Source organism: Vipera ursinii, assembly GCF_947247035.1.
Source record: "Vipera ursinii genome assembly, chromosome: 9".
In the NCBI taxonomy this organism is placed as follows: Eukaryota; Metazoa; Chordata; class Lepidosauria; order Squamata; family Viperidae; genus Vipera; species Vipera ursinii.
In genome coordinates this window covers 20,594,108-20,663,126 of record NC_139523.1, presented here as the reverse complement: position 1 = coordinate 20,663,126, position 69,019 = coordinate 20,594,108, and the positions used below count along the sequence as shown (strand labels likewise).

Genomic DNA, 69,019 nt, shown 5'->3' with positions numbered 1-69,019 from the left:
TGAACTCCTAGAATTCCCAGCCCTCGTGCATGGTCTTCAACTCCCAGCATTCTCCAGCCATGCATGTATTCAACTCCCAGAATTCCCAGCAATCACACCAGCATTCTGGGAGTTGAAGCCGGCACCTCTGAAAGTTGTTGAGCTGGAGAAACATGGATCTGTTTAGGAGTTGATAACTGCTATGATATTTCAGCTGTAAAAAGGGAATGAGGGGCTGACAGGCACTCAAAACAATCTGCAATTTAGGGCAGCCCAGTGGTGGGATTCAGCTGGTTCACGCCACTTTGGCAGAACCGGTAGCTAATTTTTTTATTGCCCAGGCCCAGAACGGACTTCCGGAAGTGGCATCCACACAGAGAACCGGTCGTTCACCTATTTGAATCTCACCACTCGTTCAGAGTTTCATAATATGGCTTCCCCGTTCCTTTCTATAGGCTGGGGACCCATAGAAGACCCTCTCGAGATCCCGGGAGGGGCTTCATCCATCATTAGTCTGCGGCTCCACATTGTCGAAACGCTCCAGCTTTTATGGCCAGGATAGTTTATGAATCTCACCGATTGCGGTCATTCTTTACAGTAGCCCCTTGACTTATGACCGTAATGGAGCCTGTCCATTAGGGTCTAAAGTTGTGATAGTCCTAAAGCAGGTTGTCATGTGACCGGTCCAATTTTGCAACCTTTATTGTAGCTTTTTGGCAAAAATCAATGTGTTCATGTGGCCGCAGGATGCTATAACCAGCTTTAAGTTATTGGCGAGCGCCCGAAATGCAGTCACCCGACTATGGGGATGTGGGGTGTGGGAAGGCAGCCATCAGAAGTTCGGAACAAGGTTGTAAGCATCCCGTGGAGGTTCATAGTAACTTCAAATGGGTTGTAAGCACTGGTTATAAGTCAAGGATTACCTATAGTTAATTTTGGCTAAGGGAAGGACACTTAGTATCTTGTGGAATTAAGGCTAAGCCTGCCTTTCACCTAATGGAATGTGGATGTCTTCCTGAGGTAGGAAACATGGAACATATCCAATCTTGGCAACTTTAAGACCTGTGGATTTCAACTCCCAGAATTCCAGGTTGCTTCTCTCCTTGATTAGTTTGCATCCGTTTGCATCTGAGTCCTTCGGGAAAGGGCAGTATATAAATCTAATAAAATCTAAAAATCTAAATCCGTTACCTCTTGTCCTGCTTTCAGGTGCTTTGGAGCATAGCTTGACTCCCTCTTCTTTGGGGCAGCCCCTCAAATACTGGAATACTGCTACGATGTCACCGGTTCGGCACCGTATAAATTGAAGGGAGAAAAAGATTAAAGCCTCTTGGGATTTTTGTTTTAAAGGATTTTGGGGTGGGGGGGAATGAGAGTATAATATTTAGAAGTCCCCTTCGACAACATTTTAAGAGCGGCTTACGGTTTTAAAATTAGAAGCTTGTTGATTGGCAGTTTTTGCTCACTGCAATCCTATTAGTCTATTTGGGTTTTAAAATGCTGCAGTTTTGCTTTGAGTTCGGATTCTCTCCCTTTTCCCTCCCCATCTTTTGGAAGGTGCAAGTGGGCCAAAAGTGTTTTTTTTTTTACAAGGAGAGACGGATGAGTGAGAGAAACAGTTGGAGATCTTCACAGATTTCATTTAGGATGAAAATGTACAAAGTGGGAAACTTCACACTGGCACATTGTTTCTGGCCAAAACACCAAAGTGGGAGTAGCAGATGTATTACATTCATGCCAAGGAGAGCTGGGTTCAAATCCTTGTGCAGCCCAACTCCTTGGCTTACGAGTGCAATTGGGGACAGAACTTTCATTGTTAAGCAAATGCCAATCACGTGACCCTTAAACACGTGCCAGTTGCCAGGCGCCCAGTGACCGTGAGGATACTCCGATGGTTGTAAGTGTGAGCATTGGTCATAAGTCAGGTTTTTTTTAATACCGCTGTAACTTGGAACACTTGCTAAATGAATGGCTGTAAGTCAAGGACTACCTGTATTTTTGTATTTTTTTTGAGCCTGGCACATCCTCTCTTAGGCTACTCGGTTTTGTTACGCTGTTGTAAAAATAAAATCCAGATCTATGCTGCTTTTCCTGGCAGCTCAGAAAAATTTGCAACTGTAAAAAAAAAAACCCCTCAGAAACCTCAATTATAGATAACATAAAAAAAGAACAATAACCTATAAAGGGATTTATGGGGCAAGAGAGAAGAGAACACTTCATAATCCCGTGTGTGATGCCCGGGGCAAAGATAGATGAACTGAAATATGATTAATCATATGATTGTGTCCCAAATGTTTTATTGCTCCTAGGCCAAAATTTAACAAGGGAAGCTTCTCCCGTTGCTCTATCTGCTAATTTTATCTGGGTTTCTTTGCCGAAGGGACCAGAATGGGGTGGAGGAGAGGGAAAAGGGATGGGGGAAAATCGAGATCCTTGGTGCTACTGCCAAGAAGGCTTTGAGGATTTAGATCTCACATGGGTTAAACTTGGAGTAGGTACTGTTGGCAGCGAAGCCACGTTGAAAAACCCAAGTGGTTTGAAGCTGGAAGCAGCCAAATGCAATTTCCTAGCTTAGCACTGCCAGCAATTAACCCGGCATAACGGAGATCAAGGCTTGGCTGGCAAGCGAAGTAGGGAAGACGTGTTCCCGGGTTCCACAGAGGGCAAGAGCCTGCAAGTTGTGGCATGCGTGTACTTGGAGTAATGGAGACGACAAGGGGTTGGCTGTTCAAAAGGACAGTTGACGGGGAGAAACCGATCTGCAGGCTGAGGCGGCGTGTTTCATGTCATCACCCAGGAACATTTAGATTTCACACGGGCCACCGTGGCTCTCCTTTGACACAGGATCAAATCTCCACCTTGACAAGTCTAAGCTTCTTAGATGAGTTGTTCCCTGCCGGCTCCTCTTCTGTTCCTGGCAGGACTTTTGACTTTGTTTCGTCAGCAGAAACGGAGACTGAAGAGAAACTCGCCTTCAGACACACGACGCTGAAATGTTCAAAGCGCTTCTCCTGTCATTTGGTCCTTGATTTGGCACGGCACGGGGGGTTACAAGTATTTGGTTTGCGATTAATTTTTAATCTTTCAAATACCTTTCTCCGAGATCGGTTGCATGACAGCTCCCATCTCCCCCCAGTCGGCGGAGGGATTGCCACTGGATGCCGAAGCAGCTCCATTGTTCTGTTCAGCCATGCCCCCCCTCACACAGGTAAGTCCTCAACTTACAACAGTTCGTTTAGTGACTGTTGGAAGTTACAACGGGCACTGAAAAAAAGTGACTCACGGCTTTTTCACACTTACGACCGATGCAGCATCCTCATGGTCATGTGAACACAATTCAGACGCTTTGGGAAACTGACTCGTATTTATGACGGTTGCAGAGTCCCGAGGTCATATGATCACCTTTTGTGACCTTCTGACAAGCAAATCAAATGCGAAGCCAGATTCCCTTCACAACGGTGTTACTAACTTAACAACTGCAGGGATTCACTGAAAGACCGTGGCCAAAAAAGTCATCAAACGGGGCAAAATTCTTTTAACAACTGCCTCGCTTAGCCGTAGCAACTTTGGGCTCTATTGCGGTCGTAACTCAAAGGGCTACCTGTGCAGAGAATCCTCGAGTTATGACTGCAGTTGGGTCTGGAATTGCCATTGCTAAGCGGTGCAGCTGGAAAGCACAACAATATCTGAATGCATTTCTTCAGGATGGCATTGTAGGCAGGCTGTTAAGTGGGAAGTGTGGAAAATCCCAGGTGAAAGAGGGTGGGGGTGCCACATGGTGGGGGAGGCCCTGGAAAACCCTGGGTGGTCCTGCGCTGGCTGTGCACAAGTCAGAGAGAGTGGGTGCTGCAGTAGGGTGCAAGCTCAGGAGGATTGGGAAATGCACACCAGCACTGGGAGACTAGTGAAAGAGGGTGCCAGGTTCATGCATGCAGGTGTGCTCTTAGAATGATGTTGAGGGGGACTTCTAAATATTCTATTCTCATTTCCCCCAAATTCTTAAAATAAAATCCCCCGAGGCTTTCATGTTTCTCTCCCTTCAATTGATATGGTGCAGAAGAGGTGACATGAAAGCAGTCTTCCAATATCTCAGGGGCTGCCCCAAATAAGAGGGAGTCAAGCTATTCTCCGAAGCGCCCGAAGGCAGGGCAAGAAGCGACGGATGGAAACTAATCAAGGAGAGAAGCAACCTGGAACTAAGGAGAAACTTCCTGACAGTTAGAACAATTAACCAGTGGAACAACCTGCCTCCAGAAGCTGTCAATGCTCCATCACTGGAGGTTTTCAAAAAGAGACTGGACAGCCACTTGCAAGGAGGCTGGGGAAAGAGAAGGGGGGTGGGTGGGATGTGCAAGTGAAGAAAGGCCTATGGAGCAGGGGAAGGGGGGGGGAGAGACTTATTTGATCTTCCCTGCCAGCTTCCCCATTGTCTTTACACGTGGGAAGTTGGCAGGGAAGGTCCCACATGACCGTGGGACGCTTCAACTGATCTGGTTGCCAAGCGCTCAAATGTTGTTTTCGTGATCACGGGACATTGCAATGAAACGGACCGGTCAGTTCATTCAGCACTCTTGTAACTTTGGACAGTTGCTGGATGAGCGGTTGTAAGTCAAGGACTGCCCCCCCCTTTAATGGGGTGTGTGGGTGTCTTTCCATAGGCTTTCTATTCCTGAGAATTTGGTAGGCAGAAATTGGAGGCATTTTCAGTGCTGACTCTTAACTGCTTCCCGCTGACTTTTATCTTCCTCTTCTGCAGAGATACTCAAATCTTGAAAGCCCTTCACCGAGGTTACGATGAACTTGAGTTTCAGTACTGCTCTGATGTTTCCTTATCATTTGGGGAGGTCACAGCTTTGGCAAGCTCCCAAAATATTTATGCAAGATTAAAAAACCAAACAAAAAACAAACAAACCACCAGGACAGAATGTGATGTCTACTCCCGAACTTGCCTAGATCTGTTTTTGAGAAACAGGTGTTGGGAACAATAGCTCCTTTATCTCCTGCTTGTAAACGTTTGGGAGAAATTGATCTGTGATCCCTGAATTATACGGATTGTGAGCAGATTCAGAAATGCATTCTTCCATATTCTTAGCCCGCCAATTTTCACAGCTAAAGAAAGCGGCGGCTTCATAGCGCGGACAAGGAATGCGTAACTTTTTTCCCCCCCGTGAATACATTTTGGACACAGCTTCAAAAAATAAGTTTCAGAAATGGCGGATGACCCAGCCGAGGTTTGAAAGCCAGGATTAGTTTTTCCATCTCTCTGTGCTGCTTGTGACATGGGAATGGGGTGTGACTTTGCTTAAAAGGTACCACACACGTAATCCGTAGGCCTAGATCAGAAGTGTCCAATCTTGGCAACTTATAAGATTTGTGGACTTCAACTCCCAGAACTCTGGGAGATGACTGGGGAATTCTGGGAATTGAAGTCCATAAGTCTTAAAGTTGCCAGGGTTGGATACCCCTGGCCTAGACCCTCCTTTAGCATGGAGTTATAGCTCTTCTGCCTGGCTGTGTTGCTCAATGGATTAAGCTGGCATTACTTAAATTCATGTGGATGAATTTCATCCTGCTGAGAATTGCCAGCTGACAAGCTCAAGGGCCTTCCTAACTATCTCGGGATTTCAACGTTCTTTGGCCTCTCAGGATAAATAAATTTTAAGAATAGCAGAAACATCACCTTCTTTGGGGGGAAAAACCTCCAAATACTATTTGGAACATATTGCCCAGCTGAGCCCCATTTTTTCCTCGATGGAAGTCTGGAGCCTACAGAAATACCGGTCGTCCTTGACTTATAATCACCATTGAGCCCCACAATTCCGTTGCTAAGTGAAACATTTGTTAAATGAATTTTCCCCCATTTTACGACTTTTCTTGCCACAGCTGTTAAGTGAAACACTGCAGTAAAGTTAGTAACCCACTGTTAAATAACTCTGGCCTCCCCCTTCACGTTGCTTGCACAAGGTCGCAAAGGATCCCAGGATACTGCAACCGTCATAAATATGAGTCGGTTGCCTAGCACCTGAACGTTGATCATGTGATCACAAGGATGCTGCAGCGCCGTTGTAACTTTGAACGGTCACGAAGTGAACTGCTGTAAGTTGGGGACTGCCTGTACAAGATGTCTCCCGCTTTCCAGCAGCTCCTATAGAATTACTGTTTTTTCCACCCTCTCCAGCAGCACGGATTCTTTTTAAGCGACAGTCTGGTGCGAACTCTGCGTAGGAATATGAGACACGGGAGATAACGCTACCCTAGCGCCAGGCGTGTGTTGGCGGATTAGATTCCACTTCTCTGCATGGGAGAAGAAACAAAATGAATCTGATTCCACTGATTAGCGGAGCTCCATGCTAGCTAGAGCCAGATGACATCATATTTATTTTGAAACCTTCCTTTTGCTGTGGAGATTCTTTTTAAAAAGGCAGCTGGAAGCCCTCGTGGCTGCCTTCCCTGAAGCTTTTCTGGGATTCCGAGAACCAAGTTAGAGAAAGCGTACAGGGCAATTTTAGGCAGCAGTTTATCTCCAATTTGTTCCCAGGAAATTGGAGATAAACCAGTGGTGGGATTCAGCCGGTTCGCATCGCTTTGGCAGAACCGGTAGCTAATTTTTTGTTGCCCAGGCCCAGAATTGACTTCCGGAAGCGGCATCCACACAGAGAACTGGTTGTTCAAACATTTGAATCCCACCACTCCTTCCTTCCTCCCCTCCCCTCCCCTCCCTTCCCTTCCCTTCCTGTGGTGGGATTCAGCCAGTTCACACCACTTTGGCAAAACCAGCAAAACCGGTAGCTAATTTTTTGTTGCCCAGGCCTAGAATGGACTTCCGGAAGTGGCATCCACACAGAGAACCGGTTGTCCCCCTATTTGAATCCCACCACTGAGATCAACGTACAACTTTCTTTAATGAAATCCGGCTGGGCCAATCACGAGGAGACTGTGAGTTCTAGTCCCTCCTTAGGCATGAAAGCCCACTGGGTGACTTTGGGGCCAGTCACACTCTCTCAGGCCAGCCCACCTCACAGGGTTGTTGTTGTTGTGGGGAAAATAGGAGGAGGATTGAGTGTGGTGTATCTCTGCTACCATGAGTACTTATAAAAGTGTTAAAGGTGGAATAAAAATCTAATAAGTAAATAAATGAATACTGAGAAAGGAGAATATTTGTAGTTCAGGGTTGAAAAGAGTGGTTCTCAGTTGTTTACTTGCAGACATTTGTAAGAAGACAACCAAACGGTCAGAGGGCGCCAAGGACTCCTCAAATAAGCAAATAATCCTATTTATTTACCAACATCATTATTACATTTTCTTAAATCTGTATGTAAAACAGCTGTTCTGGGTAGAGAAGGTTATGCCCTGGACTCTCACGCTAAAGGAAGCAAATTTAAGGCTGAGTTTCTTGATGGCAGTTCTTTGATGGGCTTGTCTTAAAAGCTTACAGAATTAAAAAATGCTACCTCATTAATTAGGGATGTCATTTTGATTAACTCAAAGGTTAATTGTTTGATGTTTTTAACTGACTAATCAGTGAAAGCTTGCCACACTAATTTCGAGATACATCCCTGAGTACAGTGGGATATTTGTACACAACGGCTTGTAGATGCAGCTTGTAGCCCCTTTCTGAGTCATTCTCAAACCCTCAGGTGTTATTACACAAACCACTACAGTGTATTTGTGAAGAGGGAGTCTAGTGGTTAAAGCACCAGGCTAGAAACTGAGACACTATGACTTCTAATCTGCCTTAGGCATGAGTGTGTGTGTGTGTGTGTGTGAAATGGCAGGATAAAAATCTGATCATCATAAAAAGCCATTATTTTTATTTCTTAGAAATCTGTTATTTAATCCAACCATAAATTATTTAATATTTATGATTTATTAATAATAGTTGAATAATGAAACCCCTGCAAGCAAATAACTGGAGCTCTGCAAACAAACCACCCCCCAAAAAACTTCACACTCTCTCTAATAAAATTAGGCTAAGTCAGGGGTAGGAAACCTCGGCTCTTTTATGACTCATGGACTTCAACTCCCAGAAATCCTAAGCCAGCTCAGGAATTCTGGGAGTTGAAGTCCATGAGTCATAAAAGAGCCGAGCTGGCCTACCCCTGGGCTAAGTGATCGTATCTGGCTGTAAAAATCTGGGAGATCCAAAGGGGGCAGCACAGAATTTTACTATAACTTGGCTCCTTTTCTGTGCCTTCCAAGGCAGGGGTCTCCAAGCTTGGCAACTTTAGGACGTTGCTAAGCTTGAAGACCCCTGCTTTAAGAAGACGCCCTTTCGAGGGCGCCCTCTGCTGGCAGCCGTCTTCTCCTCTGGCAGCGATCTCGATGTCTGAGCGCCCTCTAGCGTCCCTGACGGAAACCTCTTCCCGAGGTTTTTCCACGCTGCAGGACCGTCTCGCGAATGCAGTTGCCCGATTGCAAAGCTCAAGGGGGAACTTCTCCAAAATTGCTCCTATTTTAAGGCCTTTTTGGAAGTTTAGCAACGGAGGCTGGTAAAAATCACGCCAGCCGATGGGAAAGAAACCACGCGGCAATTTCTGTTCCAGCTGTTTGGTTTTTTTTTTTTTGTCTCTCCAGGAGTGCTAGTGCCACAATTTCAGTCTTTGAGGGGCTGCCACAAAGAAGAGGGCGTCAAACCATTCTCCAAAGCACCAGAGGGCAAGGCAAGAAATAATAGTTGGAAACTGATCAGAGAGGCAACCTGGAATTAAGGAGAAACTTCCTGACGGTGAGGACAATTAACCAGTGGAACAGCTTGCTTCAGAAATCATGGGCGCTCCATCATTGGAGGTTTTTAAGAAGAGACTAGACAGTCACTTGTCTGAAACGGGATAAGTTCTCCTGCTCGAGCATGGGGGCTGGACTAGAAGACCTCCAAGGTTCTATTCCTATCCTATTCTGTTCTATTTTCAATTCCCAGAATTTCCACTGAAAGCTGCCTAGAGATTGTGGGAGGCGAAGTCCACCAAATTGTAGGAAGCAGTATTAAAAGTGCATAGACTTTCCCAATCAGGCTTCTTGGGACTACATTTCCCAGAATCCTCAGCCAGGCCAGGTTTAGCCTGAGCAGGATCAAGACAAGTTTAGGCTGCAATCCTCAGAATCGGAATAATAACAGCAGCAGCAGCCCATCCTGGAGCGCCAGACTGGGGAAGTTTGATTCTTGATCCTGGCTTATATGTTCTGCAATGGGATGGGGAGAGAGAGAGGCAAAAAGTTAATTGGCAATCCGGCGCCTATTTCACAAAACTCAGTTGCGCTCATTTCCGAGTAAACACGCATATTTAAAACTGCATTTTATCACGACTCATTTTAATCTCTTTTCTCTTCTCTGGACAACTTCACGCACCCTTTACCCTTTCCAGGAGATTCTGGCGGGCGCATGCGCGGGAACGATTGAAACGCCACACCCACCGGAGAAGGGGAAAAAAAACCCAAAAGCAACAGAGCCGCTCGGGGACCGCTCATGCGCGGTGCGGACGGAGCGCCCGAGCCTCACAGCGCACGCGCGAGGCCCGAGGGCTGGTGGGCGGCTCCTGCCTATTCCCCCCCCCGGCAAATCTCTTTCTCTGCGCTTGCGCAGCTAGGGTCCTGTGGCCGGAGGGGACCGGGCTGCCCCTCCCCAAATCCGGAGGAACCGGTGAGTGGTAGAAGGTGCAAGGCATTATGGGAAAGGGGTAGTTTCCCTCCCCCAGCTTCTACTTTACTCTTGGCTCGCGGGCCCTTTTTTTTTTTTTTCCTCTTCTTCCCTAGCCGCGGTGCATGACGGGACCGTAGGCTCCGCCGCGGTCCGCTAGCCGCAAAGCATGATGGGAGCAGGGGGTCGGGGCCGGCTTGAGGGGGCGGCGGGCATATTATGGGATGGGATGGGGGACCCCGGGGGGGGAAAGGGGGGGCGTGCAGGGTCCCCGCCATCTCCCTCCCTCCCTCCCGTGTCCCGGTTCTGCTCCTCTTGCAGGTTGGGCCGCCGGCTTTGAGGGGTGATGTCCGAAGGAGCCAAGCCGGTGGAAGTGGGGAGCTCCGAGGACATTGGCGAGGAGGAGGAGGAGGAGGATGGGACCTCGACCGGTGAGCACAGGCCAGGCGGGGACCAGGCTTCCCCGGCCCTGCGGAGCTCGGGCTGGGGGGGGGGCTCTCGCCAGCTCCCCGAGGTCGAAAAGGGCCCCCCCACCCCCGAGACGCCCCTGGGAAAGAGCGTCAGGGGCGCCAATGGAGGGGAGGGGGCTTTCTGGGAGGCCTCCCCCCAAAATCGCGGCCGGAATCGCCCCTGCCCCCCAGGCTGGTTCTTGGGATCTTTTTTTATTATTATTATTTTAATTCCATTTATATCCCGCCCTTCTCCGAAGACTCAGGGCGGCTTACAAGCTTAGCAGTAGCCTTCATTCTATGTATATGCCTGCTTATTGGGGCTTTCACACACACCCCAAGCGGCATTATTACAAAGTCAGCTTAATTGCCCCCCACAATCTTGAATTAGTCCAGCCCGAAGGCAGCCTCTGGGAGGGACCGTTATCTTTCCCGTTAACTGCACGTGTTGCAGCGGAGCACTAGAGGGTGGCATTGGGCAAGGAGAGCTGAAAGCCAGCAGCCCTGGAGAGGCTAGCGAAGCATCCGCCGAGGCCCGTCGTCGCTGCTGAAATTACAAGCAGCCGTTTGCTGTCGGGTTGCCCCATTGTGACAGAGATGTCTCTCTCTCTCTCTCTCTCTCTCTCTCTCTGTGTGTGTGGGCATAATTTATTTTTTGTCATGTTTGTGCAGTGTATGTTAATGCTCACCTCCGAGAGCTATATGCAATGAAATCTCATTTTAATGTATGCTGATTAGTGTACATTTAAAGTGACAATACTGTTCTGTTCTATTCATTCCATTCTCCTATTCTGTTTTATTCTATTCATTCCACGCTGGCTGAGGAATTCTGGGAGTTGAAGTCCACAAGTCATAAAAGGGCCAAGTTTGAAGACCCCTGAGTGAAGCATATAAATGTTCATGATTTAAGAGTAGAGAACAGTTAATAGCAGAACTCAGAGGGTTTTAATTGTTCCAGGTATTTTGGCCATGCAGGAGGAGGAGGAATCAGAAGCAACCTCAGTATCTTCTGGTGACAGTAGTCCTGCAACCCCATCTGCCAATGGCTATCCAGGTATAATAGGCATATATAATAGGAATATCCAGGAGGTAGGAGTGTTATGTAACAAGAAACGTTGGGGCAGTAGAGCAGATGTTTGGGTTTGATGCTGGGCACAGGCTCAGCTATTAAATGTATTGTGTTTGGGGTGATAATCTGTAAAAAAAAGCAATCAAAGTATTACTTTAGGGCAGGGGTAGGCAAACCTTGGCTCTTTTATGACTTGTGGACTTCAACTCCCAGAATTCCTGAGCCACCATGGCTGGCTCAGGATTTCTGGGAGTTGAAGTCCACGAGTCATAAAAAGGGCCAAGGTTGCCTACCCCTGCTTTAGGGGATATGAAGGGTATTATTTCCAGCACCACTGAATAGCTGTAGTTCTTGCACCTTCTAAATTTAAGGTATTTTTCCTGCAAAGTTGCTTTCCTCGCATTCCTTTACGATTCCACAAGATACGTTAAAACTTGATTTTGCAAATTATCCATGAGGCTGGCCAAGGAGGAAAGTCTCAAAAGGTGCTTTTCCAAAAACAACAAAACTGAGGAAGCATTTTGGATGAGAAGCGAAAAGTTTTCAAGGTTTTTTTTTTTTTAAAAAGGAGGTCCAGCTCTCTTTTGGAAAAGCACCTTTGGGACAACTGTGTCCTGGATGACTGAGAATCTCCATAGACAAATGCTTGCCATGTTAAAGTTATAGAGTGGGGGGACAAGCCAAGGTGCTTTATACTGGCACACCTCACTGTGTTTTCTCTCTCTTTGTTTTGCTAGGTCCCCAGAGCAAAGAACCCAAAAAATCAACGGCTGGGGAACTGGTGGATGACGGTGGAGAGGGAGGGCAGGACCGCCCCAGCTCCTCCCAAGCTCCTAGCCCCGAGTGGCACGAGTGCCCTGAATGTGGGCGTGGCTTTGGCACATCTCGGGCCCTGAAGGTGCACCGTAGCTACCACGTGGGGCGCAAAAGGCCACACAGTGGTTCCTCTTCAACCAAGCCACCCCCACCTCCCCCACTGATCTTGCCGGGGAATCCTGACAGCCAGGAAGGGCGAATGGCCCTGACCTCTGGCCGGGGCAGAGCTTTTCACTACATCTGTGCTGAGTGTGGTGTGGGCTTTACCTCTCCTGCCACGCTGGAGGGCCATCGCTGTGAACACAGCTGGCGCAGAAGCCCTCCCGCCCCGCCTCGTAATAAGCTTGCTCCCTCTCCTGCTCCCAGAGAGGCTAACGGGGACCAGGACACAGATGGGGCCGATGGACCGTATCACTGCACCGAGTGCCCAGGCGAATTTGGCTTGGTGTCCGAACTTCACGAGCACTACATGCTGCATGCTCGCGGAGAGCTGTAGGTCCGTTTCTCACCCTTTCCCTCCCCCAGCTCACTTCCATTTCCCCTGTTGTGATCGGTGGCCCCTGCTAAGGGATCTGTCCTGCTAGGATGTGGAAAAGCGAAACCTCCTTTACCATTAGTTCCTTTTTAAAAAAGAAAAGGAAAAAAAAGACACATTTGCTCTCTTTCTGAAATGAATTTAGCTTTGGAACGAGGAGAGACGTGAGCTTGAGAGCAATCAACTTTTGTATCCTGCCTCCCTGGTGGTGAGTGTGATGACTTTAAAACAACAACAAAAAAAAAAAAACCCTCAACCCATTTGCAGGATGTGAGATTTTCTCTTGCCCTCTGCCCTTCAGTGATCTGGATCTGACGGTCCCTAAAATATTCTAGCCCACAAAGGAGATCCTGTTCATGAACTTTTGTTAATGGTGGCACTAGCAGAGTTGTTCTCTGTGGATGCGTTTCATTAATGGGAGCGGAATTGTCTTCTGCCAGACCCACCCCAAATGGGGAGGTGGGGGGAGAGATAGTAAGGGATGGATTGGGATCGCTTGTCCTGTGTACAAGGTGATCCTGCTTTCCCAAACGGTTCATTCTCGGGTTGGGGTCCCGCTTCCATTGTCGTCATGTTGGCATCTGGGCGGCCCATGCTGAACCGAAGCTGTATTCTGTTTGTGTGTGTGCGTGTGTGTGCGCGTGCGTGCGTGCGTTTGGCTTTTAAGAAAACAGCTCCTGGGCATGATGGCGCCTGATCCACCTAACTCATGAATTTCAACAATATCTCTTCGCAGTAGTTAGAGGAGATATGGTTTAATAAAGACAATTCTGTATGTATATGACTTTTTACTGTGCCCATCTCTGTCTGCAAATGGGAGAAACTTGAGGGGTGCTGATTTTGTGCAGTTCTTGGCCGGGATCTCTCTTAAAAGGAAGCCAGTTCTGGTTTGAAAGGCAAGGACTGTCTCTGCAAATGAAGCTGCCTGATCCTCTCTGATTTTAATGTGCACAGTCATTCTTTACAAACCCAGGATCTCTTATTATCCTCCTGAGATTTTAGGATAGCAACCACTCATTCTGCCGTCACCAAAGTAGCAGACCTTATGGTTATTTGCCAGGCATATTACAGGTAGCCCTCAACTTAACAACCCTAACCCCTCCCCCCCCAGGCCACACGATCATATTTCAGGCCCTCTGTAACTAGCCTGCATTTATGGCTGTTTGCAGAGTTCTGTGGTCACTTGACCACATTTTACAACATTTTTGCTGAAAACTGGCATTTGCCAGCCCATGGTGAACAACCAATTTACTTTCTGGCTGCAGTGGTCACTTCCAAATCATAGCAAGCTGCTTAATTAAGCGCCACAAAATAGGTGATCTAATGAGGTTGGTCACATGACCCACACGTTATAACCATACGAGCTGCAATCGTAATGGTCAGGCTCCATTACAGTCATAGGCTGAGAATTTAACTGTATAGAAATTGAGGAACAATTAAAAGAGGATACCAAGTGCGTGGTTCACACGTGGTTTGGGTTCAGCACAAATTGCGCCGCTGTAGTGGTTGTGAGGAAACTTGTCAATTCAGGGAACCCGTCAGTTCAGGGACTGAACTCAGCTACTGTCCTCATTTGCTGTTCATAGTTGAAGCTGCTTATTGAGGATCTAAAGTTACCATGAAGTAGGATTGGCACTCCGCTTTGGGCATTATTTGCTCCTGAAATTGTGTATTTGGGTGAACATGAAAAATGCAAATCATGAGTGGGCAAGAGTTTTTACGTTGTTTGCTTGGCTGATAAGATTTCTAGTACACTTCGGATGCTACCAGCCTGTGGTACAATTCTTAGGTGAGGTTTAGGAGGCGAATTAATACCTTATGCAAGTGTGCCTATAGTAGAGGGATTTTATACCCACATTATCTAATTCTTTGGTGCCATTTCACTTTCTATTTTTTAAATACTCAAAAAACACTGAAAATCTTGGGAAAATGACACGGCACAATGGTTAGAATGCAGTATTGCAGGCTAACTCTGCCCACTGCCTGGAATTTGATCCTGATGGGGCTGAAAGTTGACAGCCTTCCACCCTTCTGAGGTCAGTAAAATGAGGATCCAGATTGGTGGGGGCAATACCCCGACATTGTAAACCGCTCAGAAAGTGCTGTTAAGCGCTATGGGGGTGCTATATGAGCCTTAAGTACTATTGCTATTTTTGTCCAAATATAATGATAACTTTATTGTCACTTTGAATGTACACCAATCGGCATACATCAAAATGAAATTTCGTTGCATACAGCTCTCAAAGGGTCACCACCTCCGATATATACTCCATATATATACCAAACCCAGTCCTTAAATCTAGTTTCTGCCAAATAGATCTGTATTCGCCAAATCTCCCATAACTACATAAATACGCCTATACAGGTATGGAAGCAACTTTTTTGCCTTTTGACTCTTGGAAATTCCATTGCACTTAATGCGACATAATCCATAAGGATAAGGTTATCCAGAAGTATTACTTTAGCTGTTCCGAGAGAAAGTTCTACTGTGCCTATTAAGGCCTCCACCGTTTCAAAAAGCAACAGCCATTGTAATCCCACGCCCTGCCTGGAGGAAATTTCAGTTGAAATGCACCATAAACAAACTGCTGCAACAATTTGATGCAGTCCCAGGTTTATAAATTAACTGGACTGAATCTTTACCGCTTCCGAACTTTTTTTTTTTTTAAAAAAACACACCCTACGCGGTTCCTTCGTCATCAGATGCCGATTCTTATGGAAATAAATCTTCCTAATATGTAACAGACACAAGATGTTCCTGAAATACAAATAATTGCAAAATTACTCTTACTCTTATTTCCTGTTTGTAGCGGTACAGGAAAATGGTCTTAGCAGATGAAATGAACGGGATAGAATTCCCACGGGAGAATATCCTTTCCAGCACGTGCAATTTAAAAAGCAGGAGCATCGGTGGAAAACTGAACAGGACGCTAGAGCGGACGGCGCCTGCGCGCCTCGTTTAAAACGTGCACAATGGCTGGGAATCTCGCATGGCTACGCGCATGCGCAGACGGCACAAGCCGGCGGAACTCTCTGAAGCCCAGCTGCGTCTCACTCATACAGGTCTCGCGGTGCTTTTGCAGAACGCTTTCTGTGGTGCGCGTGCGCCATTGCTCGACCCCTCCTCCTCCTCCTCCTCCTCCTCCTCCTCCTCCTCCCTCGCGAGGCTGTCTATAATATTGCCTTGAAAAAAATTACCAGAATTTATGAGACCTGGCCCAGAGACTGAGCGCCGGAAGCTTCCGCGCTTCCCTAAATGTCTTATTGGTTTGGTGTGACAAATAATGCGCGGCAGTCCTTGGCGCACGGCGCAAGTCAGAGTAAGAATTTCGTGCAGGCGTTTGGAGCGGTTCGCCCCACGGCAAGCGGGGGCCTTTCTGGAGAAGGAAGGGCCCCTGACCGAGGCCTAAGGCGGAGCGGGGCGGTGTGGGGAGGGTAACCGAGGAGCCGGCAGGGATTTGGGGCAGGTCTCCTGGTTCGGAGGGCCGCAGCTGGAAGGGCTCCCGATGGAAGGCTCCGAGAGCCGCTGGGGCTTCAACCAGAGGCGCCTGGGAGGGGTGGGCCGCGGCAGTAGCGGCGGGCGGGCGAGCGAGGGACGGCGAGGCCAGCAGCAGCAGCAGCCCCGGCCTGGCCTCGGCGTGGGCCGGCAGAGAGGCTCGTCCGGGGCTTGAGGCCTCGATCCGGTTGCCCAGCAAGGCAGAAGGCAAGAGCCTCTTTCGAGGCGAGGCCTTTTCTTAACGGGAAGCCGAGAGGGGAGGCTGAGCTGAGGGAGAAGCCCCTCGTCCCTCTCTGGGCAGGAGCCTTCCAGGCCCTTCCGCGAAAGGTAACGCAGCCCGCCGCTTCCTCCGTCTCTTGCTTAGGCCCGCCGCTTCCTCCTCCTTTTGACAAATTGATGGTGTGTGTGTGTGTGTGTGTGTGTGTGTGTGAGAGAGAGAGAGAGAGAGAGAGAGAAACACAGCCCACCTTCTACCTTCTGGATCTCCCGCGTTGAGCTTGCTTGACTGCTTGACCCGAGAAAGGAGAAAAGGCTCTTAAAAGTTCCTCTTAAACTTGCTGTAAGAGGAAAGAGATCAAAAGGGTCTTTGGGGGGGGGGGAAGGTACGATGTGCTGGAGCTGAATTACGCAGGGGTGGTGGTGGTGGAGGAATGGGAAATGTGGATATTTGAGGCTCTAGAATTGGCACAATGTCCTGTAATTAACCTGTAAGGCAGTGGGAGATGAAGCCCAACGTGAATAGAATAATAGAATGAATAGAACAGAACAGAATAAATAGAATAGAGTGGAATAGAATAATGGAATGAATATAACAGAATATATGGAATGGAAGAATAGAATAGGAGAATGGAATGAATAGAATACAATAGAATAAATAGAATAGAAGGGACCTTGGAGGTCTTCTAGTCCAGCCCCCTTGCTCAAGCAGGAGGACCTATACCAGGGGTAGGCCACCTCGGCTCTTTTATGACTCCTGGACTTCAACTCCCAGAATTCCTGAGTCAGCATAGCTGGGATTCTGGGAGTTGAAGTCCATGAGTCATAAAAGAGCCGAGGTTGCCTACCCCTGACCTATACCATCTCAGACAGGTGAATGTCCAGTCTCCCTTTAAAAATCTCCAGTGATGGAGCGCCCACGATTTTTGTCAGGAAGTTTCTCCTCAGTTCCAGGTTGGTGTTCTCACGTGCCTTTAGAAAGTCTCCATTTGTGTGTAGATGGGTCTGGATGTTTTTTTTTTGTTTTGTTTTGCTCACTACTTGTTTTCGCTGGTTACAGGAAGCGATGGCTGAACCTTCTGCAGTTGGCAAATTGACGTTGGCTGAACCCTTTCTTAAAAAGGTGTCAAACTTTAACAGTGGTGCATCCCCATCCCAGAAGCATCTGCCAGCGTATAAACCAGGATCTCTTCGGAGAGATGAAAACATTGCAGTAATGCCAGCAGAGGACAAAGAATGCTCTAAGAACACTGGCATCTGTGAGTGTTGAGTCTGGTCCTGGATGTCAGGATTTCTAGCAAGTTATAGTTACATTAAGAGAGATGGTGTAGTCCCCAACCTTTTTCACAGCAGGGACTGGTTTCTGAAAAAGACAATTTTTCCATGGACCAGGAGTTGGGGGGAGGGAGAGAAGGAGGAGGAGAGAGAGAGAGAATGAGAGAAAGTATGAGAAAGAATGAGAGAATGAGAGAATAAGAGAGAGAATGAGAGAGAAAGAATGGAAGAGATACAATGAGAATGAAAGAGAGAAAGAATGAGAATGAGAGAGAATAAAGTGGGGAGAGAGACAGAATGAAAGAGAGAGAGGGGGGGTTAGTGTCAGGGTTACATTACAAGTGAAGCAAGTCATCGCATTCGTTTAGTGAATTACCTGGTTGTTAAGCGAATCAGGCTTTTCCCCCACTGACTTTGCTTGTTGGAAGCTAGCTGAGAAGGTCGCAAATGGCCATGATCCAAGAACGCTACCACCATTGTAAATAAATGTCAGTTGCCAAGCGCTTAAATTTTTATCATGTGACGATTACAAGTGTGAGGATGGTCCTAAGTCTTTTCTTGTAATTTTTAATGGTTGCTAAATGAATGGCTGTAAATTGAGGGCTACGTGTAGGTGATTCAGTTGTTTCTTTGCTGCGGTACTGTCATACTGTTATACCATTGCTTGTCTTAGAATCTGTAGATTAAAAGATGTACCTGAATAACTTTATACCCACTGCTGCCTCTCCTCCCTCTCCATTTCTAGATAGCTTGGGTGACAATCAGTGCTTTCACTGCCTGATTACCTTCCCTGACGAGAAATCCAAGGAACGGCATATGAAGCGAGAACATCCAGAGGACTTTGTTCAGGCCAATTTGCGGGATGCCCTGTTTGTCTGCTTCATTTGTAACAAGGCTTTCAAGAGTTCCCGGGCACTTATCTGCCATCAGCGAAGCCACGCCACGCCCTCACCCTGTGATTACAGCGACTGCTTGCACCCCGTCTTTGGCTGTCCTGACTGTGGCCGCCGTTTTGACCAGCTGGCCAGCTATAAGCATCACTGCCAAGGCCAGGCGGCGGGCCATAGCTCGCCTCATCAGTGCCCCGATTGCGGCAAGAGTTTCCGGCAGATTTCCAACCTGCGTCAACACCAGGTTTTCCACCGGCAAACCCAGGAGTTGCTACCCTCCTGGCCCTATTCCTGCATGGACTGTGGGGAGAGTTTTAGCCACGAGGCAGGCTTGCATGAGCACTATATCCGCCATGCTCGCGGGGAGCTCTAGCAGTAGCACTAACCAGTCCTTCTGCTCCCTGGGTCTGGGTGGGGAATGGAAGGCACAATGGACATTGCTGCCTGGGATGGAGAGCCATATTCCTTTTTTGGGGGGAAATGGAGGGCGACTTTAGAAAGATAACTCAGAACCTGTAAAGCCACATTTCCCTAACTTCAGCGTTTTTCAGCCTTAGCAGCTTTTAAGCTGTGTGGACTTCAGCTCTCAGAATTCCTCAGCCAGCATATAGGTCGTCCTCGACTTACACAACAGTTGGGCCCAGAATTTCTGTTGCTAAGCAAAACACTTGTTCAGGGAATTTTGCCCCAGTTTACGACCTTTCTTGCCAGAGTTGTGGAGGGAACCGCGGCAGTGGTTAAGTCAGTAGAAAGGTGGCTAATTGAATTTGGCTTCCCCATTGACTTTGTTTCTCAGAAGTTCACCAAAGGGGATCACATGACCCTGGGACATGGCAAACCATCGTAAATATGACCCAGTTGCCAAGCATCCGAATTTTGGTCATGTGACCACGGGGAGGCAGCAATGGTGGTTACGTGTGAAAAATGGTCATTTTTTCCCCCAATGCTGTTGCAACGTCAAATGATCATTAAACGAATTGTTGTAAGTTGAGGACTATCTGTAGCTGGCTGCGGAATTCTGGGAGTTGAAATCCACACACCTTAAAAGCTGCTAAAGGTGAGAAACTCTTTCCTAACCTAAGGACAGAACAGGCAACGTTCGTAGTTGGAGATACTGTCACCTAATTCTCTTGTCAAGCAACCTTCACATCTTAACTGGTATCTATACAACATTCCCTCCCGCCCCCCCTTTGCTGCTCTGAAGAGCAAAGGAGGATGATCACGCTGAAAGGCACAAGATGCCAACGCTGAACTCAACTCCTTTGAGTGCCGACTGCAAATATCGGCGCCATCATTTGATAGGGATAACTGCTTCCCAGTTGTCAGCTATTTCAGGAAGTTTATATCTAATAAACGTAGGTTACACTGAAATCATGTTACAGCCTCATCACAGGGTATATCAGTCTACTGAATTCTCGGGATCTTAACTGCCAAGTAAAACGCAGCATATTCTGCAAAGCAGAAGAAGGTTGCGTGCATAGCTTGAGTATTCCAGCAATGTAGTTGCAGGTCTTTAAAGATGCAAAATTGCTGCAGATTTCTAATTATTATTTTTTAAATGCGCACGACAGATTGAAGACCCAGGGCTTGGGAGTGAGCCTTCTGAGATAAGAGACACGTATTGTTGAGTTCTGTACACGTGAGAATATTGTTAAAAATTCATGCTGTAGAGAACCATCAGAGAAATGTGAACCAAAACGCCCCTCCAAACCCTGTACACCTTTTCAGGAAACCCATCAGCGCAAGTAACCTTGTGTTATAAAATGAAGGGACCCTGGAAATGTCACTCTCCATCCTGACAAAACTACATTTCTTGGCTACCTTTTCTGGTCATTTAAAGTGGCTTCTGTCTTGAGATAGTGGGATAGTCCTTGTGATCCTGAAAATGATCAAACCTGAAATTGTTTTTGCAATGGTGTTAGTGAATCTAGATTTTAAATGTGTGAGATTGGCTCAGAATGAAGTAAATCCAAGCACTTGTCAAGTTTGGTCCCATGCAAGACTATTTCCTCTGGCTTCCCTTTTCTGGAGACTTAAGGTGGAGAGAATTTTGAGCAAAAAGACCTTTTTAAGCTGAAGTTGCTGTGGGTCGAGGCCTTTTGCATGTAAATTTACACATTCTGCAAGTGATCCTATACATGTACTGCTGTATCTTGGGGGTGGGTTATGCTTCCTGGCACTTTATTTTTCCTTTGATATTTTATTGTATAATGAAATATAAAAGAGGGTAAGAAGAAAATAAAAGAAAAGAACAACTCCTTGTTGGCAGCCGTCTGGGAAGGTCGCAAATGGCAATCGTGTGATTTGGGGTGCTGCAATTGTCGCAAATGTGAGCTGCATGGCCAGGTCCCCAGATTGTGACCGTGTGACCTTGGGGAACTGCAATAATCTTATATGCAAGCACCGGTTGTAAGTCGCTTTTTCCAGTGCTGTCGTAACTTCAAACAGTAGCTACGTGAATGATCATAACTTGAGGACGACCTGTATTTGTACATCTTTTCTAATAGCAGTTTTGACTTCCCATCTAACTTGAGTTGCTATATTAATTTCTGCCCCAAGTACTGGATGTAGTGGTCAATTACCAAATTTTGTCATCCAAACGAGATTCTTCCCAGCACCCGGTAGTTTTGAGTGTCACAGCCACAATGCTTTTGCATCACTGAATACAATTTGCTGCAAGTACGCTGGGCAAATATTTTGTAGAAGCCAGGGGGATTTAGACTGCGCTGCCTGGCAAAACAAATCGAGATGAACAATTTAAAAAAAAAAAAACAATTAGGCAAGGCCTGACCGAGGGTGAAGATTTCAGAATTGAGTAGCATACTGTAGAAGGGACGCAGTGGCTCAGTGGGTTAGGACGCTGAGTTTGTTGATCAGAAGGTTGGCAGTTTGGCGGGTCAAATCCCGAGTGCCGCATAACAGAGTGAGCGCCTGTTACTCGTCCCAGCTTCTGCCAACCTAGCAGTTCGAAAGCACGTAAAAATGCAAGTAGAAAAATAGGGACCGCTACGGTGGGAAGGTAACAGCATTCCGTGCGCCTTTGGCGTCTAGTCATGCCGGCCACATGACCACGGAGACGTCCTCGGACAAGCGCTGGCTCTTCAGCTTTGAAACGGAGATGAGCACCGGCCCTTAGAGTTGGAAACGACTAGCACGCATGTGCGGGGGAACCTTTACTTTACTTTTAGCATACTGTAAACAAGAATGATCAAACCAAGATTGTACAGTAAATTTTAATTTGTCGTGCAGCAAATTACAAAGAGGCAGCTGTTTCAATTAACTTGTGGCATGGCTAGATGTGCAACATGTAGAGCTTTTCACTGCAGTTTTCGTTGTGCGGCAAACAGCAGACGATCCCTACCACTGACCAGTGTTTTTTTAATAACTGTAACATCACCTACTTCCAGGACAAACAAATGCAAACAATGACTTATTTCAAATCTACAAAATAGAATTGTCCTGGACAGAAAGCAGCTATCTAAGCAAGTGTACATCTGGGAAATTCCAAGAGGTTTAGGCATAGGGCGTGCTTTTCTGAACAGGCCAAGCTGTGTGAAGCCTGTCCTAAGGTGAGATATATTTCTCCCCCCCCCCCCCCGAAAAATAATAGTTTCCACTATGTAAGACCAGTACTGTAAGCCAGGAACCAGGATCCTAGCAAGTAAGCAAGCATTTGATTTCTTTGTAACAGGAGCAGCTTTGTATAAACGTGTAATCGGTATTTCTCAACCTTACCAACTTTTAAGATGTGTGGACTTTCAACTTCCAGAATTCCCCAGCCAGCCATGCTGGCTGGGGAATCCTGGGAGTTGAAGTCCACACATCTGAAAAGTTGCCAATATTGAGAGACGCTACAGTGTAAGTGTGTATCAGCATTGCAAAGGGGTTAAAGGCTTAGCGCTGGCTTTCCATTCTTTTTAAGTGTCTACAGCCAAGTCTTTTGCTCAGAAAGCCTCCATTTTTGGTTGCTGGATCCTTCCAAAAAACACTTATCATCACACACACACACACACCCCAGACACTAGACCAAGCAATCTTTGCTCTTGCCTCATCGTGTCCTTTCACAGAGATGCTCCCGTTATTTTCTTTCCCCTGCTTTGAAAGTGGGGCAAAGAGGTTGCTAGCCCTGCCTCTTCCCCCCCTTCCCCCCATCCATCTCCCCTCCCGTTATTTTCTTTCCCCTGCTTTGAAAGTGGGGCAAAGAGGTTGCTAGCCCTGCCTCTTCCCCCCCTTCCCCCCATCCATCTCCCCTCCACCTCTAGTCCTCCGAGAAGGCTGCCAACAGCAGCCTCTCCGCATCCCCGGACAGTTCCATTACAGCTTGTTGCAGCAGATTGTAAATGTTCTCCAGAGAGATTGTGTCCTCCATTTTATTTCCTCGGCCCCAGTAGGGCATGTAGCTCCAGGCCCAGCTGCTCCACGAGGGAGACTTAACTATGAGGGTGAGCACGTCGGTGGGTTGCATGGGCCAGGCAAAGCGGCTTTGGATCCCTGCCTGAAGCTGGTGGGCTGTTTTGCCAGTGCACCGGGCTGTGTTCTCGACAGATACTTCATCCAGACCAAGGTGGATGCAGAAGCTGCCGATGATGGTCAGGAGCTGCTCAACCACAGTCTCTTTGAGATTGTCCACAGAGGAGAGGCCAACTTGCAAGGTCTTCCCCCACATGTCCCTCATCAGCACTTTGCTCTTGAGCCTTACCAGCTGGGAGAAGACGGTGGGGATTGCTCTCCTCAAGGCCTTCCTCTTCAACTCAGAAGCCCGGCTCTGGAGTTCTTCCCGAAGGAGAGGCAGGTCGTAGGCTTCGGCTGTGAAGGAGGAGACCAAGAAGACGGGACAGTCAATGCCGTCGTTCTTCAGAGCTTCGACGCAGCTCTTCCGGATCTGCTCCTGAAGCGTCTCCTTCAAGTTGGGTTGGTTTCCAGCTTGGGCCTCCACGTCTACGTCTATCTTGTTCCTCACAAAGAAGGACTGTTTCCCCTCTGAAGCAATAATTTTGGCCAAGCAGCTGTGGATGTGCTTGTAACGCTCGGAGGCCACCAGCAGGAAGACGCTGTAGCGGCTGAAATCCAGGCGCTTCACGTCATCCTCCATCAATCCCACGCCTGGCAAATCCCAGAGGTACATGTTAGGGACGAACGGGAATGGGTAGACTGTGGCTCTCCGGGTGGTCTCCGCCACTCCGGTGGGGGCCGCCTCTTTCTCCTCAGAGCCTACTCTTCTTAGTGCATTGATTAGAGAGGAGTTTCCTGACCCTGTTTCTCCAATCACAGCTACATTCAGATGGATCTGAGTGGGATTGGCCAGCAAACCCTGGATCACTGTTGGGACTTCAGCCAAGGTGCTGAACTTGCAAATCTCAAGTAGCTCCTTGACCATCTTTTGACTTACTGCAGGGAAATCCTTCAAATTTCCCTCATGGTGCCTAGGAGGAACAGAAATATACTGTAAATATATACATTGTCTTCCTATAGTTGTTAGCTGCAATTAGAGATAGGATCACAGTCAGGATGCATCAAGAACCCAACACTGACTTTCTCAGAGACTACGCTGGGCATGTCCAAATAATGTCCATGCTATCGTAGCATTCTTCTCCCCTTTTGATGTTTAACTCTCATTATTCTATCTTTTTAATTTTTTAAAACCTATTTTTTAATTTTAACGTTAATTTTTATACATTTTATTGGCTATACTGTACACCACCCAGAGCCCCTCTTTGAGAGAAGAGGGGTGGTTTAGAAATATGAAATATAAATAAATATAAATAATTGAAAGATTTTGCTGGAATGTTTTAAATTGCCATGTAAAGATTTTACCTTGCTTTCGACAGTTTCAAACAGCAACAAGTTGAAGTGACAGTGGTGGTGAAAAAGAACTTTATAATCAATGCCTTCGCAGTGCCTCTTAGTCATGTGATCGCCTTTAAAAGTACCGTATGTGTTGTTCTATGCTTGTCCTGTTTCCCCCCCCCCTTGCACAGCAGGAAGATTGAAGAGAAAAGGATTATGAGAGACTAAGCAAATGGAAAATGGAGATTATGGTTGTGGCTTCCAGTCCTGAGTATGCTTGGGCTGTTGGCACCACTGCATTCCTTTAAATATGTATTTCTCACTGTATGTCTGCTTACTCTCTTGTAATCCCTAATTATCCCAGCACCAGGATGAGCATTCCAAAAGGCAAGGGACCAGGGAAAAGGAAAACAGTCACGGTCACATGATTTCCCACTTGGCAACCACTTTTAAAGAACTTTTTCTACTTTCTTTGATAATATTCTATTTTAGCATGTTTAGTTGACTTCCATATAGAAAACAACTAAGGAAAAAAGGACATTAGCTCAACAGACTAACGTAAAAGGGCAGAATGACATTGTACAGATATGCAAGAGTTGGGACACCTTTTCCAACCCTGGAAGAAAAATCAAAATGTTCTGATCTAACCTTTGACCTCTTTACCTTTTCAAGTTGAGCACTTCTCCTTCCAACGTGTCCTCAAAGCAAGCGAAATCGTATCTCTCAGTCTGCAGCCCAGACACCAGGAAAATCTTCTGGGCCTCCAAGCCATCCTTGGTCAACGTCTCAGACAACTCCTTCCGGATCCGGTTCATCTGCTCTGCAGGATTGTATCTGTATTGAAGGCGCCTTCTAGCTGTGTGGAGATCCAGGTCAATCTTGGTGCGAACCAGAAAGAAAGGTTTCTTTTGCTTGATGGCCTTAAGGACTTGAAGATGAACGTCTCTCAAGCCCGTGGTTCCTACCACCATCACGAAGCAGCGGAATCGCTGTAGGTCCCCCAGCTTCTTCAGATAGGCAGCCGGTGTCTCGTTGGCCTCAAAGCCAGGTAGATCATGCAAGATGAGGTGAGGGAAGGTGGGATGAATGTGGACCTCTGCAGAGAGTGAGGGCTGTGGGGGTTTCCGGAAGTAAGTGGCAAGGTTCGTCGCTGGGCAAGGCTTGCTCAGTAGAGCCTCAACCAGCATGCTCACCCCTGCACGGTGTTCTCCTAGGATCCCAACCTGGACCTTGAAGGAGTTCAAAAAATCCAGCAGTTCCTGGATTTGAGAGGCAGCTGCGAAGGATTTCTGGGCCAGATATTGAACCTTGCGGTTCCTCAACTCTGCTTCGTCTAAATAGGGGAAGCTGGCCATGGCTGAGCTGCAGGAATAGAAGAGAGGAAGTGAGTGTGGTCCAGGCAGGAGCCTTCTGGCGAGAACCCAGGCTGAATCTCCTTCACACAACCTGACGCAGCCATGTATTGCAGCGTCTCTCAAGTTTGTCAACTTGACGATGGGTGGACTTCAACTCCCAGAATTCCCCAGCCGGCATGGGGAATTCTGGGAGTTGAAGTCCACACATCTTCCCAACGGTCAAGGTTGGGAAACACCGTGTTATGGCATTCCACTCCAGATGGGGAATTCTGGGAGTTGAAGTCCACAAATCTTAAAAGTTGCCAAGGTTGAGACACGTTGATGTAATGAAATTCTTTCTCCGGCCTCATCTTTGCTTTCCCACTACTATACCATCGCCCTGCGCAGGACAAACATCAAGCTGCCAAGGAGAGGAAAATCCATTGCTCAACCCTTGGGATTTCTGCCTTTTCCCTTTCAGTCAAAACCTGGCAACACACTTCCATCAAAAGCCACTGGGCAATGGGTGTGTGTGTGTGTGGGGGGGGAGCAGAGGGACCCCAGTAGATGGAGTTTACAAAGTTCTTCCTTGAGAGGAGTTCAAAGGGCTCCTAGTCAGGGGTAGGCAACCTTGGCTCTTTGATGACTCGTGGACTTCAACTCCCAGAATTCCTGAGTCAGCACGGGTGTTCTCTGAGCTTGTTTTCTTGCAGACGTTTGGTTACCCCTAACTAGGTAACATACGCAGTGCTAGTCAGTAAGGACTGTTGTTTGCTGTCCGTTCTACATCCTGGTCTCTTGCCTGTCTGGGTGGGTGGGTGGGGGTGGCCTTAGGGATTCTTAGGGGTTCAAAGGCCCTCCCGCTCCAGTTGCTGCGACGCCGCTTCGTCTTTTGCCCGGCGATCCCTCCCTCCCAGGATCCAGTCCGCGATCGGGAGGAATCGAAAGCCACACCGCGTCTCGACCGCGCCTTAAGGGCCGCCGTACCTCCCGCCACCACGAGGGGGCAGCAAAGAGAGGGAAGAAGGCCTATCCCAGGGGTAGGCAAACTCGGCTCTTTTATGACTCGTGGACTTCAACTCCCAGAATTCCTGAGCCAGCATAGCTGGCTCAGGAATTCTGGGAGTTGAAGTCCACGAGTCATAAAAGAGCCGAGGTTGCCTACCCCTGGCCTATCCTTTCGCTGCCCTCCGCAGGTCGCCCGCAGTTTTGCAGCTCGCATCTGGCAGGGGGTTCCGCGGGCTTAGCCGGGCTGCCTGCCCGCTGTTATTGGGGGAGGTCCGAGATCGCGCCCTCCTGCCTTTCCAGGGGACCCCTCCCCACCTATACACACACAAACACACACACACACACACACTCACACACAGACACACACTCACACACACACACACACACACACACACACAAGCCCCACTACCCCGGATTTGCGGGAAAGCGCCGCTCACCTTTCCTGCCCAGGGGTCCGGGAGCCGCTTCGCCTCCGTCGGGGCCGGCCAAGCAGAGGCCCACGGCCAAGTCCCCGCGTGGGCAGTCGCGTCCCCCCCTCCTTCTCTGGCTCCGCGCGGGGAGCCTCCGAGGCGCTGCCTGGGACGGCCCGAGCAGCAGCAGCGATCCCGAAGCCGCTTTCGCACCCTTCTCGCCCGCCCCGGCTGCTGCTCGCACCGCGCCGCCGCAAAAGCCGCCCCTTCTGACGCGCCGCCGAGGGCGGAAGAGGAGAGGGGCGAGCCGAGGAAGGGAAGCGGCCGGAGGAGACCCCAGCCCGGGAAGCCGAGCCAGCGAGGGAGGGAGGGAGGGGGGTGGTCGCCGGACGCCTCGCTGTCCCGGGAATCCGGACGCCCGACCTGCTCTCCGTCCTTCCAGGGACGACCCGCAGGTAGGTGGGCAGGAAGGGCGGCTTTGCAACGGCCAGATGTGGAGGGCCCGGTCTTTCTCTCTCTCTCCCTCCCTCCCTCTCCTTCCCTCCCTCCCTCTCTCTCTCCCCCTTTCCCTCTCTCTCCCTCCCTCTCTCTCTCCCCCTTTCCCTCCCTCCCTCTCCCCCTTTCCCCCTTTCCCTCTCCCTCCCTCCCTCTCTTTCTCTCTCTCTCTCCCCCCTTTCCCTCCCTCCCTCTCTTTCTCTCTCTCTCCCCCTTTCCCTCCCTCCCCTCCCTCCCACTCTCCCCCTTTCCCTCCCCTCCCTCCCTCTCTTTCTCTCTCTCTATCTCCCCCTTTCCCTCTCCTCCCTCCTTCCCTCTCTTTCTCTCTCTCCCCCTTTCCCTTCCCTCCCTCCCTCCCTCCCTCTCTCCCCCTTTCCCTCCCCTCCCTCCCTCCCTCTCTCTCTCCCCCTTTCCCTCCCCTCTCCCTCTTTTTCTCTCTCCCCCCTTTCCCTCCCCTCCCTCTCCCTCTCCCTCCCTCCCTCTCTTTCTCCCTTTCCCTCTCCCTCCCTCCCTCTCTCTCTCTCTCCCCCCCTTTCCCTCCCCCTCCCTCCCTCCCTCTCTTCAACCCAGGTTGTTTGAGCCATGAGAATCCCGAATGCTCCTTTTCAGTGCTTGGGCTGCTCTCGGCAGCTCCAGAAAAATCCCCCTCCCTGCCTCTTTCTAGCATCCCCCCGGCTAGGTGGCCTCGTAGAGAACCGGGTTTCTCTGACTTGGCAACTCTGAAGGTGTTCTGGTGGACTTCAAGTCCCAGAATTCCCCGGTCAGCACGAAAGCCAGAAAATAAAAAGTCTGGCCTACCTGTTAAAACGCCAGGCTAGAAACCAGGAACCGGTGAGTTCTAGTGCTGCTGGCAGCCAGGCTACTCTGCGTTTTCCAGGCTTTCAAAATAAAACAAAACTTTGGGCCGGTCACTAGGCGACGGTGAATTCTAGTTCTACCTTAGGCATGAAAGCCGACTGGGAGGCTTCGGGTCAGTCATTCTGTCTCAGCCCAACCCACCTTGTAGAGGGATTGTTGTGGGGAAAACAGGAGGAGGAAGGAATATTAGGTATGCTTGTCACATTGATTTATTTGCAAAAAACAGTAGAAACAGGATAAAACCTTTTTTAAAAAAAATCCCTGATTTGGGTGGTTGCATCATGGCCTAATTTGAAAATGTTATGATTTATTAGTCTTGCTGAGCAATGTAAAACAGAAGAAGCTTGAATAAAGAAAAGAATAATCAGCACTTTTTCTTTTTCTTTTTTTGTAAGGGAAGTGAAAATGTACCCATCCCAATTTTTATGGGCACGCAGTGAAATTGAATAAAATTATTATTATCCTTGTTGTGCTCCAGGCCTGAGACCAATTGATTTTGATTTGGTAGTCAACATTGGTGACTGAGCGCTGCTTAAACTATGTATAGCCATGCTTAAGATTTGATTTTAGCCTAAAAATAAAATAAAAAAGTCATTTCTTCCATTCTGACCTTTTTATCTTTCCTTCTTGAAGGGTTTACAGTCTGCTCAGAAGAGAAAATAATTTCTTTGTCAACAACCGAACATGTCCTTAGAGACCTCGCCAAACTCTGCTCCGGGTTCCCCCGATTGTGGGGACGTTTCTGTCATCTTTGTGGGAAAATCTGGAGTCGGAAAATCAGCTCTTCTTAATGCCGTACGGGGGTTGACGGAAGATGATGTTGGATCGGCCCCCGTGGGGGCTCCGGTGAAATCTGAAAAGCCCATCATGTACACTGACTCAATTTACAGCAATTTACTTCTGTGGGAGCGGTCGATGGATGGCAAGGGCCACGCGGATCAATGGATGAGAGAGTCTGACTTGATTGTATTGGTGACTGAAGACGAGTTTGACGATTCTCACGCCCGCCTGGTGTTGGAGGCCCGGCAGGCAGGCAAAAAAGTGTACTTTGCCCGGTCCAAGGCTGATCTGGAACTTCACACGCTCAAGCGTTTGATGGGGCAGCGTTACAATCGGTCGGAAGTCCTCCAGACCCTCCGGGAGGCCTGTACCGAATCCCTGGGGACCCTCCCTCTGGTGGACCCCTTTGTGTACCTGATCTCTGCTTTTGAGCCTGGTGCCCTGGATTGCCCCCATCTGCGAGAAGATTTGCTGAAAGACCTGCACCTGTATGAAAGGTTGGTAGGACAGCCGGCCGACAGAAAAGTGGAATTGCTCTCGAAGGAAGGCGAACACAACGTGTCCCAGGATAATGTCTGTGGGGATTCTCGGTCATCCAGATCATAGTTGTCCCAAAGATGCTTTTTCACGAGGCAACTGGACTTTCTGGGCAACCACTTCGCAAATGCACCGCACAACATAGGAGAACAAACCCATCAGGAACAAGAGTCAGCAGTCCGTCTGCATTTGAAAGACAAAGGCCGCTCTTTCAAAGACAACAAAATCCACATTTTGGACAGAGATGACTGCTCGTTTGAAAGAGGGTTCAAAGAGGCCATCTAGGTCAAAACTGAACAGCCCTCTCTCGGCAAAGGGGGAGGGATACGACATCATCTATCTCCAGTCTACAACAGGGCTTTTCAACTTTTTCACCCATTGTACCACTTTTAGGATATGGCAACATCCGAGTACCACCAGTCGCCTAGCCAGGTGTCAAAAACCTGACAGCCCTGCAGCTTCAGCCGTCTCTCGCTCAGGCTTCTGCGGTGCTACCACCAGTTCAGCTCATTCCCCTCCCCCGCTACCACTTTTCCAGGATGGTCGCGTACCACCTGCTAGGTGCCAATGTACCACAGGTGGTACCCGTACCACTGGTTGAAAAGCCCTGGTCTACAACACAGTCCTTTCGGCAGCTCCAAGAAGGCTCCACACCCGTTTGCACTACTCAGGTGCCCCCGAGGACACAGGTAAACCTCCACGTGGCCTCAGCTGCTCTCTAAAAGGATGCAAATGACCAGCTGTCTGCAAGGAGCATAAATCCTTCCATTCTCCACCATCCAGTCAGAGCTGAAGAAGATTCTAGGATGAGAAGCGAAACGTCTTCAAAGAAAAACAAGACAGTCCAGTTGCCTCCTGGAAAAGCACCGCTGGGACATCGCAGGATAATGTTGTAGGATCCAACATCACCGGAACCAGAGGTTTTGTCTTCCAAGCTTTCAAGCACATACTGGAGCCCATCCTCGCGGAACGTCTCTCTTGCCAGAACATGTGTGTGAGAAGATTGTGAGGAAAGTTGCCCAAGGATGGGCTCCAGCACAAGTCCCAAAGCTTGGAGGACAAAACCCCTGGTCCTGGTGACTGACCCAGATTGGATCCTGGAATCGCTGCCTCTGAGTTCTAGTCAAAAGTCTCCCAATGCACTAACATCCTCCTATTTTCCATAGCTCAGGGTTAGGCAAACTTGGCTCTTTTAAGACTCGTGGACTTCAACTCCCAGAATTCCTGAGCCAGCATGGGGGAACTATGGCCCCCTCATGACTTGTGGACTTCAACTCCCAGAATTCCTGAGCCAGCATGGGGGAACTATGGCCCCCTCATGACTTGTGGACTTCAACTCCCAGAATTCCTGAGCCAGCATGGCTCAGCTTGGAAACCTCCCTTTCCCCTCAGCATGGCTGGCTCAGGAATTCTGGGAGTTGAAGTCCACGAGTCGTAAAAGAGCCAAGGTTGCCTACCCCTGCCATAGCTGATCCCCCTGGATCACTTTCCCAGGCTAAAATTTCCGAGGCTGAGAAAGGGAGGATGGAAACACCAGTGCCCACATTCAAAGAACTCCTGAGTCTGCTTTATAAATGTTGCAATCAGTTGTCATGTTGGGATAATGGTTGTTTGTTTTAGTATTAACTTCCTTGGTGCTCTGAGTTTGTTTGGAGATATTTCATCATGCAACCAGGTAACGTCAACAGCCCGAGTAAGTGTGGAGTTTGCTCCCTGTTTATGTACAGTACAGATAGTCTTTGACTTACGACTGGTCACTTCAGTGACCATTCCCAGTTACAGTGGGTTCTCCCCAATAGGCACCTTTGACCTGGTTCTGAAGTTCTGACAATGAATGTGACCGCATTTCAGCCGCCCAGCAACTGGCCTGCATTTGCCTGTGGTCACATGATTGAGATTTATATTTTTGCTGAAAATTGGCGTTTCCTTGTGGTGTTTGGCAAAAACCACCTGGTAGCAAACAATGGCTTCACTTAATGACCGCTGCAAAAAAGGTTGTAAAATCAGATAGGTCATGGAGATGTTTATGACAGTTGAAACTGACAGCTGCAATGGGCAAGGACTATTTGTAGCTTCTTCAGCCAGTGTTGGTGGGGTTTCCAGTTTTCCTCCTCTGCAGTTCCTTGATTAGGCTGTGGGTTCCTCCTTGGTTGTCTGATGTTATTTCCTGCTTATCTGGGTGTGGGTTGCTAGGGAGGATATGTTCTGGACATCTTGTTTCCTTCTTAGCCTCTTATTGTCTCTTTCCTCTGTTGTGTAAACATGGTTGATCTGCAATGTGACAATGAATAGAGTAGAGTAGAGTAGAATAGCAGAGTTGGAAGGGACCTTGGAGGTCATCTAGTCCAACCCCTTGCTCAGGCAGGAAACCCTATACCATTTCAGGCAAATGGCTGTCCAGTCTCTTCTTAAAAACCTCCAGTGTTGGAGCATTCACCGCTTCTGGAGGCAGGTTGTTCCACTGGTTAGTTGTTCTAACTGTCAGGAAATTCCTCCTTAGTTCTAGGTTGCTTCTCTCCTTGACTAGTTTCCATCCGTTGCTTCTTGGCCAGCCCTTGTGATGTTATGTTAGAATGTAATGAAACATCTGCAGGCAGACATCCAACTCTGAGAGCATTTTCAACCTTGAACTACAGGGATTCTGTTCTATTAGCTGATTGACTTATATCAGAGGTAGGCAACCTCGGCTTGTGGGGAACGTGGACTTTCCTGTTTGGGATATCATTTGGAATTAGATTTATTTCTCTTGAGTAGAGGCCGTGCTCAACTTACGACCACAATCCAGCCCCAAATGTCCATTGCTGGGCAAGACACTTGTGAAAATGAGTTTTGACCCCATTTTACGAAACTTTCTTGCCAGAGTTGTTAATCGCTGTAGTTAAGTTAGTGACACCGTTGTTAAGTGAATCTGGCTTCCCCTTTGATCTTGCTTGTCAGAAGGGGATTGCATGACCCCAGGACATTGCGACCGTCATAAATATGAATCAGTTGCCAAGTGTCTGCATTTTGATCATGTGACCATGGGGGTCCGGCAACAGTTTGAAGTGTGGAAAACGGTCATAACTTACCTTTTTCAGTGTCATCGTAACTTTGGATGGTCGCTAGACAAACTATAAGTTGAAGACTACCTGTATGTTAGAGAAGAGCAAATCATTTTGTGGGTCCTTTTGGGGGAAGCTACTTTACGCAGTGGCTCAGTGGGTTAGGACGCTGAGCTTGTCGATCTGAAGGTCGGCAGTTTGGCGGGTCGAATCCCAAGTGCCACGTAACAGAGTGAGCGCCTGTTACTCGTCCCAGCTTCTGCCAACCTAGCAGTTCGAAAGCACGTAAAAATGCAAGTAGAAAAATAGGGACCGCTACGGTGGGAAGGTAACAGCGTTCCGTGCGCCTTTGGCATCTAGTCATGCCGGCCACATGACCACGGAGACGTCCTTGGACGAGCGCTGGCTCTTCGGCTTTGAAACGGAGATGAGCACCGGCCCCTAGAGTCGGAAACGACTAGCACGCATGTGCGGGGGAACCTTCACCTTTACCTTTACTTTAGTTTCCAAAGGACTTTGCAATGCATATTTCATGTTTTGTCTGCCTCTGTTTCTCCCGCTTGGGTTTACCTTTCTGGCATTTAACCCTGACACAGGATTATAATCCAGGCTCTCCACCCAATCCTCTGACCGTCTCTTGCCTCTTTCCACAGGACGCAGAAGCCCACCCGGTTCAGCTTCGAAGAGTTCAGTGAAAAAGAGATTGCCGAGATCCAGGAAGCCTACGAACTGGGAGGCCTCTCTGAGGTGGTGACTCGAATCCAGTCCAGTTTGGAAACCATCTGGAACACCCAGCTGGATATTGCGGTCACAGGAGAATCGGGCGCTGGAAAATCCACCTTTGTTAATGTCTTGAGGGGCCTGAGCGATGAAGCGGAAGGGGCGGCCGCAACGGGAGTGACCGAGACCACAATGAAGCCCACCTCGTACGCTTATCCTGGGCACACCAATGTCATCCTGTGGGATCTGCCCGGTATAGGAACGCCCAACTTCCAGGCTGATAAGTACTTGGAAATGGTGGAGTTTCCCCGTTACGATTTCTTCATCATTCTGGCTTCCGAGCGGTTTAAAGAAAACCATGTTCGTTTGGCCCGGGCCATTGTCCAACAGGGAAAGCAGTTCTACTTCATACGCACCAAGATAGACAATGATTTGGACGCTGAGCGGAGGAAGAAGAATCCACCCACGGAAGCCGAAGTTCTGGAGGTGATCAGAAAGGACTGCCAGAGTAAGCTTTCCAAGGCTGGGCTGAGCAATGCCAAGGTGTTCCTTCTCAGCAATTTTTACCTGGAAAAATTTGACTTCCAGGCTTTTGAGGAAACGCTGGAGCAAGAATTGCCCGCCCATAAACAACAGGCTTTTCTCCTGTCTCTGCCCAACGTCTCCACGGCGATCATAGAGAAGAAGAAGAAGGTCCTTCAGCAGGAGATCTGGAAAGTGGCCTTGGTTTCCAGTTTGGTCGCTGCTGTCCCATTGCCGGGTCTGGCCTTCACCTGTGATGTTTCCATTTTGCTGAAGAAGTTGTCCAGTTACCGGCAGGACTTTGGCCTCGATGCAGCATCTTTGTCCCGACTGGCTGAACGATCTGGGAAGTCCATGGAGGTCTTGAGAAAAGAAGTACACAGCAGCCTAGGCCGTAGCATCAACAAGGACGTGGTGGTCAGTTTGCTGGGAAAGGCCACTGGAACAGGCCTGATGGTGGCCAACCTTTTCCTCCATCGCTTCCCGATTTACGGAGCAGTGGCCTCGGGGGGTATCTCCTTCCATACCACCTACTCCATGTTGAGGCAGTGCCTGGAGGAGCTTGCTACTGACTCCCAACGCGTTCTTATGAAGGCCTGTGAAAGCAGCGTCTGATGCGGCTATCTGGTCCCCTCCAACTACAGTTCCCATCATTCTCAGCTGGTCTGGTTTCTGGCTGCAGGAGAATGACTTTCCTTGTTCCCATTTCTGATCTTCCCTGGATGTCTTGTTGTGGAAGCTCCCTCGCTTAGCATCTATCACTAACAAGCTACTCAGCCAGCAATGTGGCCTGTAAAATCTTGAGGACTAGGAACCAGTGTTTGCTTTGACTGATGTTCTGGAGACCATGTTTAGATGAGCCACTTTGTCTCAGAAGGTTCCACTGGCCCTATAATTATTGATTTAAATCTATTGCCCCTCCCTCTTCTGGCATGGACATACTGAGTTTGAATGAAATTTAGGGTTTTTGTGGCAAATTACTGCCCTAGCCTTGGGATGACTAACCAGAAGTGTGGAAATTGGAGGGGAAAGAAGGGGCATAATATCAAATCATACTTTCCAGAGTTAGATTCCTGTGTAAGCCATAGAGCTGTCCAGTGGGAAAACTTAGTTGTGAGCATAAGGGCTGAATCTTAAAATTTCCCTGTTGCTTTATTTATGGAGACGCTCCCTTGGCTTGCCACTAGGGGGCAGTGCTGTGTGTTTATTGGAATAAAAAAAAGTTGGTCACATGGCTGGCTGAGGAATTCTGGGAATTGAAGTCCACACTTGAGGTTGCAAGACACTTGATTGAGATACATGTTGAATTGCAATCGATGGGTGTCTTGCAGGGGCGTGTGTGTGTGTGTGTGTGTGTGTGTGTGTATCAAATGTATATAAAATTGCATGCTGTGCAAAGGATCGAACAAGACCTTTCCCTCTCTTGTTTCCTCCCATGCTGTAGAAATGTTTCTCAAATGCCATAAATAAAAAGATGGTAGAGAAATACAATTATGTCTCAATTCTTTGAAGTGCCATGTTGACATCATTGGAGCAGTTTAGTCGTGCCTCCTAGATACGGTAAATCTGTCAGGGTGAATGCCCTCATTTTACTGCTTCCCTGTTTGGTGAGGGTTAGGAGAAGAATGAAAAATTATTCTGCTGCAGTGTGAAGGCTGGATTTTGGCAGTGCAACCTTAGGGGAATTGCTTAGGGGACACCTCCCTCCCCAAATAGGCTGTTGGTCGAAGCGCAACTGAGCAGCTGCTCTTAAATCAGATTTATGTCTGCTCCTAAGCCAAAGAAAATTTAAAATAAGATCTTTCTAAAGCAAATTCCAGTCCCAGAGGAGCAACTGCTGTCCCATTGCCGGGTCTGGCCTTCACCTGTGATCCCAGAGGAGCAACTGCCAAGAAGTGGGGCTTGCTTGATTTCAGATCATGTAGACTATGCTCCTTGGAAGCGCCCAAGCAACATTTCCTATTTGTAACTAACTGCACAGTGTTGCCAACTCACCTTAAGCCTCAGGAGAAAAGCAGATTGTGAGATTAAACTGAAACGAAAATAGAGCAAAGTGGGGGTGGCAGATGGGAGGAATACCTCATCTCTGCAAAGACATTATGTACAGGGACAGATTCTAGAGCCAAAATGGAAACCTTCCTGGGCCTTGCACAATTTGTGGGTCAAAAGACCCTGCTATTTCTTGGGCCTGGGGTATGCATCACACTAAATCGTGGCATGATAACAGGGTCCTGATTCCCTCCGGTTATGCCACCACCCATGGTTTACAGGCCACAGGAGTAGTGTTCATACAATGTTCTGCCTCAGTCTACGTGAGTCCTTGTTATGCTCACAAGGAGAAACACCTCTTCCAAGAAACAGGCAGGAACCGCAAGAAAAAACCAACCCCCTTTGATTTTCCCAGACCTGAGTCAATGTCCAAGGCAAACAAACACAGTCCACAGAAACTCAATCCTCAACATGAACGGTTTCCTTCAGCAACCAGCACCTCCCACACCTTCCCTTTTATAATTCAGCCAAGGTGTGGCTTCCTAATGCCTTCTCCTTTGCCTTTGGAGCCGCCCCGTTGCATTCCTCTGTCCTACTCGCTTCTCTTGCTGGCGCTTTCGTGCATCCTGGATTTGTCCCAACTGTTCTTCATCACTGTTCAACTCAAGATCCCAACACAGCTGTGTCTCAGCCTGAGCACAAGTAGAGGGGCCAGGCTCCTCATCCGACTGTAAGTCTTGGAGCTTCCCAGAGCCTTCCTCTGACTCTAATGTCACTTCAGGCCCCTCCTCCTCCTCCTCTGATTCCTCAGACTCAGCTGCCATTGGCTGGTGACAAATCACAACATACAACACCACCCAAACTAAACATATCACATGGTGGCTTAATGCAATAGTGCAGTGTATGCATTCAGAGGATTGCTAAGTGCCCATGGCGGTCATCTAGAGATGCCAGAATTACACCAATTTGTTCTTCGTGCAGGGAGATACGGTACTCTACGATCATAACATGACTCAAAGCAAGCAATAGTTAAGAGTTCATTGTCTAAACTTGTGGAAGTTGTTTGGACTGGAACTTGGAACTTGTTATGACAACCTAATTCATAACATTCTTTGTGGTGTTACGGACCCAAATTCTATCACTTGACATTTCGAGATGGTATTTTGACCAGCCATAAAGATATTGGACTGAGCAGCTGCTCTTAAATCAGATTTATGTCTGCTCCTAAGCCAAAGAAAATTTAAAATAAGATCTTTCTAAAGCAAATTCCAGTCCCAGAGGAGCAACTGCCAAGAAGTGGGGCTTGCTTGATTTCAGATCATGTAGACTATGCTCCTTGGAAGCGCCCAAGCAACATTTCCTATTTGTAACTGCACAGTGTTGCCAACTCACCTTAAGCCTCAGGAGAAAAGCAGATTGTGAGATTAAACTGAAACGAAAATAGAGCAAAGTGGGGGTGGCGGATGGGAGGAATACCTCATCTCTGCAAAGACATTATGTACAGGGACAGATTCTAGAGCCAAAATGGAAACCTTCCTGGGCCTCGCACAATTTGTGGGTCAAAAGACCCTGCTATTTCTTGGGCCTGGGGTATGCATCACACTAAATCGTGGCATGATAACAGGGTCCTGATTCCCTCCGGTTATGCCACCACCCATGGTTTACAGGCCACAGGAGTAGTGTTCATACAATGTTCTGCCTCAGTCTGCGTGAGTCCTTGTTATGCTCACAAGGAGAAACACCTCTTCCAAGAAACAGGCAGGAACCGCAAGAAAAAACCAACCCCTTTGATTTTCCCAGACCTGAGTCAATGTCCAAGGCAAACAAACACAGTCCACAGAAACTCAATCCTCAACATGAACGGTTTCCTTCAGCAACCAGCACCTCCCACACCTTCCCTTTTATAATTCAGCCAAGGTGTGGCTTCCTAATGCCTTCTCCTTTGCCTTTGGAGCCGCCCCGTTGCATTCCTCTGTCCTACTCGCTTCTCTTGCTGGCGCTTTCGTGCATCCTGGATTTGTCCCAACTGTTCTTCATCACTGTTCAACTCAAGATCCCAACACAGCTGTGTCTCAGCCTGAGCAGGAGTAGAGGGGCCAGGCTCCTCATCCGACTGTAAGTCTTGGAGCTTCCCAGAGCCTTCCTCTGACTCTAATGTCACTTCAGGCCCCTCCTCCTCCTCCTCTGATTCCTCAGACTCAGCTGCCGGATCCATTGGCTGGTGACAAATCACAACATACAACATCGCCCAAACTAAACATATCACATGGTGGCTTAATGCAATAGTGCAGTGTATGCATTCAGAGGATTGCTAAGTGCCCATGGCTGTCATCTAGAGATACCAGAATTACACCAATTTGTTCTTCGTGCAGGGAGATACGGTACTCTACGATCATAACATGACTCAAAGCAAGCAATAGTTAAGAGTTCATTGTCTAAACTTGTGGAAGTTGTTTGGACTGGAACTTGTAACTTGTTATGACAACCTAATTCATAACATTCTTTGTGGTGTTACGGACCCAAATTCTATCACTTGACATTTCGAGATGGTATTTTGACCAGCCATAAAGATATTGGACTCTGGTGGATTAGAGAAGACTTCTAGAGAGACATTCTGGCTGGATTCACACAACCTCTTTAACCTGACACTCTAGATAAGGAAGCGCAGTTGCATTCGCCTAACGTGATAGTCAAGCAAAACCATAGGATGGTTTAATGTAATACCTGATTTATTTATTTACAAGTGTTTGAACTGTATGTCTCTTACTCTTACTCTAGGTCATTGTGGTTCGGTAAATGACACCAAACTGATGGTTAAGGCAGCACATAACTTCTTGGGGCAAGCTGAATTACAAATGACTCAACATCAACCGTTTTTAACCCAGTTGAGTGATGTTGTCTGAACCTCAGCCTCCTTCCGTTAACATTTCAAGTAGCTAGTTAAAGTTAGGTTTCCAGAGAAGCTGCTGTCAGACTAAAATTGGCTGACTTACACCTTAAAAGCCTTCCAGGAGTTATTTTGGAGAAGACCTGAACATCAGTTGAGTGCGGTTGAAGGGGCCAACATTTACAAGATTTCTTGTTTGCTTGTTGGACAGATGGTTAAATGTGTTGCAATTTAACTGTCTGGTGTCTGAAAATACTGTGCCCTGTGGTCTAACTGAACGTAAAGGTTGACTCAGCCTTCCACCCTCCCGAGGTTGGTAAAATGAGGATCCAGACTGTCGGGGTGGGGGCTTCTTGGTGCTCTCTCAGCTTGCTTGATTTCTTGCAGACGTTTCATGACCCAAACTAGGTAACATCATCAGTGCTTAGTAAGGCGTGCAGTTTGCCGTCAGTTTATATTCTGGGGGCTTGCCCTGTCAGTGCTGGTGGGGCTGGTCTTAGAGATTCTTCAGTTGGGCTGTTCACTGTTAGCTCTGGGGCAGTTCCTTGATTGGGATATTGTTTACCTGGTGGTTGATCTGATGTTAACCTTGGGAGTTAATCTATGCTGATCTGGGTGCTGAGCGTTGGGTGGAGAGATACTAGGGTCTTTTCGTTCCTTATTGGGGCTGGGTGATTGTCTCTTTTGCATAGTCCATAGATGTTCTTAGTATCTATGTGATGGCTGAATTCTAGAAATTCCTTGGCGTTTTTGGACTTGACCTGGTTTAGCAAGGTCACATTTTCCCAACTGAACCTGTGGTGAAATCTTGTCGATGTGTTGTGAAATTGAAGAGTTTTCACCATGTCTTCTGACTGCTAGTTGGTGTTCATGGATGCGTTCTGCCAGTCTTCTGCCTGTTTGTCCTACACAGTATGTTGTGGATGAGTCCTCTTTTTTCCTTCTGGGGCTGTTGGATTTTTTGGTCCGCATAGGATGTTTTGAAGGGCTTGCGTTGGCTTGTGTGCTACTACGCTGATTGATTGTTGGGGGGGGGGCGCAATATCCTGAAATTGTAAGAGTGTTGCAAAAGGACTATGGGGTGGTGTATATATAAGTCCAAGTGCTATTGCTACTATAAAATATATACTCCTCATTTAAGGGAAGGCAGAGAATGGAAAGGACAGGGATGGACCATAAGCAGAGTTTCATCCAAATCGAGATAGCTCTTTTGTAAAAGGTATAGGAAAAGGTTCCCCCACACATGCATGCTAGTTTTTTCCAACTCTAGGGGCCGGTGCTCATCTCCGTTTCAAAGCCGAAGAGCCAACGCTTGTCCGAGGACGTCTCTGTGGTCATGTGGCCGGCATGACTACAGTAGATGCCAAAGGCGCACGGAACGCTGTTACCTTCCCACCATAAGTGGTCCCTATTTTTCTACTTACATTTTTACGTGCTTTCGAATTGCTAGGTTGGCAGAAGCTGGGACGAGGAACAGGCGCTCACTCTGTTACGCAGCACTCGGGATTCGACCCGCCAAACTGCCGACCTTCTGATCGACAAGCTCAGCGTCCTAACCCACTGAGCCACCGTGTCCCTTCAGCTCTTTTGAGAGGGTATTTAAAAAAAGGGAACAAAGTAAATGTGGTATTGAATTTGAATTCTCCAATGAACGCCGGAGAAGCAGGAAACCCCACCCTTCTGCTTACCCCTTCTGAAGGAGGGGCAATCCAACCGTCCTCTTTAGCTTGGCCATATTTCAGCAAGGATGCATTCCAGGACTTTCTTTGTCTCATCAAGTTCATCCACTGCTGGTAAGATAATACAAAGGGGTGGCTTGCCAGATCACTTCCCGTAGCTTCTTCTTTTAAGCAAGCTGAAACGCTTTGCTCAGGTTTTAAGTCTTTGAATGTCTTTTCTTAGAAGTTCTTTGGATGCACTTGAACTCACTTTGGATAAGGAATGGTGGGTAGATGGGAATGAAGGAGGCCAGGGGGTGGCCTGTCTCCAGCAGAAAAGTAATCAGGCCAGTTTTGAAAACCTCTTTCTTCTTGCTCTTCTTGCTCTCCTTGCTCTTCAGGGGTCTCCAAACTTGGCAACTTGAAGTCTTCTGGACTTCAACTCTCAGAATTTGGGATTTGAAGTCCAGAAGTATTAAAGTTTGGAGACTCTTGCTATAGATCCTGCTGTCAAGGTTCAGGGGCAGAATATGGACCCATCCGTTAGATACCGTACTTGTTTCTGAAACCAATTGTGGACAAATTCCTTGGTCTCTGAAGCACATTGTATAATTTGCTACTTTCCCCTCTTCTCTGATAGAGTTGCTGTGATGGATAAAGGGTCCATTGCAATCTTCATTTTCTGTCTTGGGATGGGTAAGTGCAAATCACCACTCTCTGTTCTTGAGTGTCTGTAAGACACACATGAAACCACCCTGCCTAAGTGTAGTTCGGTATTTGAAATAACATCAGCATATATTATTGTAAACTACAGTTGTCTGGATGATTTATAAAACCAAAGCAAAGGTGAAGTCTTCTAATTAGGCTTGTAGTCTAGTGATGTCATGATATGGAAGAGATTTTCTGGTGCCTCCTTCCATTAGGAAGGTTGCTGCAACCAAGCAGTCCTTCTTAAACTGGGTTGAGAGGGACCTTGGAGGTCTTCTAGTCCAACCCTGCAAGGTGCCCCGTATATAAAAAGCAGTGTTTTCTATATCAACCTCAACGTAAGATCACAGGAAACAAAATTCATATTAGTCAAATCAATTCTCTGCTGGTTTATGGAGTAATGTAAAATGGGCAAATCAGAAAAAAAGATTAATTCAATGGTTAAAAGCAAAGCATCAAGCAAATTGCGATGGAGTGCAGTTGAGAACAATTGAGAACAAGGGGCAAAACTAGGCGATTAACGAATTAGAATTGGAATGGTTTAAAATGAAATTTTCATTCAGAGGACAAAGCATAGAGCAGATCTAAGACATGATAAATGAATGCAATCAGCAGAAGCAGTGAAGAATATTAAAAAGGAAACAAAATCAGCCTGGGGAAAATAATTAATGGCTAGAAAATTAATTGTCTCCCAGCAATAATGATGCTTCTTGTCATTTCAATAAGCCACAAGCATAGGAGGCGTTCTTATTACTTTGTTTAACTCACTTCTCAGGGGAAGTTACGGTGTGAACCAAACCAAACCACTTTTCCCCCAAAGAATGAGAAAATGATGTCCTAAAACAGTGTTTCTCAACCTTGGCAAGTTTGTGGACTTCAACTCCCAGAATTCTCTAGCCAGCTGTGCCAATTTAAACTTGCCAAGAGTGAGAAACATTGTTCTGAAAAGCTCTGTAGTTATATGTGGATAGACCTTCTGAGAAAGCCTGCATGTCAACCTGATCATCTTATTTATTTCTATGTATTTATAAGATTTATTTGCTGCCCGTCTCTTAACCAAAGACTCTGGAGAGGCTAGATGCACAATTTAGTGATATGTCCTACAAATTTTATCATCCCCCCCTTCAGGATGGCTGTTGCAGTCTTCCAGATTGGCGTAGTCGGAAAGTATGGGGAACATTCATTCCTAAAATCCTGAGCCAGGTTTGGAAAGACAGGATTACGCAGGGCAGATAATGAAGAAGTGAGCCAGGAATTCTTGCAAGTCCAGTCCTGCCATATCTGGAGAATGTCGCTTTGGAAAGATTATGAAATTACATTGTTTGGTGGCTTGTTGATTCTTTTTCTTTCAGCCAATAGCTTGGAGTGCCATAAGTGCTTAATTAATGAAGGCAACTGCTCTAAGGCCCCAGTGGAAGTTTGTAAGCCCAACCAAGATGCCTGCTTCTCTGTGATCAGGAAGTACCATGGATGTAAGTCTTGTAATTCAAAGGGTTGTGTCTGTGTGGAGGGAACTCTGAGCCAGTTTGTGTCTCCCTTAGTAGATTTAGAATAGAATAGAATAGAATAGAATAGAATAGAATAGAGTAGAGTAGAGTAGAGTAGAATAGAATAGAATAGAATAGAATAGAATAGAATAATGGAATGGAGGAATAAAATAGAAGAATAGAATAGAATAGAATAGAATAGAATAGAATAGAATAGAATAGAATAGAATAGAATAGAATAGAATAGAATAGAATAGAATAGAATAGAATAGCCCCCTCTGCCTTGTGTCAGCCCCTCAGATACCGGAACACTGCTACGATGTCTCCCCTAGCCAAACCCAAGTCCCGCAGTCGTTCTTTGTATGTTTTTGTCTCCAGGCCTTTGATCATCTTAGTTGCGCTTCTCTGAATTTTTTTTTCCAAACTCTCAACATCTTTTTTGTGATATGGAGACCAATATTGGCTGCAGTATTCCAGATCTTCCTCCTAGGGCTGAAAGAGAATGACTAGTTCAGGATCATCCAGCTGCTTCATGTCAGATCTAGAACTCACCATCTCCTGGTTTCTAGCCTGGTACCGTCACCATTACGCCAAACCAGCTCTTATTTAAAGATTACAGAGCTCAAAAGTACATTTGTGGTTATTGGGCTGCACTTTTTATCTGACTCTTATGTAGTCTGTGGCTCTTCTTGAGGCCATTCCCCGCATACTATTACAGACAGTCCTTGATTTACAACATTCATTTAGCGATCGGTCAGAGTTACAGTGAGCACTGGAAAAAAGTGAGTTGTGTCTGTTTCTCACATCTATGATCGTTGCAGCATCCCCAAGGTCAAGGGATAAAAATTTAGATGCTTGGCAACTGGCATGTACTTAAGGGGATCACATGTCCAGGGTCATGTGATCCCCTTTTGCAACCTTCTGACAAACAAAGTCTATATGGGGAAGCCAGATTCACTTAATAAACATCTTATTCCCCCCCCATATGTTTTATTGATTTTTTTAAAAACATAAATCACTTGATATTTGGTAAACAGTGTGTTTGCTGGGTTTACATTTGTAAAGAAAAATCATTAACTATTGGTTTCTATAATCCATAACCCACATAGTACATTTAATTGATTTCCCCTTATCCCCAAAATGTCTTCTTTGCAAACCTTGAAATAATACCGTTCTTATTATTTTGATGCATAACAGTTACGTATATGATTTTTTCCCGATATTCCTAGAAATAACGATCACATCAATATACCTATTTCTTTTCTATCTAATCCTTCTGGTTGCCTCATCTTATATCCTGTTACAGTCCTTATTTAGATTTCTTTCTCCCACGAAGTTCAAAGTATTCTTGCTGGCTAAGATTTTCTCAACAGTTAATTACATTTAAAGATTTAAATCCATTTTTCCCATAGGAACCATCTCAACACTTTTACATTTCTTAAGGAATAGGTGAAAGCAGTAAAGAAAAGGAAAAGAGAGCAAAGAAACATACTACTTAAAATATATACCGTATTTATCGGCGTATAACACGCACCGGCGTATAACACGCACCTCATTTTAAAAAGGAAATTTCAGGAAAAAAACTTAAATTTCAAATAAATAACTATGGGTCATTAACATTATATCGGCGTATAACACGCACACATCATTTGCCCCCTATTTTCAGGAAGAAAAAGTGCGTGTTATACGCCGATAAATACGGTATTCCTTCTTAATAGACATCTCATTAACCTAACAGTTGCGGTGATTCACATTAATGACTGTGGCAAGAAATGTTGTAAAATGGGGCAAAAGTCACTTGTCTTGCTTAACAGTGGAAATTTGGGGCTGAATTGTAGTCCTAAGTCAAGAGACTACCTATACAACACAATAAGTCAAGTCATAGATTGCAACCAACTGTACAGGGTAATTGTGCAACTCCCCCAAAGAGTTTTCAGGGAATACTTCCACACGACGATAAGTAACCTCGTAATTTATTATTTTCTCGGTAGTAAACGCAGATACAGCCAGGCAGGGCTGTGGCTCCTCAAATGCTTGCCGGCGGTACCCGGCAGGAACGAAGGGCTCCTTGTTCCGAACAATGTGGTGTTGCTCTTCAAATCTTTGCCAGCCTGTGACTTTGCACGGTACGTAAAAGGGGGCAAGCCACAAAAGCGTGTCCGGATCCCAGAATGGAACACTTCCTGAGGAAGTCTAGGTGGCTTGTGGACTTGTGACTTTGTAAGTGCGATGATTCGGGGACCGTGAGACGTACAATAGTTGCTTGAACATGTCAACTTTGCTCCCTGTGAAATAATGCAAATTCAGTGTGAGATGATCTCATGAGGTCGATGGGTCGTTAAGGTGCTTCCAAGTAAAAGGCATCACGCAGAGATGCAATCATATTAAGTTTATTCAATGATAGATTAAAGATAAAGAAATACTTGGCATGAAGGCATTCATGCCTGCATGTGAGAGAGAAACAAAAGAAAAGAAAGCAAGCTAGCATAGCATAGCATAACTGAAGAGAGACTAGAAGCTAGGACTAGAAGACAAAGAGCAGCCCCTCGTGCAGAGGTATTTATGGGGGGTCTTGGTCCCTCCCTGACCATAAAACTCTCTCGCCAATGGGGCTGTCGGGTCTGAGACTCTTGGCTCATCAGTGGAAGCAAAGAAGCCTCTTTGCCTCCATCTGATGACCCTTTTGGGGAACTGCCATGGCTGGCACTAATCATCTAACATTCAGTCCAAGATGCTATAGGCCAGGGGTCCTCAACCTTGGCAACTTTAAGACTTGTGGAAAGCAAAGCTGGCTGAGGAATTCTGGGAGTTGAAGTCCACAAGTCTTAAAGTTGCCGAGGTTGAGGACCCCTGCTAAAGGCGTTATTTGCTATCCCTTTTGTACAGGGGTGTAAAACAGGCAGATATTTTTCTTACTATACCACGTGGAGCTAATTTGTGAGGCTTCTATCCTTTTCTCTTACTTTTCATGCATTCTGAAAGGATCAGGAAAACTTTAAATATTTGCAGATTTGTTTTTTTTTGGTAGGTTCCAGTACGTTTGCCCGTATTTTGGTGTGTGTGTGTGTGTGTGTGTGTTTGGATTGCTCCCCATTATGGAAATTGGTGAGTGAACTGAGTGAGTTTTCTCCTCTCCTGTCATTTTAAACAGTCAACCGAGATGGATTGCACAACGGGCTGGTGTGTCAAAGTTGCATTGGGAACAAAGCCGAATGTGGCCTTACGGCCCCTTCGCAGCAGTGCTACGGGAGTGCAGATCGGTGCGTGCAAATTTCCCAACGTTTCCTTCCAGGTACAAGTGGGTTGTTGATGTGAGATAACGTGGCAGGGTTGTGTGACAAAACACACAACTTCTTGGTTCCAGTTGATGGACAGGAGGCTTATTCATGTTTAGTTTCTGTTTGTCGCTTGGAATTTTCTATCATCGTGAAAAATATCTACTTTCCTATTGAAGAAAGAAAATAAGAGAATTAAAAGAAACCTCTCCTCTTAAGGTGCAGCAATTTGTTGTGTAAATGTAGCTCGTGAGCAATTCAGGATCAATTCAACTCAATCCCTTAGCCACACCGGGGGGAAAAAGTAGCACAAATTTTGCAGAAAGCTTTTCATTAAAAGTACAAGAACTCAAAGTTTTATTTTATTTAACTGGCCAACCTGTGAATTTGCTTCTGAACTTGTGTGTGTGTGTGTGTGTGTGTGTGTAAGTAAATTCACAGGTTGGCCAGTTAAATATATATAACAGAAGAATATATGGAATTATTTTTAGTTGAATGGTTATGGAAATCTTCCCAAATTAAAGCAGACTTCTTGCATCATAGTACTCTGGGAACTATTAGGCAGGTGCCGTCTTCACCCGCTTTTTCTCACACAGTTTTCTCTGGCTCCTCTGGAATGCAGCCCCTCCCTCATGGGAATCCAGACTACATTCCATCACATTCTGTCACACTGTAAGATGAATGATTGAGGGAATTAGGTATGTGTAATCTACTGAAAGTAGTACTGAAATCTACTGAAAAGGGACGCGGTGGCTCAGTGGGTTAGGACGCTGAGCTTGTTGATCAGATGGTCGGCAGTTTGGCTGGTCGAATCCCGAGTGCCGCGTAACAGAGTGAGCTCCTGTTACTCGTCCCAGCTTCTGCCAACCTAGCAGTTCGAAAGCACGTAAAAATGCAAGTAGAAAAATAGGGACCACTACGGTGGGAAGGTAACAGCGTTCCGTGTGCCTTTGGTGTCTAGTCATACCAGCCACATGACCATGGAGACGTCCTCGGACAAGCGCTGGCTCTTCGGCTTTGAAACGGAGATGAGCACCGGCCCCTAGAGTTGGAAACGACTAGCACGCATGTGCGTGGGAACCTTTACCTTTAATCTACTGAAAAGAAGGACTATGGGGTGACATAATAATACTCTTGCAGTATCTGAGGGGCTGTCACAGAGAATGTGTGTGTGTGTGTGTGTGTGTGTGTGTGTGTGTGTGTGTGTGTATGTTGACGTGTTGTTCGAAGCAGTAATGGGAGAAGAAGTAACAAGTAGAAACTTATCCAAAAAAGATCCAGTCTAGAAATAATGAGAAATTTCCTGACAGTGAGAACAATTAATCAGTGGAATGGGTAATCTCTAGAAGTTGTGAGTGCTCCATCACTGGAGGCTTTCAAGAAGAGACTAGACATCCATTCCTTCTGAATGGTGAAAGGTCACCTGTCAGAGCAGCGGGTTGAACTCGAAGACCTATAAGATGCCTCTTATTCTACCTTCTACAAGTACAGCTAAAGCACTTTGAACAGATTATGATAGACTATGATTCTGGTGCGTAAGAATCACTGGATGACTTCTCCCCTTCAGGACAAGAGCTAGAACCCATCATAAAGGGATGTGGAAATAACACCTTCCAAGACCTGCAGGTGCTCTACCAGATTGAAGGAGACTTTGCTTTCCTTGACCAAAAGGTTTGTGGACAATTCAACTGCAATAATAGAAGTTTTCCAGGTAAGTCCAACCAAGTCATTGTACTTCTTTTTTTTTTATCCTATTCTGTCATGTTGTCAAGTGCCCTGAATGCTTTGAAGTAGAATGATATAGAAATAGAGGCATGAATAAATGGAAATATAAATGGCTACCCCCAAACCCTATCCAGTCCACCATTAGATGACAGTAAAGAGGTATGGAAATATAATGGATTACTGTCATAACGTGTTTCTCAACCTGGGCAATTTATAATCCACCTAAAGTTATTTGGTAAAAAAAAATGTGGGAATGAATGAACGCAAACAATGAAGACCAGTTTTCCTCTTGGCTCCGCAATAAGCTTACCATAAGTGAAATCTCTACAGCTGTTTAACTGCCTTAAATTCTCACTTCTTCCATTTTCTGCTTCCCTTCGGGTCTTCTGGCATCCACTTATCATTGGTAGAAACCATGATGAGTGCCTTTATTTTTTCCCCTGCCTGCAGAGATCCTCTCTGGACAGCCCAACGGGCTACAGTGCTATACTTGTCGGGATTCAGGCCATGGAGAGCCCGCCTGCCAGAAAGGGAAGATTTTGAGGTGCCCTGGAGTCATGAACCGGTGTGTGAGCATCATAAAAGGAGGTAAAGAGAAGGCTTAAAATGGAGCTGATATGAAAGACAGAGAAAGAGAGGTGAAAATAAAATCTCTATACAGGTAGTGCTCAACTTATGGCTGTGATTGTTTAAGAATTATTTGAAGTTACAGCAGCATTTAAAAGGTGACTTATGACCAGTTCTCACACTTATGACTGTTGCAGGATACCCATGATCATGTGATTAAAGTTGGGGTGCTCGGCACCCAAACAGTTATCATAGTTGCAGTGTCCCCTTATCTACCCCATCCAGCCAGCCACTGCATACATATATACATACGTCTGTACACCCATCCATCCATCCATTATATCATATCAATCCATCCATCTATACATCCATCTATTCCTCCAGCCCCTCCATCCATCTATCCATCCATCCATCCATCCGTCCATCCATCCATCATATCAACCCATCCATCTATACATCGATATATTCCTCCAGCCCCTCCATCCATCCATCCATCCATCCATCCATCCATCCATCCTATCAACCCATCCATCTATACATCCATATATTCCTCCAGCCCCTCCCTCCCTCCCTCCCTCCCTCCCTCCCTCCCTCCCCAGAGACCAGGCAAGCACAGTCATCCCTGTTAAAGTGGTGCAGCAAAATGGCTGTGTGACTTGCAGTTCAATGCTTCTCTTCCCACCTTGCCCAGTTGACTCAATTTTCTTCAGATTCTTCTTCCCCTGATTCTGAGGTGGTTATAATTTTTACAGAGATGCGTTGCTAGCCCATCACTCAACCCTCCTCCTGTCTCATATGGGGTTAGGACTGGCAATGGGTGAGTCAGTACTGGTGATTCCTTGCTGCCCAATATGCTAGATAGCATGGGAGAATCTAATGCCAATGCTAAAACTTCCCAGCTCTGGCCTCTTATCTCCTGCAAAAGCCCACACAATGGGGTTTTTTTTAAACCAAACAAAACCAGGGAAATCTTCTGATGCAATGTAAAATTTCCTCCTGTTGGGGATGCATGACTGGGCACAAAAGTTCTCTTGGTTCTTCAATCAGAAAATTAGGTTTAAAAAAAGTAACCAAATACCCTTTTGTTATTGTTTTCCAGAAAATAAAACTACAGCGGTGACTGTCCAAAAGGGCTGTGCCACGGAATCCATGTGCAGGAGAGACACAGATATATATTTTAGACTGAAGAGAGAAAACTCTCACGCTGAATGTTGTAAAAGCAATCTTTGTAACAAAGCCCATCGTCCTACAAGCCCAGAACTGGTGGTCCTTCTTAGTTCGTGGTTGGTGGTGTTCAAAGTCTATCAATAACCACCCCAGTTTCCTCTGGGGCACAGAAATAAATTTTGGATATTTTGGTGGTGATTTTTTTTTGCCTCCCCCACTCAAATGTAATAACCTTTGTTGCTTTTCTAAAAATGTTGCTTTTCTTTCTCCCAACTCATTTGACTTGACCTCATTTTTAGGTGAAACACAGATATGTAGATTTCTAGGCCACAGTACAGAAGTGGATTGATATTGTCTTTCTCCAAAATGTTTTCTCAGACTTTCCAATTGAAACGGGAACCTTGGTGTTCTCCATCCAAATACTAACCAGATATTGACTGTTGGGAGTAAAAGTATAGAGCGTTAAACCAAGTAGAAAAATGAAATTCCCTCACACACCAAAAGAGAGGATTTTGAACACATGGTCGCAGCCAGCATCTTGACTTTCCTGACCCCGCCCCCCGTGGATGCCTCTGCTACTATTTCTTTTTTTGCCCTTGATCTATATGCTACCAAAACTGTAACCCTCAATTCAGCAAAACAGCGCATCATAGGGCAACCATTTTGGAATCAATGTATCTCAAATCAGCCAACTTAAAGAATGCACCCCAAATCTGGGATTCATTAGTCCCATTGAACTAAAATTTGACAAAGTTTTGGCCTTTAAGTGCCATCGCTTTCCCACGCCAGTCTGTTGCCACTCTCATGCACGGTCATGGCGATTGCCATTTCCAAGGATGCCTGCCAGCTTTCCATAAGGAAAGGCAATGGGGAAGCCGGCAGGAAGTCAGAAGTTGTTCCTGCTTCCACTGCTTTTTTTTGCCTGCCAGCGGTCAGCACTGTTTCTCTATTTACATAAGGAAATTTCTCTGAAACAATGACCCATCTGGTCACAGTGATAAGCTCCAAAACCCAAGATGGTGAGTATTTTATTTTTGTAAGCAATTTCTTTTATTGTTCCTTACCAAACTAAAGCAAAGTACTTGCATAATTAAAGATGTACCCTGAGCACATCTAGGTAGGAGCTTCTTCCTCCCAACCAAGCTATCTAAACTTCTCTTGGTCCTGGTTTTCTAGTATATAATCTCTTGTCTGTCTGATAACATTAACAGTATCAGTCTATGAAAGATTATAGAGTGAGAAATGTGTCTTATCTCACAAGTGGCAAAAGGTCTTTTCTTGTTCTGCCTCCTGCTTCAACTCTCTGAATATGGGAAGTCCTTGCTTGGGGAAACAGCTGCAACCAGATGCCCTGGTTCACGAAGAGGCAGGGTAATTACAGTAATGAAGGAGGTGCAGCCAACTCAAGGAGGGGCCTTTGTTCTGCAGAAGATGAGTAACAACTGGAAATCCTGCTGAATGTTCAGCTGGCAAGTTGTATGCGCAAGCAAAGTTCTCTTGCCTCCATACCAACTATGGGAGCCCAGTTTGGGATTTCAGAGAAGGAATGAAGGAAAGGTTCTGCAGAATGGCCCGCTGACAAGAAAAGAAATTCACGCAGAGACCCTGTGCCCTCAACCTGTGTCCCAGGTAAGATGTCTTAGATTGATACCTGAGCTGTTGCACTGTGCAGAAACATCCAAAGGAGACACGGCGATCCTTTTAACGTAATCTCGGAGGCATCTGTTAATGCTAGAACACTCTCTCTCTCTCTCTCTCTCTCTCTCTCTCTCTCTCTCTCTCTCCCAACTTTATTTTATTTTCTGTATTTCATCAACAAAGCATCCCGAAGCTTTTGAAGAGCCATGTTCTGTAGTGGTCCACCTAGGAATTTCTTTTCTCCCTGTATATGGCAGGTGCTTCCAAGAACAGCTGTGTTCTTTCCCACCTCCATGAATTGAGACGGGACCTCAAAATGTGTCCAGAACCAGCTGCACTCTTCAGGGGAAAATAGATGTCTTTCGGAGAAGTTGATCTGTGATCACTGATCTTATTGAGGACTTTTTGAGGACTGCTTCCTAGAAGCCATGCTTGGAAAAATCATGCTTTTTTTGGCTTCAACTTGCCGTACAAGATTTATTTTTAAATCATTTAATGTCTGCTTTTTTTTGCCCATCTTGTTGTGACTCACTTTATTTCTTCCAGCTTTTCTCTTTTTTATTTTTGCTTTGTATTTATACTCTGATCTTTTTTTTAAAAAAAAAATGACCCCAAGGGGTTGAGAACCTAGAGCTGGGTATATCAATTGTCAATTTAATTCACTAAATCAGTGAAACAATCAAGAGTTTTACCTCACCAATGAGTAGTTCAGCTTGTATCTCTGTTCCCAGCTAAGAATATTTCTCCTTTTTTGCTCGGGGGGAGAGAGAGAGAGAGAGAGAGAGAGAGAGAGAGAGAGAGAGAGAGAGAGAGGGAGGGAGGGAGGGAGGGAGGGAGGGAGGGAGGGAGGGAGGGAGGGAGGGGGAGAGGGAGAGAGGGAGAGACGAGATTGTGTCATATGCAATTCATGACTCATCTGAGAATGGATTGCAGCTGAGGTGCCTGTTGTAATTCTCCAATGGATGTTTTACAACTCCAATGGGTGGCGGGGGAGGCAGCCTGCTACTCATGAGTCTGACTGGGTTGACTTTTACTACATGTTCTGTAACCAAGCAAAGAAATATTCTGGCATCTGATCTTCTCTAAATCTGCACTCAGCAACCTTTCCAGGTCATAGACGCTGATTTTTGTTTTTAGTTACAAAAAGGGCTAAATTTTCATGAGTTTTCATGAGTTGGCTACGTCCAGGTCAGGCGTGCCTTCAAATTATGAACATATAACATTCAACACTGAGCAAATAAGATAGGTATAAAATGGGTCATAAAAATGTATCACATCTAGGAAGTTATGCCAATGTAAAAAGTATATGGCTATAAATAAAGTATATTGCGACGTCATGACATTATGGCCCCTTTTTCTGCTACCCATTTTAATCGGTCTAAGCCTTCCCTTCCTTCCTTCTCAGGGAAATCATTCATGCAGTGGGATGTTTCTTTTCCTCCAATTTATCATCATCATCGCAATCATTGCAGTGGCACTTTTATGTATTGCCCATCCTGAATGATTACCCGCTTTTATCACATCTGTAGGAATTGCTCTTCTGGATAATTAATTAACATAAGGGGAAAAAAATATCATGTAGATATCAAAAACCTTCTTCCAGGACTGTGTGGTCAGAGGCTGAACTCCTCAGCAAGGTGTGGCTTTCTCTACGTGCTTCAGTCCCCTGTGGTTGTGGTTCAAAGTATGGTATATGTAGGGAGAATAGAATAGAATAAAATAGAATCGAACAGAACAGAACAGAACAGAATAGAATAGAATAGAATAGAATTTGAATTTGAATTTGAATAGAACAGAATTAATAGAATAGAATAGAACAATTAATAGAATAGAACAGAATTAATAGAATAGAACAGAATTAATGGAATAGAACAACAGAATTATAGAATAGAATAGAATAGAATAGAATAGAATAGAATAGAATAGAATAGAACTAGAATAGAACTAGAATAGAATAGAACAGAATAAGAACAGAACAGAACAGAACAGAACACAACAGAACACAACACAACACAACACAATACAATACAGTGCAATGCAATGCAATGCAATGCAATATGATTGGCCAAATGTGATTGGACAAACAAGGAATTTGTCTCTGGTACATAAGCTCTCAGTGTACATACAAAGAATGAAGTGCTAAATAATAAATCATAGCATACAAATAACAACTCATACATCATAATATACCAATAGGAGAAGATAGTAGAAAAGAATGAGAAAGATGAGAAGGTGACATAGATGGTAACTCTCATCCCCCTCAACCGTTCTGGGAAGCCTAGAACCACCATGTACAATGAGATAATCTTGGCCTGAACTACCACCCTTCAAACTGTTGTTGGAAACATAGAAATGTGCATCACTCCAGGATTCCATGTTTTATGTCAGTTGTCGCAGGCTGGAACCTCAAACAGAGAGGAACTTTTAAGTATTGGAGAGAGCATGGATAGGGCAACAGCTACTAAATTGTTTGGGGACTGTGTTGGGCTTCACGGATCACAAATTATTCAGGCAGGTTAGTATGGAATTTAGTCAGGACTACTCTTATCTCAAATCTTTGCATTTTTAAAACATGCCATCATTAACCTTGGCTAAATCATTTTGCCTATGGGCAAAGGTAATCATTACATGCAGATTTAAGAGCTCCCCACCCTTGTGTTTAATACTTTTATTTGTTGCTTCTGTGTTTTATGTGCATGTTTGCTTAAAAAGGTAGATTTCCAAGCTGCCAGGAATCAAAGGCTGACCTCGGGAAGGGTGAGCTGGTATCTCCATCCCTAGCCCTTTTCCCAACCTGGTGCAATAGTGATAGGCACCTTGGGTGCAATACCAAAACATCTGGAGCACCACTGGAGCACTATTGGCATTGGAGGAATCACCATCAGTCCATGCCAAAAGGCAGCTTCACTTGGAACAGCTGACATCCTGTGAGGATACCTTTAACATTATTAAGCAGCAGCATCTGCCTATCCCAGATGCTCGGGGAGGGCTCAAAACGGTGGACAAAAATGCCAAATCCAGTCTAAACGCCTGGCTGATTGCACCATGAACCATAAATCATAATTATTCCCAAGCTGGACTGCCAACTTTTCAGCTGACTTAAAAGCAATGCCTTTAAGAGCAGGTGACAGATGAAAGCTAACCAAGTTTGTAGTCCTCACTGCTGATTTCGGCAAATCAAGTCACTGCTGAAGAATTTAGCGATTCCTTTAGCAACCTTAAAAAAAACTGCACCAGACAGGAGCACTAAGCAGTTATCAGGCCAGCTACGGTGAGTAGCCCATGTTTCTTCCATGCAGACGGTTTTAGTCCTGATGTAAATTTGCTCCTGGTTGGTGCAGTTTTCTTGAGTGCTCAGGCATGTGTGACAAACGAGGCCTGAAGCCACCCAATGCAAGATTAAAAAAAGCATTACTGCAGACACTAACTGAACCCCTTTCAAAGGAAAATCAATTAATCCAGAGCAGGCCAGAGAACTGATTCATCCTCCCTATTGCCTGTCTGTAGAATTCTCCCCTAAATAACAACAACAACAACAACAACAACAATAAGTTGGAAGGGACCTTGGAGGTCATCTAGTCCAACCCCCTGCTCAGGCAGGAAACCCTATACCATTTCAACTAGAGAGGAACTTTTCCTAAACTGGAATGTCCCTGCCACAGATTAAGCATCATGGGAAATAATAATAATAATAATAATAATAATAATAATAATAATAATAATAATAATAATAATAATAATACGTTGGAAGGGACCTTGGAGGTCATCTAGTCCAACCCCCTGCTCAGGCAGGAAACCCTATACCATTTCAGACAAATGGCTGTCCAGTCTCTTCTTAAAAACTTCCAGTGTTGGAGCATTCACCATTTCTGGAGGCAGGTTGTTCCACTGGTTAGTTGTTCTAACTGTCAGGAAGTCTCTCCTTAGTTCTAGGTTGCTTCTCTCCTTGACTAGTTTCCATCCGTTGCTTCTTGTCCTGCTTTCAGGTGCTTTGAAGAATAGCTTGACTCCCTCTTCTTTGGGGCAGCCCCTGAGATATTGGAACATAATAACAAATCTGAGACGCTCCGCGCCAGATTCCCTTTTGCAGGAAAGCAAAACCACTTTTAAGCAAAGTGTGAGCATTTCCTTTGTTCCTTGAAGAGAAGAGAGAAACAGATTTTGGGCAAACAGATGTTTTTTCTTCTTCTCCACCCTGGACCAGAGTGACAGGACAAGCTAACCCCTGCTGAAATGATATCTTCTCAATATTTAGAAGTTCTGCCTCTATTGCAGGGCTTTTTTTCTCATAGAACGCTCAGAACGGAGTTCCGGCACCTTTTTTGGATGGAACCTTGTAGGGTAGGCAAGGCAGGTTGTATGACATGTGTGAGTTCCGGCACCTTTTTCTTTTACAAAAAAAGCACTGGTCTATTGCATCTGATCCCCCAACCCAGGGAAGCTGGAAAACAGCAGGACCCTTCCTAGCAGACAGGATAAAAGATTATTCAACTGTAGCAAGGAGTTCCTTTGGTCACAACCCACCTGTGGCCAAGAAGGCAAATAGGATAAGGATGAGCTGCGGATCTGCTTTCATTGCCTTGTGTCTCACTTCTCCAGTCTGTCCGGCTTGGCTTGGTAAACACTCCTAGTTCCGAGTCTCTGTCCCATTTGATTGAGACAGACGGCTTGGCCTAAAACCTGCTTGGCAGCTCCAGGATGAAAGCAGCTGGTGATGCAACCTATCCATTACTAAGGAGTTGCCTGAGAAAAAAATCAGTTACACTTTTTGTCCCTGGTTGCTCTGGAGGAAGATCTGAGGACTGGTGGGGATTGGGAACAGAGGCAGTGGGGCAGGATCAGGCTTAGCCACCGGGAGAGTGAATGCCGTTCTAACTGAAGGATGGGTGCAAAGTGCTGAAAACTGGATTGCACATGGCAGGGAATAGATGTAATTAATTAATTCAGAATAGAGCTGGAAGGGACCTTGGAGATCTTCTAGTAATCTAGTCTAACCTCCTGCTCAAGCAGGAGACCCTGTACCATTTCAGACAAGTGGGTGTCCAGTCTCTTCTTAAAAGCCTCCAGTGCTGGAGCACCCACGACTTTTAAAGGCAAGCTGGCTAATTGTTTTCACTGTTAGGAAGTTTCTCCTTAGTTCCAGGTTGCTTCTCTCCTTGATGAGTTTCCATCCCTTGTTTCTTGTCCTGCCTTCAGGTGCTTTGGAAAATAAGTGGATCCCCTCTGCTTTCTGGCCAATGTCTTCGAAAGATTCTGCCTTATGTGCTGGTATTAAACCTTGTAAGCTGAGTAGTCCAGTGGCTATTTGCAGAATTTATACATCACATTTTCAGGACTTCTGATGCTGTTTTCTGGTAGTACAAATACATAGAGAGTCAGTCTGGTGTGGTGGTTAAGGTGTTGGCCTAGAAATCAGGAAACAGTGAGTTCTAGTCCTGCCTTAAGCATGAAAGCTGACTGGAGGACTTTGGGTTAGTCACCAGGAGACTCTGAATTCTGGCCTGAAAGCCCACTGGGTGACTTTGGGCCAGTCACTCTTTCTCAGTCCAATCCACCTCACAGGGTTGTTGTTGTGGGGAAAATAGGAAGAGAACAGAGTACTAGGTATATTTGCTGCCTTGAGTTATTTATAAAGGCAGAATTAAAAAATATATCAAATAAATGCATTCCTACCGGCATGCAATAACAGCCACAGCATGCAATAACAGCACATCTTTTCGAAAACACTCTGGAAGCGGGTGCCTGAATTTGCAGAGTGGAAAAGTTTGCTTGCAGAAAGTTAGAGAAGGCCTGCCTTGGGTGGGTTCAGCCACTGGATCATTTTTATGACCCCTAACTTTAGAAATATCTCTGTGGTATCTGGGGGTCACATTTTGCTTCCTTGCTCATCAGGTCTTTCAATTACTAGCAAAGGTTCCTTCCTACTAGGTAGCATTGCCCAATTTTGCCAGGGGTAAGGACAGCACATTGGAGAATGTATCATGTTGATGAAGTGGTGATGATGGCCAAGCATCCTATTATTTTTTTTTACAACTGCTCAACAACAGAACTAAGTATTTTTCGCTCCCTGAAATGGAAATCTTTGCAGCTGGAGATACAGCTAGGAAACTACAAACCATCATTTTGGAAGCAAAACAAAAGATATCTGGAGATATTGTTTGTACGTACACTGAGAGCTTATGTACCAGAGACAAATGCCTTGTGTGTCCAATCACATTTGGTCAATAACGTATTGTTTTGTACTGTACTGTACTGTACTGTACTGTACTGTACTGTACTGTGTTCTGTTCTGTTCTGTTCTGTTCTATTCTATTCTATTCTATTCTATTCTATTCTATTCTATTCTATTCTATTCTATTCTATTCTATTCTATTCTATTCTATTCTATTCTATTCTATTCTATTCGGAAATGCCACTGGTTTCGTGTGGCATTCTCTTGACCAATGAAATTTATTTTCTTCTTTACAGGTGAGTGACGGTTATTCCAGAAGTTGAAGGAAAATTGCCCCGAGTATATTTCCAGAACTCTGAACTCTGCATTGCAAAACCCAAAACATTACCAAAACAAGCCATAAATCGCCACCAACAAAATTGCACTTAAGCCCTCAGTTGGCTAATCTTGCTACTGTTGACCAGTTAAACACCAGGCACTGAATGGTGGCAAACGTCTCAACAAGAACGGATGACAGTTTTTCATCCTCTTTTCAGCCAAATATATCGTCTCTTGCTTTTTGCCTACTGAGCAAGTTTGTACATCAAATCTAGCCTGATTGCTTGTTCCACCAACTTACTACAAGGTGTCCAACATATGAGGAAGATGGCTGTGTGGGAAGAATACTGCCAACAAATCAAGACCTCACTGCTGACTATCACATTTGTGTTCTGTCTATTGGATGCAGGTAAGAACAAACCTGTCACGTTGGCTGGTCTTCTCAGTGGGATGAGGGAGAACCATCTACCGTTCAGGAAAGAGCTTCAAGATGCCCTTCAAGATTTAGACTAGAAGGAAATGGGCACAGGGAAAACATTAGCTTTCTCCTGATTTTGAGCCCCACGTTTACCACATAAATATTTAGCAGAACCGGTTACATAAATAACCTCCATTAAACTCAGTAAGACAAAAGTGAAGAAACTGTGGCCCACAGGTTTTGATGAAACTCCCTCGTTTCAGATTGGCCGGCAGTTTCCCAACAGTTGCCTGTTGTTTTTCCTTCTCTGTAGTGAGTGGCCTGCGGTGCTATCAGTGTGTTGGGATGTTCCATGAATGTGTCCAGTCGGAGCAATTGTGTGCACCAAGGGATCGCTCCTGCTTCTCCTCTACCATCAAACTTTTCTGTAAGGAGTCTCCCCCAATTTTATGTACCTACTATGATACTCATTTACTCCAATTATATCCAGCCTTCTGTTCAAAATGGGCCATTTTTATCTGCTTGCAAGAAATACAGACTAATGGCCCAATGCTTTCTACCGGGAGGGGATGACCTAAAATTTGTTAGCCAGTTAACCAGCAATTTCAAAAAAAGAAAAAAAGAGAAACAATTAAAAAAGAAAGTATGCAAACTTAATGCCATTTCAAAAGCACTGACTGCAGTTTGACCAAGATGACTATCCCCTTGTCTCCTAGAGCTCAAAACTTGCCAGAGGATGCTGCCTTACAGTCTCCTTGCAAGGAGTAGCTGTCTGCAACCCTTAGGAGTGATCTCAAGTCCTCTCCTTGTCCATAGAGGTTTCGAAGAACCGGTCTAACCACTGGGACTTCCTTCCACCCCAGTCATCAGCTCTGATTTTCATGGAGATCACCTTGGGTCTATCTTTTTGTCCTTCGGAAGCCCTCATCCTGGTTTTATTCCGAATGCTTCCTTCTCTGGTGCAGAGTCTGCTCAAGCTGTATGTTCCATTTTTTTTGGTCAATCCCTGGAAATTGTCAATACTCTGGTCCATTTCTCCTGAAGAGATGAAGGAGAGGGTGGCCTTTCTTGTCAACTATGGTTGGGCTTTTGAAATCAAATTATTTAATGGACCTTCTTCAAGAAAGAAGAAAGGCTGAAGGATTCAGGACCTCTTATGGACAGGGAATCCCTCCAGCACAATATGGCTGTTTCACCATTTCATGGGAGGGTTAGTCAGGCTTTATATAATTGAGGGATGGGGTACCTATGGCTTTCCATGTGCATTTAATTTGAACCCTAATATTCTTAGCAACAACAATTGATTGGGTGTGAGAGATGCTGGAGCCCAACCACACATGGAGAACTGCAGTTTCCCCAATCTGGTATCTTTCCCATATGCCGATTCCTAGAATTTGTAGCTCAACATAGCCAATTTGGGAACATTTACAATATCTGAATTCTGAGTGTGACAAACTCCTGCGTCCTTTACTGACCTTCTGGCTCCCATTCTTTTCCAGATTCGAACAACTATACAGGAATATTTTTGCTTCCAGGTAAGTTGGATGGCACTTATTAATTTTGATCCAGAAAGACAAGGTTCAACTGTGAACCGGGATCTTTTTAATTTTAAAAACACCAATCCATATGTTGATCGATTGTAACTATTTAACCATGAGGCTGGAATCCCCTCTACATGTGCTCACGTGCTACCTTTCTTAATTTATTTCATATGCATATGAGAGGAAGCTGAGCCAGAAATGAAAATGACCCCATTGAAGAACAGAACAAAAGACAGGCTGAATTTGTATGTGCCTTAAGATGCATAAAATCCCAATCTTTATCCGATTTGGTTAAACGTGTGAAAATAGTAATTGTTGTGCTTTATTTATAAATAATAAATATTTAGAGAATAATAAATACATGTTTAGAGAAAAGTAAATGTATTTTAAGGCCAAAAAAATCAGTTAGTGGTATCAATTCTACAGAAATTCTATGGGGCTGATTTCAGCTCATCTTCTGCTCTCGGACTGCCCTCAGCTATCACGATCAGCTTAGATTTTTAAAGTTAAGGTTTTCTGATCAGACGATCATGGCCTAATTCACAGAACTCTAAGCCAGAATGGAATGGCGTCCACATCAATTCAGCTGATTTTCTTGGCCTCCTCAAGCCAATGTCTTTCTAAACCCCAGATTTAGAAATTGCTGAGTACGTGATGAAAGGCTGTTCAGGGGAAGGTGTATCCAATCGCACAGCTAACGTCTACTCAGAAGATGATCATGAAGTACATAACACCTATTACTGTGACTCTAATCTCTGCAATATCCGGTTCACAGGCGGTAAGTGCAGAAGTTAGAACACCAACCTGCTGAGTAAAAATAAGAAGGGTAAGAAACAATGAGAAACAACGTGTTATAAGATTTAAAGTGTTGGACTAGTCCAGGGGCAGGCAACCTTGGCCCTTTTATGACTCATGGACTTCAACTCCCAGAATTCCTGAGCCAGCCATGCTGAGGGGAAAGGGAGAGGTTTCCAAGTTGAGCCATGCTGGCTCAGGAATTCTGGGAGTTGAAGTCCATGAGTCATAAAAGAGCCAAGGTTGCCTACCCCTGATCTAGGCAATAGTCTACTCTCAGCCAAGGAAGCTCTTTGGGCTTATGTCTCAGCCCAACCTATCTCGTAATATTATTCTGGAGACCAATGGGGGGTAGGGTGGGGAGGAGAAGATTTCTGGGGTCCTCCCCAGTTCCCAACTATTTGAAACAAGGAAGAGAAAATAGAATTACAAGAGTTTGGTTCTGCCTGATAGAAATGCATTAGAGCTGAAGAGTTTTAGCTTTTCTGAAGAGTGAAATGATTTTGGGACACTTTACTGGTTAGCAAAAGTGCTTCCAGAACCAACTCAAAGCACCGGTTTTAACCTGTAAAGCTCTGCAGGATGGAATTCTAGGGTACCTTAAAGTCAACTTCCTGCAGATGGATCCTATTCATCTTATGTCATCCTCTAGGGAGGAGATGCTTAAAGTTCTGGTCCTTTGAGAGGTGAAGGAGACAGAAGGCAGATTTTTCTCTGTGTTAGCCTTGATATCTTAGAACACCTTTCCAGAACTATTCCTGGCTCACTCATCTTGGATGTTTTGCAAGCCAGTAAAGTTGATTTGATTGTGGTGGGGTTTTGAATCTCAGTGGTGATGGTTCATCAATTTTTAATTGGGATATGATGTTATGGGCTGGAATTTGTAGGTATATTGAGGTTTTTTTTTTAATTTTACGGTACCATGTTTGGTTTTTGATGCATGTAAATGCCCCAACATGTGGAGTAGGCATGGCATAGAAATAAGTGCAATAATGAAAGAGGTATATTTTTTTAAAGAACTATGATCAGCAATATCCTTCTCTTCTTCCTTCCCAGCTCCAGCCAGCCCTACCCAAGCAGCCAATGGCATGGAGTGCTACAGCTGTTTTGACCGTGGCACAGGCGACTGTGCTGAAGGGAATGCTACTCGGGTCAAATGTTTGGGAGATATGAATCAGTGCATGGATTTTACTGGTAAACTGAGATGTTTCTCGAATGCGTTCGGGAAGGATGTTAAGGGAGCGAAGAACTGCCGCGTGCAAATACATGAAATATATCTATGATCTTTTTACCCATCTATCTGAAAGGTGAACACAGATTAGCAAGTAAGATTTTCCACTAGCTAGACACGAATAAATTAGACAGCACGGTGCAATTCTGAAGGAGGCGAGGAAACAAAGGTTGGAGAAATAGCAGGAGAGGCAAGTAGGAGAGATAATGATACAAGAAAGAGAGAGACAGAGACAGATGCCCGATGGTCAAAAGAAGAGTCCAAAGATACACTGAGTACCATCAATGTGGACTTCAACTCCTAAACTTTTCAGTAACTGTCAAATTCTGGACATTCTGGAAATTGAAGTCCACATATCTGGAGGCTATTCAAATTGGGCAAGTTTGGCTTACAAGGTTGCCAAAACCTGAACTTTCCCTCTTGACGTGAAACAATGAACTTATGAATGGGGAACATGTAGGGTTCCAGATCTTATTGAACCATAAATTCCAGCTTTGCTAATCACTGTTTAGGCTAGCTCAGGGGTAGGCAACCTTGGCTCTTTTATGACTCGTGGACTTCAACTCCCAGAATTCCTGAGCCAGCCATGCTGAGGGGAAAGGGAGAGGTTTCCAAGCTGGGCCATGCTGGCTCAGGAATTCTGGGAGTTGAAGTCTGCAAGTCATAAAAGACCCAGGGTTGCCTACCCCTGGGCTAGCTGATCACTTCTGTGAGTTGTAACTCAGGAACATCTTCATTCCTAAATTAGACAGGTCCCCCTGTACAGTCTGATGCATTGTGTTCCATCACGTTCTTTGATTCCTAGTGATAAATGGTGCCTGGAAAATGACGTACCGGACATGTGCCTTGGAAACCTTGTGCCGCCGGCAATATATGATGCCAGAACTCTCAGGCAGACTGGAGATCAGCTGCTGTTCTACTCCTCTCTGCAATGATGGGCGACCTGGCCTTAAAAGCATCTGCAGCCACTTCTCAGAGCAAGGTAGCTTTCTTGTCTTCCATAAGGAAGAAATCTGTGAGATATGGGCTGGTGTCAAGCACCAAGGAAATCAGGAGATTCAGGCAACTCAAATGAGTATAAAGATTTGTTGCAAGCTTAAGCTCTCTGCAAGAACCTGGCCAACTAATGGTCAAGGGAAATGAGCGGGAGATAAGAAAGGAATTCAAGGTGGGCTGGACTTAGATCTCTTGAGTCCCGTGCAGGGACTCATGACTTATGGCGCATTTGATCCCTCCCTCGGGCTCCTCTGGCACAAAAATCTCAATGTTCAAGCAAGAGGAACCAAGTCTGGAACATGTTCAGACAGGGTGTTGATTTCATCAGCAGGGGCTCAATTCACTTTCCGAAATTTTGCTAATGCCTGTATATGATTGATTGATTGATATTGATTACTCTCCAGGAGTGAAGAAGAAGCCTGAGAATGGCTTGGAATGTGCCAGTTGCTGTGATTCAGGCCAAGGTGAATGTGCTCATGGAAACTGGACTCACGTCAAGTGTGTGGGGGAGCAGACCAAGTGTGTGAATGTTACAGGTGAGTTGTGTGGGCATATACTGTATGTAGGTGGGTAATGGAGGTGCACCCACAATTCTCTTCTCCAAAGAGAAAAGTGGGATGCAAATGAACAATATTTTATATATCTATATATCTAGATCTCTATCCCTCTATCTCTCTATCTCTATCTCTATATCTCTATCTATCTCTATCTATCTCTATCTCTATTTCTATCTCTATCTCTATTATCTCTATCTCTAAATCTATATATCTCTATCTCTATCTCTATATCTCTATATCTATATCTATATCATCTATATCTATATCATCTATATCTATATCTATATCTATATCTATATCTATATCTATATCTATATCTATTATATCTATATCTATATCTATATCTATATCTATATCTATCTATATCTATATCTATATCTATATCTTTTTTTTTTAATCCCATTTATATCCCGCCCTTCTCCGAAGACTCAGGGCAGCTTACAATTTAAGCACAAATCAATGTGCTTAGCAGTAGCCTTCATTCTATGTATATGCCTGCTTATTAGGGCTTTTGGGCCCCCCAAGCAGCATTTTTACAAAGTCAGCTTATTGCTCCCAACAATCTGGGTCCTCATATATCTATATCTATATCTATATCTACATCTACATCTACATCTACATCTACATCTACATCTACATCTACATCTACATCTACATCTATATCTATATTTATTTTTTATTTATTTATTTTATTTTAATTCCATTTATATCCCGCCCTTCTCCAAAGACTCAGGGCGGCTTACAAGCTTAGCAGTAGCCTTCAGTCTATGTATATGCCTGCTTATTAGGGCTTTCACACACACCCCAAGCGGCATTATTACAAAGTCAGCTTAATTGCCCCCAACAATCTGGGTCCTATATCTATATATCTATATATCTATATCTATGTCTAATCTCTATATCTGTATCTGTATCTATCTATCTTATCTTTTAAAGAAGATATCAGGAATTCGTATTTAGAATAAAGAGGAAAGGGGAAAGAGATAAGAAAAAAGACAAGTCAAAAATGCAAAAAAAGGAGAAAGAAAATATAAAGAAGTGACTTCTGATTTTCTTCAACCACAGTTATTTCTTATTCTATAATTGGTATAATGTGTTTCCACTGGTAAATACCAGGTAACTATACTCTGAACTAATTGTAGCTTCTCAGTGGTCTTTAAAAGCGACTCTATTAGTGTGTTGCAGTCATTTAGAGAGATAGTAAGAAGGGTGTGAGTTACTATAGGAAGGTCTCCCCCCCCCCAACATCCAGGTAGGGCTTCAACTGGCTCACCAACCAAAGGTGAGTGAAGGTTCTCCTGGTTGCAGTCTCCACCTGTCGTTCTAGCAGGATCCAGGAGGACCACCAGGCTGTAGACCTGCTCCTTCAGGGACAATATCCCCCTGTGAGGAGGCACGATGGGGCAGACAGAGAACCCCAATGGGTAAATAATGGTTTGATCTTTAATTTCATTTTTAATGTAGGAATAGTCAAGTCACTAATGATCCACTAGTCCCTTTCCATTTTGCTCTCCTCTCCTCCTCCTCTCCACATTCTCACCTCTAGAACAGCTCCGCTGTTAGTGGTTTCTTCTAGCAGCCATTTCCAGACGTTTGGTGTTACCGCTGTATTTGTTTTCTCTAGAGAAAGGCCAAACATTACTGCGTGGCTGTAGCTTGGAGAAGCTTTGTTGGGAGAAACCACAGTTGCTGGGCCTGGACCGAAATTCTGCTATCAACTGCTGCTCCAGTGCTCTCTGCAACAGAAGTTTGGCCCCAACGGGAGATGTTGCCTTGGTCCTTCTGCTCCTGCTTTTCTGGCTGCTCCGATAAAAGTCTGGAGTGTCCCAAATTTCAAGGAAACCAAAAAAGGCTGGAGAACAGAGAGCCCAGTGTCACCAGGACCGATGTTGGTGCTTCATCACCAGAGGCTTTCAAGAAGAGACTGGACTGCCATCTGTCAGAAATGGTGTAGGGACTCCTGCTTGGGCAGGGGGTTGGACTAGATGACCTACAAGGTCCCTTCCAACTCGGTCTATTCTATTCTATTCTATTCTATTCTATTCTATTCTATTCTATTCTATTCTATTCTATTCTATTCTATTCTATTCCATTCGACTCGACTTGACTCGACTCTATTGTACAATTTATTCTATTCCTCCATTGCACTGCACTGCACTGCACTGCACTCCACTCCACTCCACTCCACTCCACTGCACTCCTATTCTATTCTATTCTATTCTATTCTATTCTATTCTATTCTATTCTATTCTATTCTATTCTATTCTATTCTATTCTATTCTATTCTATTCTATTCTATTCGACTCGACTCGACTCGACTCGACTCTATTGTACAATCTATTCTATTCCTCCATTGCACTGCACTGCACTGCACTGCACTGCACTGCACTCCTATTCTATTCTATTCTATTCTATTCTATTCTATTCTATTCTATTCTATTCTATTCTATTCTATTCTATTCTATTCTATTCTATTCTATTCTCTGCAGTCACACACTGTCCCTCTTGCCCGCTTTTTGCCCCACACCATTCAACATGACAAGTGTTGCACATAAGAGGGATTTAATCCCTCCAGCCTACAGGACCACAGTTTTAGTGATTCTCCCCACTGCCTTTAAGTAGGAAGCTTCAAAGGAACAGGTCTAGTGACCTGTGCAAGAAAGAGGGTTTTGTTTACAAGCAAAGGTGAGGGTGGCACGGGGGCAGAAGTTCACAGTCCTGAAATATTATCAGCCTCTTCCTGCCTTGCAGCTTCTCGAGGCTAACTCCTGCCAAGGGACCCTAACATCTTGGCTTCCTTGCTCTCATGGGGTGAAAAAAGTGCTTTTCTTTGACCTTATGGCATCAGCTGCAGGGTGGGGCACCATAGGTATTAGCTATGCAAGTCTTTTGAGTTGGCTCTCATGGCTAAATGGAAATCTCGATGGTTTGCATAAACAAAAAGTCCCTAACTGGTATGATTTCTAGAGAGAACCAATTTTCACCAGGATGGCAAGAATCACCTCAAGCCACAGCCGTTGCAGTAGATCCAAATGCTGCCAATGTTTTTTTTTTTTGGGGGGGGGGACATGGCCCTCCAGTCAGGAACAGGAGATTTCTCTCCCTGCCCTGCTGGTGGACCTGAAGATGGTGGACTTTATGATCTTGTGTTTTCATCCAGTATTGTCCAGTGGAGTTTCCTCCGGGCTTCGGAGACATAAAAGTGGGGAAGGCTGTTCCAAAACAGGTTGTGCACGCCGAGCTGATGCGATGTTAGCCAACCTTGTTGCGAGGAATCAAATTGGTCAAAAATCACACTCCTTGCATTTCGCTGCACGAATACCGGTTGGATCTACTTCCTTTTTCATTCAGCTAAGACAACTAGAACCAAGGATCGCTGTAAGCTGCCCAGAGTCCCTGTAATAGCGAGGTGGGCGGTGTATAAATTTATGCAAAGATGGGCAATCAATGCAGATTCGTGGGAGAATCTGTTCTCCACGTTGTGGAGGCTGACTAACGGTTTCTGCCTTTTTTCCTGTGTGGTTCTCCCATGCCGATGTCACTGAATTTCCTAGTCTGCAAAAGGATGTTCAGGAACCTTCAAAATGAGGGATGTAGGGGACACAAAGGAGAGCTCAAAAGACCCCTTATTAAAGAAAACGCAGTTTGCAGAGATGCTGTGTTCCGAGGTGTGAGTCTTTCTGTAAAAAAGGCATTTTGGAGAACTCCAGCGCTCTAGTACCTTTTACAGGAAATAGTTTTGGAGAAGAGAGAAATGCACCCACGAGTCTATCTTGGACCAAGCCTTTCTTTCCAATGCTCCAGATTTTGGAACTGGCATAAGGATGTTTGAATCCAAAGATGAAGAACTTGAGTACCAAGAACTGTATGTGGTCCTCAAAAAATGGGTGTGGTTAGCTATACCCCTTCCACTGACAGAAGGGAAAAATTAATAAACACATGACCAAGGAGTAATCAGATGAATTAATTTTAATGAAAGCCATGTACGAATGAATTGAAATCACACGTAATTTTCATCCCCGTTATTTTGAGAAGGGCAGTTCCTAGCATGCCATAACTGAATGGGGTTCTTGTTCCATAAGAAATTTCATGCTTGCAAGTATGGGAAGGGGAAGGACTGTTCCCAGGAACAAAACGGTAATCTTTACAAGGCAACCAAGCTCAGAGAGCATCAAGGACTCCTCATTTCAACCCGAGCTACAAATATTCTCCTTTATTGGCAATTTTTATTTCATTTTTAGGTACTATTGAACAGTTAGGCCAGGTCTATCCAGATCCTTTTTCATTCCATTAGCTGAGTTCAGAGAACAAATTTAACCTCTTTCCCATTAATTTAGTCAAAGTTCCTGACTGTTGATCTGGCTGCAAACAATCTGACTACAGGTGTGAGGGTGGAGAGTTTTAGGGATATCCTGGACACAGTTGATGGATTAGGAGCAGGTAGCCAATCTTGGTAGAACATCACTGCCCTCCTGTGGCCAATGAGAGGGGCTGCGAGGAGTAGACAACCAACTATTATTATTTCCCCCCCCTCCTTTCCCCTTTTCTTGGTTCTGTTGCATTAGCTCATTGGCTATATGCCAAGGTAAGAATTCCAGTTTGACACAGCGTGTTGATATTAAAGCCCAAATCTCAACACTTTTCCTAAGAGGTTACGCTGAAGAATTGCTTTTGCATGCAATTCAGAGTGCTGATTGTCACTACAGGGCTTGTGACTCTTGTGGTTTCTGCCTGCTCAGTAAGGTTGGATAGATTCCTAATGTACAAGGTTCCATTAATCTTTGAAAAATGGCTTTACAACCAGGCTTACAGTTAGACTGTCTGTTGAGTCCCTGGCGGTTTTATTTTGTCATGTAATGCGTGATTTTGCCTAACTGCACGTGCCCTTTTGTTTTTCGTTGCCTTCTTCTGCTTTGAACTATGGAAGCCCTCCGGAGCCATTTGGAAACCAGGCAGCATTCCAGAATCAATCGATCAAACAAAGAGCTAATGTGCAAAATTTGTGTGAAGAGTTACTTTAATAATAATATCTGTCTGGTGGTGAGGTGCATGGACTCAGTTACAATGAGTGGACCGTTGGAAGATCTGAAGGACCAGATTGGGACCAGATTGGAAGAGCATCAGTCTAAGTCAGAGGTACCCAAACATTTGGGCACCAGGGACCGGTGACATGGAGAATGGTTTTTCCATGGACCAGAGGAGGTGTGGTTTCGAATACTGCCTGCATCCAGAGGATGGAGCTGTGCTTGTTTGTGCGGCCCGCTTGCTGGCATGCTGCGGACCGGTGCCGGTCCATGGACCAGGGCTTGAGGACCCCTGATCTATAAGTGGTTGTTAAGAATCAACAACTCGATGGCACATCAGTGTGTGTGTGTGTGTGTGTGTGTGTGTGTGTGTATGTGTGCATGCACATGATAATAATAGATCATCTGGAAATAGCTTATGAGACGTGAAAGTGTGTCACAACAGGGAGGAATTTCAGAGGTTATTTTGTTATTTTGTAGTACATAAATATGCTGCCTTTACAGATATGTGCCATTGAGGACCTCAAGGACTTTGGGGCTGCAATGTTGTGTTCAAGGAGGGACAGGTTTTACAGAGGTATGGTTATCTTAATGCAGGGGTCTTCAAACACGACCCTTTTATGACTTGCGGACTTCAACTCCCAGAATTCCTCAGCTGGGCATGCGGAATTCTGGGAGTTGAAGTCCACAAGTCATAAAAGGGCCACGTTTGAAGACCCCTGTCTTAAAGCTGCCAAGTTTGAAAAACACCGTTCTACTCTAACTTGTCTTAACGGGATCATGTAAGAGAAAAATCCCTCTTACAGCCTAGAAGAAAAGATAGCATACTGGTATAAGGAAGCATATAGATCACCTGCTCAACTGGTACGTAGATAAGTAGAGCACGTGGTAATAATTACAGTATTAGGAGAACTTGCTTTTCCCTGTGATTAATGTTCTGGTAAATTCAGTGAACTGAAAGAAAAAGGAAATAAAGTGTTCGTATGCATGTGATATTTTATGCGGCTGCTCTTGG

At 45.5% G+C, this 69,019-nt stretch overlaps 6 protein-coding genes across 9 annotated transcripts; 5 read left to right on the top strand and 1 right to left on the bottom strand.

Annotated features, from left to right (window-relative positions):
* The first annotated feature begins 9,427 nt into the window (after nt 1-9,427).
* LOC310644564 (uncharacterized protein) lies at nt 9,428-13,255 on the top strand. 2 transcript variants are annotated; one of them, XM_083369697.1, is made up of 5 exons: nt 9,428-9,616; nt 9,935-10,044; nt 11,021-11,116; nt 11,869-12,443; nt 12,628-13,255. In XM_083369697.1, exons 2-4 carry the CDS (start codon nt 9,960-9,962, stop codon nt 12,441-12,443), a joined length of 756 nt encoding a protein of 251 aa, XP_083225823.1. In that variant the 5' UTR covers nt 9,428-9,616; nt 9,935-9,959; the 3' UTR covers nt 12,628-13,255. The 2 variants fall into 2 exon arrangements, with proteins under 2 accessions (XP_083225823.1, XP_083225824.1); XM_083369698.1 differs by lacking the exon at nt 11,021-11,116 and having other exon boundaries at nt 11,869-13,255.
* Nucleotides 13,256-15,911: 2,656 nt separating this feature from the next.
* Nucleotides 15,912-20,617, top strand: LOC310644565 (zinc finger protein 576-like). 3 transcript variants are annotated; one of them, XM_083369699.1, is made up of 3 exons: nt 15,912-16,305; nt 17,255-17,453; nt 18,215-20,617. In XM_083369699.1, the coding sequence occupies exons 2-3, from the start codon at nt 17,261-17,263 to the stop codon at nt 18,730-18,732; spliced, it is 711 nt and encodes a 236-aa protein (XP_083225825.1). In that variant the 5' UTR covers nt 15,912-16,305; nt 17,255-17,260; the 3' UTR covers nt 18,733-20,617. The 3 variants fall into 3 exon arrangements, with proteins under 3 accessions (XP_083225825.1, XP_083225826.1, XP_083225827.1); XM_083369700.1 differs by lacking the exon at nt 15,912-16,305 and adding an exon at nt 16,430-16,537; XM_083369701.1 differs by lacking the exon at nt 15,912-16,305 and adding an exon at nt 16,485-16,580.
* Nucleotides 20,618-22,526: 1,909 nt separating this feature from the next.
* LOC310644561 (interferon-gamma-inducible GTPase 10-like) lies at nt 22,527-27,342 on the bottom strand. Its single transcript, XM_083369694.1, has 3 exons — nt 26,926-27,342; nt 24,810-25,508; nt 22,527-23,782 (listed from the first exon to the last, which is right to left on the bottom strand). Exons 2-3 carry the CDS (start codon nt 25,499-25,501, stop codon nt 22,618-22,620), a joined length of 1,857 nt encoding a protein of 618 aa, XP_083225820.1. The 5' UTR covers nt 25,502-25,508; nt 26,926-27,342; the 3' UTR covers nt 22,527-22,617.
* On the top strand, nt 27,184-35,342 carry LOC310644562 (interferon-inducible GTPase 5-like). Its single transcript, XM_083369695.1, has 3 exons — nt 27,184-27,353; nt 28,885-29,528; nt 33,263-35,342. Exons 2-3 carry the CDS (start codon nt 28,936-28,938, stop codon nt 34,464-34,466), a joined length of 1,797 nt encoding a protein of 598 aa, XP_083225821.1. The 5' UTR covers nt 27,184-27,353; nt 28,885-28,935; the 3' UTR covers nt 34,467-35,342.
* A 5,134-nt stretch (nt 35,343-40,476) lies between these two features.
* On the top strand, nt 40,477-49,504 carry LOC310644563 (urokinase plasminogen activator surface receptor-like). The gene is made up of 8 exons (XM_083369696.1): nt 40,477-40,520; nt 41,026-41,081; nt 42,446-42,565; nt 44,572-44,706; nt 45,732-45,872; nt 47,423-47,566; nt 48,031-48,168; nt 49,247-49,504. The coding sequence occupies exons 2-8, from the start codon at nt 41,036-41,038 to the stop codon at nt 49,456-49,458; spliced, it is 936 nt and encodes a 311-aa protein (XP_083225822.1). The 5' UTR covers nt 40,477-40,520; nt 41,026-41,035; the 3' UTR covers nt 49,459-49,504.
* A 7,919-nt stretch (nt 49,505-57,423) lies between these two features.
* Nucleotides 57,424-64,792, top strand: LOC310644332 (urokinase plasminogen activator surface receptor-like; the record flags this gene model as incomplete). Its single annotated transcript, XM_083369206.1, has 8 exons — nt 57,424-57,851; nt 58,174-58,287; nt 59,360-59,395; nt 60,033-60,179; nt 61,253-61,390; nt 62,233-62,409; nt 62,828-62,959; nt 64,605-64,792. Exons 1-8 carry the CDS (start codon nt 57,761-57,763, stop codon nt 64,790-64,792), a joined length of 1,023 nt encoding a protein of 340 aa, XP_083225332.1. The 5' UTR covers nt 57,424-57,760.
* Between the last annotated feature and the right edge of the window lie 4,227 nt (nt 64,793-69,019).

Excerpts from the sequence above, each read along its gene's own strand:
- LOC310644564 (XM_083369697.1), top strand. The coding sequence starts at position 9,960 with ATGTCCGAAGGAGCCAAGCCGGTGGAAGTGGGGAGCTCCGAGGACATT. Across the intron at positions 10,045-11,020 it reads GGAGGATGGGACCTCGACCG|GTATTTTGGCCATGCAGGAG; the intron begins GTGAGCACAGGC and ends TAATTGTTCCAG. Across the intron at positions 11,117-11,868 it reads ATCTGCCAATGGCTATCCAG|GTCCCCAGAGCAAAGAACCC; the intron begins GTATAATAGGCA and ends TTGTTTTGCTAG.
- LOC310644565 (XM_083369699.1), top strand. The coding sequence starts at position 17,261 with ATGGCTGAACCTTCTGCAGTTGGCAAATTGACGTTGGCTGAACCCTTT. Across the intron at positions 17,454-18,214 it reads CTCTAAGAACACTGGCATCT|ATAGCTTGGGTGACAATCAG; the intron begins GTGAGTGTTGAG and ends CTCCATTTCTAG.
- LOC310644561 (XM_083369694.1), bottom strand. The coding sequence starts at position 25,501 with ATGGCCAGCTTCCCCTATTTAGACGAAGCAGAGTTGAGGAACCGCAAG. Across the intron at positions 23,783-24,809 it reads GAAGTGCTCAACTTGAAAAG|GCACCATGAGGGAAATTTGA; the intron begins GTAAAGAGGTCA and ends TGTTCCTCCTAG.
- LOC310644562 (XM_083369695.1), top strand. The coding sequence starts at position 28,936 with ATGTCCTTAGAGACCTCGCCAAACTCTGCTCCGGGTTCCCCCGATTGT. Across the intron at positions 29,529-33,262 it reads GACCTGCACCTGTATGAAAG|GACGCAGAAGCCCACCCGGT; the intron begins GTTGGTAGGACA and ends CTCTTTCCACAG.
- LOC310644563 (XM_083369696.1), top strand. The coding sequence starts at position 41,036 with ATGGATAAAGGGTCCATTGCAATCTTCATTTTCTGTCTTGGGATGG. Across the intron at positions 42,566-44,571 it reads GATCAGGAAGTACCATGGAT|TAAACGCAGATACAGCCAGG; the intron begins GTAAGTCTTGTA and ends TTTTCTCGGTAG. Across the intron at positions 47,567-48,030 it reads CAATAATAGAAGTTTTCCAG|AGATCCTCTCTGGACAGCCC; the intron begins GTAAGTCCAACC and ends CCCTGCCTGCAG.